Raw genomic sequence first — 72,089 nt, 5'->3', positions numbered from 1 at the left:
GAATTAAAGGATAAGTTGGTGTCTGCCCCAATCTTGAGAGGTCCAAATTGGGCCCTACCTTTCCACATCCACACTGAAGCTTCGAACAAAGCCATAGGGGCAGCCTTAGGACAAGTTGAACAAAAAATTCCATACGCCATATACTTTGTCAGCATAAACTTATCCAAGGTAGAACTGAATTATACCGTAACTGAGAAAGAATTCTTGGTCGTGGTCCATGCACTGAACAAGTTCCAACATTATATCACTGGCTATCAAACATTTGTACATATGGATCATGCTGCAATTAGATATTTAATGAATAAACCAGATGTGAATGCTCGTATTATTAGATGGTTACTTTTGTTGCAGCAGTTTGATTTGACTATCGTTGACAAACCAGGTAAAGAAAATGTTGTTGCTGACTTTTTGTCTAGATTGGATTTACCTGTAGGTGAGGATGGAACAGTGGATGACCAAATGCCAGATGAACATCTGTTTGCTATCTCAGTACTCTCTCCATGGTTTGCTGATATAGCAAACTACCTTTTCTCAGCACAGTTCCCTCCGCACCTATCCTCAAGAGAGAAGAGTAGGATCGTAAGGAAGAGTGCCTCATTCACTTGGATCGGGGGCAACCTGTTCAAGCTTGGCCCCGATCAGATCTTACGGCGTTGTGTAAGGGAGGAGGAAGTCTTTGATATCCACCTAACCTATCATGACGGGCCTTGTGGAGGACATTTTGCAGCCAAAAGGACTGCCTTCAAAATCCTACAGGCAGGCTACTATTGACCCACGCTTCACCAAGATGTCAAAAGGTATATCAGCCAATGTGACCGATGCCAAAGGATGGGGAAACCGACTCCAAGGGACGAAATGCCTCTCCAACCTCAAGTGACTCTTGAGCCATTTGAGAAGTGGGGTATGGATTTTGTGGGTCCAATCAATCCTCCTTCGAGGCAAAGGTCCTACATCATTGTGTGCACAGACTACCTGACAAAGTGGGCAGAAACCAAGGCAATCAAAGCAGCGACAGAAGAAAAGGTGGCCGAGTTCTTAAGAGAAAACATATTCTACAAATTTGGCTACCCAAGAGAGCTAGTCACCGATCAAGGAAGCTAGTTCACCTCCAACTTAATTGAAGACCTACTCGCTCATCACAAAATCAAGCATAGGACTTCCACCCCCTATCATCCTCAAGAAAATGGGCAGGTGGAAGTCACCAATAGAGCATTGGAAGGGATCTTGACTAAGGTGGTGAGCAGCAGTAGAAAAGATTGGGCAGATCGCCTGGTTGAGGCCACGTGGGCTTACAACACCACCTGGAAGACCACAACCGGCTTCACACCTTATGAGCTGGTCTATGGAAAGAGAGCTTTGCTGTCAATTGAGTTCGAATACAATACCTTGAGGATGGCAGCTCAGCTGGACCTGGATCTCAGCCATGCCCAACAAGAAAGGTTATTGCAGCTGAATGGATTGGACGAGCACCGAATGTAGGCCCTTCTCCACTCAGAAGTGGTTCAACTTCAGAGGAAGGTATGGCATGACCAACACCTCAATGACAAGCAATTTCAGCTGGGATATTGGGCGCTGTTGTACGATTCCAGGCATAAGGATTTCAAGGGGAAGCTGAGAACCAGATGGCTGGGACCATATGTAGTGGAAAAATGCAATGACAATGGGTCTGTTCTTATTCGGACCATTGATGAGGAGGCCATCCCCATGCTCGTCAATGGGCATCGACTAAAGATCTACAGAAAACCTCTGTCAAGGCACGAATTCATCAAAACTGTGGAAAAATCAGTGTTGGTCATAGAGAAGGGTTCTGCCTCTGTTTTGGGCATACCCTGAACATCTCAAAAAAAAAAAAAAAAAATGTATATAATAAAGATCCTTGGGTGAAAACCTTTCTGAGGCTCCCAAGGCAGATGGTAGGGGTGAAAACCTCATTGAGGCGTCCTTGCTATCTTTCTGAATATGTTTGAAAAAGACCCTTGGGTGAAAACCTCTCTGAGGCGCTCAAGGAAGATGGTAAGGGTGAAGACCTCACGGAGGCGCCCCTGCTGTCTTTCAAAAAAAAAAAAAAAAGGAAAAAAGAAAAAATGAACAAAGAAACAGGGAAAACAGGTTCAAGATTTGACAATTCATGCAGGTTGCAGGTATTCCATGCAGGAAAAGAGGTCCCTCAACTCAAGGACAAGGGTCCCTACTATGCTACCAGGTGACCTCACCAGCACTCCCTCTAGAAACACTCATCTCTTCCAAGGTCTGGGCATGATTTGATCACAGTTTAGCCTTCTACAGGAAGCTACAGGACTTTCTACAGGAAGTTCTGTATTTCTACAGGAAACTTCCTGTAGAATCTTTGGACGGCCCAGGACCGACTGTGTGGGAAGATCTGAAGCCCGAGGTCCGACACAGAGGCATGCAAGCCAATGTTTTTCTCCATCACCCACTGCTGTTGCCTCCTTCTACCACTCCTGTTGCCATGCAATGGAAATACCTGCACAGTCAAATCAGAACGTTGGATTCTCAGAGGAAGCAATTCTCAAATGAAATAAAGGATGCAGAGGACCCATGCGCCACTTATCAAAGCCATCTGAGGACTCTGCGACCGTGACCGTGATGCCACCGTCTCCACCGTTTCGGCATGCACCCGAGGAGGAGAAACTGCTACAGGATATCCTACAGGAATCCCGTAGCAGTTCATCCAGCTAGAGCGTACACCATGAAGGCACCTGCAACACATAGAGCGGGCACATGCACCATCCGCAGCCAGGTAATAAGTTTCGTAACCAGTAGTAGTCGGCAAGGAGGAACCCCCGTGCCTGTGCATGAAGCAGCAGCAAGCGGATCCATCACCCTCGTCCTGAAGCCTGAAAATAACGTCGCAGCCGCACAGGTAAGTGCCTCACCCTTTTTCGTCAAATTACATGAACAATTCTTTAAAATGTGTGCGAGTGTGAAAATGAATGGGTTGAGCCAGTCGGGTAGCCATTCAACTGGCCACCACGACCAGTCCGATGGTCTCATCAGATTCGAAAAGTGTTGGTCGTGTCAAGCAAGACAAGAAATGGACACGTGGGAAGCGTCCAGTGGGGAAGAAGCGGCGATCTAACAGAAATGGCGGTGGTAGATATGCAGGGAATGATGTGGTGGTCAGGCAGACTTACAGTGGAATGATAATAGGTGACGTCGTCCAACGGTCCGGCAGGGACAGCTCACCCCCACGCCACGAGTTCCGCAGGGATCCAAATCCACCGGCTAAATCGTGTATGGCACTCCACTCATTTATCATCAACCGCTTTGCAGTCGAGTAAGCGTCCGAAATTCCCTGAAGCCTGTTACTCCGAGTCCTAGGCTTGTTCAAACGTCTGGTGGTTTCACAGAAGGCCCATAACCACTGACGCACCCTCCAGAACCTGTGCGCAACTTCTACAGGAAGCTGCGCTACAGGAAGCTCACCGCTACGGATGAAATCAATCTATTCATGTCAAAGGTGGCGAATTGGAAGAGGTAAGCCTGAACCTGGTCCTCCCATGCAATTGGTTTGAAGGGTGGCGAAGTCGACGTCCTAAAAAAGTAGAACTACAGTCTGCGCATAAATTTGCAAGCATCGTCTTCCTTCTGCATGAGAATTTTCGTCGTAGTATATGCGGGGTTTTATACAGGATTTGGTTCGTAATTGAGCCCCTGTCAAGGCTCACCTGTAGATAGCCAAGAATTCACGAACTGTGTGCTTGACAGAGGCGTAATTCTGCACTCTGTCTAAGGAAATCCCAAAGGCTCATCTTTTGATACGGGCCAGCCACCTCCCGCTAACACAGCAAGCTTTCACCATGCCGGGTGGGTTCATTAGGAAAGAACCAACAGACTCAAAGAAGCTACGGGAAAACCCTGAGGTGGTAGACCTGTTTTCTCGTGCACGATGGATGTCGTTCTGTGACAAGCTTCAAGGTTACGATGACGAGGTGGCAGAGGAATTCCTGCGAGCTTTGAAGCCAAAATAAAAAACGCTAGCCGTTGTCAATTTCAGGGGTTTGAATCTCAGACTCACCCCACAGTTCATCAGCAGAGTCACTGATCTCCCAATGGTGGTACCGTGGGATAAGGAGGAGAGAAAACTAGGCCAGAAGGCTAAAAAGGAGTTCTTTCTGCCAGAGGATCATTTCTCAGAGGATAAGAACGGGGTTCGCAGAGCTAGCCTACAACCACTCTGGAGTGAGGTCAGCCTCCAAATTATGAAATATATCACGTGCGAAGGACGATTCAGCATCGTATATGGGTACCATTTCCGGCTGCTCACAGAACTTAGGCACCAAATGGACCTACCTTCAGAAAACAAGCTAAGTATTCCTTACTTCCTCCTGCAGTCCATGACTGAATGTGCCACCAAATTACGAGAGGGAACGCCAGACCAGGTAGCCCATCATGGGCTCATTAACCTCCTCGTGGAGGATGCACTCCACACATACACCATCCCTCTCTCGTGGGGAGCCTTTTGAAATTTGACTAAGGATGGCGACATCAAAATGTTGGCCGAGGAGCTCACCTCCTCCAGCAGCGAGGAGAAGGAACCAATACAAACAGAGAAGAAAGGAAAAGGCCAAGAAACCATGGCCAAAGCACCAAATAAAGAACAAAAGGGGAAAGAGGAGAAACACCAGGTTGCCGAAACAGAGGATGACAAACCCACATTGACACCCAGGGAGAAAAGGTTACAAAGTAGGGTGGAAAGGACTAAACAAGTCCACGTCAGTCAAGGCACCTCGAAGGCAGCCTCAGCAAAGTCAAAAGACAAAGCACCCCCAGCCAAACAGGCTAAAACGGTGCCACCTGTTTCTACAGGAAAATCAAAAACAACTTCTACAGGAAGCCCAAAATCAGCCACTACAGGGCTTTCTACAGGAAGTCCTGAGAAAGGAAAACAGAAGGAGAAGACAGTCGAAATCCTTGTAAGGGAGGTAGCAGCCATGCTGGCCACCCTTAGTACCCCTCCCAAGCCGAAGGAAAAATGAAAGAGGGAGATCCCTCTGTATTTCAAAGCCAGGAGAAGTGTGAGAATCAAAACAGGCAGGCCCCAACCTCCATCCAGCAGCCCAATTACCATAGAAGACACCCCTACCTCGCCAAGGGAGAGGTCCCCCTCAAAAATATCAGTCACTTATGAGCGGGGGAGCCCGAAGACAACTGCTTCGAAAGAGAGAATGGACAGGTTGACTTCAAAAACCCTGCTACAGGATGTTGAGGCCGTTCTACAGGAAACATTGGCCAGGCTCAAGGAGACCGAAAGAATAGAGGGAGAGGCAGCCACATCACCATTGAGGGAAGACGGAGTAGAGCCACCGAGGGAAGAAGAGGTAGAGCATATTCCGGAACCTAGTCCCCAGCCAAACTTGAGCTCGTATTATAACTTTTTGGAGGCTGGAAAAATTATTCCACAGAAATTCACAGTGCTGCTTTTCTTTGCGTTGGAGGAAGAAAGAGTGAGAACCCACACATGGATGAAGATAGCTAAATCAAAAGGAGTGGCAGATATAGACCCCTTGGAGGAACAACTCAAGGAGGCACAAAGAGAATTAGCTATGGCCAAACACGTGGGAAATTGCCAGCGGGTATTCCTACAGGAAGAGAATGAGAAACTCAAACTACAACTACATGAACTGAGGAAAGAAAGGGGCACATCATCAGGGGACACTATAGCAGAACATCAAGGCAAAGAAGGACTGCAAGTTGGTCTTGGGGAGCTAACCTCGCATCTACAGGAAAGGGAACTGCAAGCACAAATCTAGATACAAGCTCTCAACATCAGTTGCAGCAAAAAGAGGCACAACTGGCCTGCATGGCCAGTTGGGCCATGGATGCTCTACAATGTAGACAACCGGCCAAATCTTATGGCCTATGCCTACGGGACCAATGGCTGCAATTCCAAGTTAATGCATTGGCACAGAGGGGTATATCCCAAACCCAAGACCCCCAGCAGTTCACAGAGTTATGCAATAGCAGTTCATCAGAGGACAAGGCCAAACTATCAGAGTTCTATCTCCATAATTTGGCCCTTCCTAATGTGACTTCATGGGATCCCAACACAGTCATAGGAGATATGCAGTTGATGGCATTTGCCTCATGGTTGAACCATGAAGAAAAGAGAGCAGCAGAGGTCAAAGAGGTCATGAACCGAGAGTTACATGAGCCATTGTTGATTAGAGCAGAGCCAGGGGATCCCATTGCATTGATATCGGCCCACCAACACTTAACCACCAACCCTCAATCTTTATTGAAATACATGGATCAATAGGCTCAGGCTATAGCACATTTCGAGGATATGGAGCGACTATTAGGGGACGACTGTGTTCATGCTTGCACCCGCCGATGGAACACATTGTCCCACAGCCTCAAAATCAGGGAATATCACACTCCAACTCGAATGAGGGAAGCTCTAGTACGGGTGTCCCTCTACAAGAAGTCCATACAGAACCTCCAACCCAGTTGGATTGGCCTCAAGCTAAGCCCACCTTTGCTTTTAGGATTGATGGAAGGCAGCACAGAAAAAGAAGAGCATAAGCAGTGGGAAGAGGTGGAAAGGAAGGCTGGGTTCCATGCCAGTGAGGAGGATAATACTTCAGAAGCCTGGGATGTGAGGGTGGCGGTGAAAGCAATGAAGGACGAGGAGCTGGATTAGTTGCTCAGGGATGAGCAATCATTTTAGCTGGGGGGTGATGATGAGCCCCAAATTTGGTAACATTTTGGGCTCATTTGGCCTAACTACCCTTGCTCAATCCTTCATTTTTAATAACTTATGCATCATTTTTTAGTATGTTTATGTCATTTGTATGAATAAGGGCAGTCACTATTCCTAGGTGGCTAACACGTGCTCATTTCATGTTTTTTGACACATGTTGGAGCAAAACCGAGCAGATAAGGGCTAGGAGACAACCAAGATGGGGTTGAGGATTCGTAGGAAGGTTGTCCACGGCATTAAATAGCCTTCCTCGGGATCTTCACCCCCAACTCCGAGCTCCAAAAGCCACCACAACCGGATCTAGAAGGCAGCCAAACAGATTTTGTGGAAGCAGTTGTTCACTCCCAGTTTGGTCAGCCAAGTCCCATAGATTTAGGAGGTCATCTTGGGGCCTTGTGATGTATAAATGATAAGGCTTCAGCCTTCGAAAAGGACTTTTGAAAAACTATTGCACATTCTGCACTATGAGCTGCCAGCTCTGTTTTTGCTCTTTTGTAGCCATCATTGGCAGACCTTTTGACTTACGATTATTATTTTTTAATGAGAAGCAGTCAGATTTGATCTCAGCTCTGAGTTTCTAAAGGAGCCATAGCTCTCGGGGTTGGGCCCAACCTGAGAGCCTAGGGCCTCCTTCTTTTGTATTGATATCTTTCCTTTCAGCAATATGGTTTTCTTTACATGCATTTGAAACACAGTTTGTTGAGTTAGATTTCGTGGTGTGGTTAAGTAGGTCATTGTTAGAAAATAGAATTGATTCAGATGTCTAGAATAGAGTAAAGAGATTAGAATTTATAAGAGTTCCAGGAAAGGGTTGCATGCACTCTCATTTTCACCTCTTTCTAGGGGCTGGAATTGCAGACAGTGCTACCCAACAAAAACACTAGTTTGCGTACTCATGCAATCTTTGGTGCAATATTTTCATTTGTAAAAGTTATCCATGCGCTCAGACCTCTTGGAATGTTTCTTTGCTTCAGTACCATACATGGTTCTCTTTAGAGATAACGTTGTTGTTCATTGGTTTCATTAACAGTTAGGATAGAATAGTAATATTTTGATTATGTGCAGGACGTGGATGATTTGGTTCAGTTTCCACTATGCAGTGCAACTCCATCACACTCTCGTCCATCTAAGCTCCATCCAGGCCAACCGCTCATCTCCAAATTAGACCCCTCGTCTCACAACTACTCTACTGCCCACGTCATCCTACCTTTTTGGCCTTCCATTTCCTCTGCCCTCTTTAAGACAAACTAGCTTTCCACACCCTCTCATCACCTCATCCCTCTGTCACTAAGTCATTACAAACCCCTCTCCTACCTCTCTATCCATCCATGTAGCCTCTTCCACTCATCCATCATCAAAAATCCAATCGCAGAACATCCTGTAGGAATTGCTGAACATCTTGTAGAAATTCTGAAACATCCTGTAGAACCCCTGCAGACTTCCTGTAGAAGCTCACAAACGCAGTTTCTTGGCAGCCAAACTTTGTGAAACTCTCTGGAAGGATGTTAGGGACTCCTTAGACCCTCTCTGAACCTTCCCGACCTCTTCCAAGCATTTCTCCTCCATGATCCGCCTCTGCACAGTAGGAAGCCAGTTAAAAGCACATGCATGATAATTCTAAATAACTTATTCAAAAATACAAAAAGATGTTTTCTTCAGGTAGAAGTAGTCTAGACACATGCATCTTACCTTCATAGAAGTAATGGCATCTCTTCCAGTAGTTTGCATTCCCATCTTTGCATCAGTAGGACTAGCTGGTAGAATTAGGGTTTGCTAGGGTTTGCGTTTCTTGTTGGCTTTTAGTTTCCTTCCACAAGTAGATTAGCTTCCTTTGAGTTAGCTTTCATCCATCAGTTAAAAAGCTTCTTCTAAGAGCTCATAGAAGTTGGCTTAAGCCCCTAGCAGACTTGTGCCAGCTGACTAGGTGACAGTTGCGGCAAGAGCTAGTACTTGTGCATATAGCACCGTCGCTTCCAAGTTTGTTACGAACTACCGGGTTGATAAAATTAAAGAAGGAAGCTCCAGGAGTTGTAGCATTATTGCTACAATACTAGAGCCCACCACTTGCACAACATCAAGGCGCCAAAGGTTGTAAGGTTCTTATATTTCAAAGTTAATACAAACAAGTTTGTTTTTCTCAATAAGCTGTGTTTTATGGTTTATTTTATGGATTCCTTGATCACCATAATGAACATGATTTATTATATTAGCTATGCAGGTGTTATTTGATGTATTCTTGTTTGTGATTGCAGGTTCTCAAAAGGAAACTCTTTCGGACGGTTGAAGGATGGCTGCTACAAACTAGCATTGGACTTAAGGTAGGGTCTAAACACCTCTATAGTTTTTATTAATGAATCACAATATGTTTAGAGAAAGGTATATTTGCTTGTCCTGCTTGTTGCTAGATATCTTTTGATACTAGGGAGATCGGCCTTGTCTGCAAGATCGATTTATCCGGCCAACAAATTGGCAACTCTGCTGGGGAATTGAATTTGGTTTTTGGTTTTCCTTTGCCTTTGACTTGAGAAACTTGTTCTTGTTTCTGGTTTTTGCTTGATGTGTGTGGGATTGGGTAGTTTTTAGAATCTGGATTATTTTTTGTTTTTTTCGAAGTTTTCAGAGGACTGCACTTTCTTTTTACAGAAAGTGCGAGCATCTTTGCACTTTTCCCTTAGTACACAGAGCGATACCACGCCTGTTTCTTTTGGAAGCCTGCGAACCCTATCAAATTTTTGAAAAACTTAAAATGGTTTCTTCCAGTTAAGTTTAGGTTTTATTTTCGGCTTTTAGTGTCTACCTAGATCTGCATGTGTTCTGTCAAAGATCTCTTGTGAGTGAGTTCTGTTATCACTCAGGTTGTTCCCCAAAAGTTGTAAGAAAAGGGAATACGGCCGAGGTAACCATAGACCAATATTTTAGACACAGATTCTAGCCAATCTGCATCCAGAGAGGGCTCTCTCTTTATAATTCACTTTGTTCTTGAAGTATGTTAGGCCAGTTATGAAGTACAAGGGTTTGTTTGATTTTTTGGATGGTAATATTCAATAGAACAGGGGTGTAAGTCTGAGAATTTTAGTCCATTGGGCTAATGGAGTCTATGAGGATAAACTGCTGGATATGGTTTCTTTGACAGAGGGTGGTACTACAGAGCAAGGTAATCAACCATGGAACAAATTGTAAGTTGAAATTAGGTGGTGATGGAGTCTGTGGTGAAGGGCAATTAAGAATCCTTCATCATGTTGACAGAGGGAAAGTGGATGAATATTGCCAAGGAGCAGTTAAGGATTCCTTAGCTATATTCAAGATGTAAGAACCAGGGGAAACAGGAGCAGTTAAGAATTCCTGCTTATGCTAATTCTGAAGAAAATATAAACAATAACACAGATTGAACACAGAGTAGAGTTAAGCAAGTTCTGGGTTATTCTTTTTCTCTGTTATTCAGATCATGAAACATATATGACGTAGTAAAAATAAAAACTGTAAAACATGAGTTAAAAAGACTTATTGATCCATGAAATAATTTGAGAATCTTGTAACATAGTCCTATGCCATCAATTCCACATCCAAAGAGTTCAGCAACAACGCATTCCAACAACTTTTTATTCAGAAGAGTTTTCAGAGTTACAACGCAGTTCCAGAAAATGTATTACCAACCCCTAATATTTCGCTTGGGGAGGTATTTGTACAAAAATGTTTACAAAATATCTCAATGAGATAATATCTAGCAATAACTTCTTCTACCTACTCTACAGGAGAAGTAAATGATCTTGGGAACAGGAAGAAATAAATGCAGAAGTAAATGTTGCTGTGGTGGCTGCTCAGTTGGTGAGATGCGTTGACCGTAAGCTTGGTGAGTCGGTCGGTGGATGTTTCCATTGATATTCCGTGCTACTGGCTCAACTTTCTTAGGAGCATTTAATTTGGATTTGAAAGTACGCAACCCCGCGAGACTCTCACCTATTCCCTTTATCTGCTTTATGATATCTATTGTTTCTGGAAAGAAAAAACAAAAGTTTGAAACCCGCTTACAAGATTTCCAACATGCTTATCCACCACTGCTCTTCTGGCAACTGATGTCTTTGCAGCTTTATCAAAGTCTCATCAGCGTCTGTGTACTTGTAGAAGTTAGGCTGGACTGTAAAAAGATGTTGTACTTCATGCTCAATATAAAACAGATTTTCCAAATTGTTGTAAAGAGTTTGGCCAGATGGAAGGGTCTTCTCTGCTGGAGTACTTGATGATGCATTTAATTGATCAGCAGCATGTTTTTTCAACCTAATCTGGTACTCAGCTTGCTTCAACAAGCGTTGATTGTTTCCCACCAGGCTTGGCAAGCCTCGTTCATGCAAAACTACAAATTTTTCTACAAAGGAATTTACCTCCACTTGCATGTCCTGGCTCTTCCTCTCCAAATTATGCATCAGAGTTCTCATGGTCAGAACTATTTTGATTGTTAGGATGGGGCCTGTCCTATCTCTGATGTCCAATGCTGCAAGTTCTTCTCTGGTTTTAGTGTTCAAAAAGTGGATCAGCCTATTGGCCTGTTCGGGTTTATGTCCCAATAAATTTCTGGCCTTTGAATTTCCACCTGGGCTGCTGCTATCAAGTCCATCTGCTCATATATAACTTGAATAGATTTCCATAGATTACTAATGGATTCACCAATGCTAGCCCACAAAATGCCCTTGATTTCTCCCAGAGGCTTATCTAAAGAAAGGTCCTTTTCCAATGTTTTTACCTTGTTCTCTAAAGCCTTTAACTCACTTGTCTTTTCCGCCACAGTCATTTTAGATTTGTCATAACTTACTTCTAATTTTGCCAACTTCTCTTTGGCTTCTTTTAATTCTGATACTTGGAGTTTTAAATCCTCCATAGTCTTTATTAACTCCTCTGTGGTCAAGGCAGTGCTCCTGCCTGTTGCTGTTGTTGTTGTTGCTGTTGATGCTAGAACAATGGGAGGCACTGTTGTTATTCCTGTGGGAGGAGCAGTTGTGGCTGTTGGAGCTATTTCAGATGGCTGGGAGGTCGACACTCCCTACTTTTCTTGTAATGCTTTCTCCAAACCTGCTCTGTCTCACTTAGTCTTTGATTCATTTTTATCAGCAAATCCATCATGTCTTCTTCTACTTTTTCTTGCACAACCTCTGTGGTTTGTGGATGCATAGTAATTGGAAGCTTCAATTGTTTCCCGAGGGCAACAATGTCCTCTTCCTTCTTCTTAATTAATGCCTTTATTCCCTTAACATCCTTGGGATCATGTCCCAGCTCAATGATAATCTCTTCCAAGGACTTTATCATGTTGTCCTTGGCTAAAGAAGATGCCTTCTCCAAATATAATTGGGTAGATGTGTTGTTCAATGAGTTCTGCAATTTGTGAGCCAACATTGCCTTATTTGCTAATGTAGAGTAGACCATCTCCCCAGTTTGCTTGTGCAACTCAATCTGGTCCATGGGGTGAATGTCTCTGGCAAGGACCTCCAAATTTGTTCTTATGTAGTCAGCTGTTGTATGTTGCACTTTAGGCTTAAAGTGGCTCAAGATCATTTTTCCTTCTTTAATGTCATATGTAGACATTAACCTTTGCTGTTTGGTGGGGGTCATCTTGAGAAACTGATCATAAAGTTGCAATATTATTGGCTCATTCTGGGCCTTGATGTCCGTGAATGTTCTTTTGATATCAGAACCTTGCTTGCTTTGCGGCCTTGTGGAGGAAACTTCCACACTATGCTGTCTTTGCAATTCCTGCCTATGAGAGCTGGTGGATGTTTCTATTAGGCTTTCTATGGTTTCCTCAATAATTTCCTCTTCAGCTAGAGGATCCACTCTCTGCCTTTTTTCCTCTGGTTGCTCTGCTGGTCCACTTACAGGTGTGGTCTCTTCCCTGTCCCTTTTCTTGCCCTTTTCCTCATTTAGAGGAGTTTGCAATACTGGTATCTCTGGTGCTCTGGTCTGGACAGGAGGAATTTACCCTTGGCCCTATTCCTTTGGTGATGCTGGCTGATCTGTCATTATGTGCTGCTCTGTATCTAGTACTTATTTTGCCCTTTGATGTCCCTGCAACTGGTGTGGTGCTTTCTTGGGCAGGTTGCTGTGAAGTCCCAGCGGCAGATGTACCCACTCCGATTTGCTGAGGCAGTTTTAAAGACACCTATCCAAAAGAGTCCAGGTCAAGAGTCTTTTCAAGATTTTTCATTGCTTGTTCCATTTTTTCTTCCTCAGTAAGCTCTTCTATCAATGTGCCCTCTACCCACTCATTTTGATTAGCAAACTGCTCTATTTCAGGGATCCTACAATGATTATAGGCTAATAGCCTATTTTTTACCTTTCTTTCACAGATGAATCCATTTGGGTCATAGGTTACCCACCAAAAACTCCTCTTTAATTTGAGTTGTTCACCCAATATTTCATCAGCATCTTGCCATGCTTCCTTTTTGTTAACAATAAAAGGGCCTAACTGGTTTCTTAATTTCAGGTGAGCTTTTTCTTGGAACCATAAAAATGAGTCAAATCTGAGTTGATAAATTGCCTAAAATATTCAAGAGCAAACAACCTCATAGGCACATATTTTGGCAGTTTATAAGGGCACAACTCACAACCATATATCCTGATCTCAGTGTGATTCTAGTAGAAGTACCAATCACCTATTTTGTAGCCTTTTGAGAGCTATAATTTTTTTTGCATATCACCAGAGAGTCTGGGAGGAGGAGTTCTCATCAGCAGAGAGGAGACTGAATGTATAAATAAATCAATGAATTCACAATAAGTGTAAGGAGAGTGATGGACTACATGGAAGACTGAGGTCCAAAAGGTCATAGACCTCCTTTCTCCTTTAGAGTCCAATTTTCTGATGGGAAACTGAAAACTGTCTGTTTGATAATAGAGAAACAGATGATATATATAGGAAGTATACTTGAAGACTCCTTCTTTGTCTAGACTCATGAATTGCTCATGTATCTTATTGGCTATGAAAGTAGCAATGTCAAATTTGACAACAGGAGTATGTCTTGGAATAAACATGGACAACACAGCTAAGATGGATTCATCAACATATTCACTTGTCTTAAATCCTAGGACATAGGATATCATATCAATAATGTATCTCCCAGTTTCATTGAACCAGACATGGTGAAAAGGAGGTGGCTCTGTGGGCTGGCAATCTGGCCTCATAAACAACTTGGAAATCTGGCCTATTTCTGCAGTGGTTAGTTTAGAGCCTTGCTCTAGCAAATATCCCATGGAAAGAGGAGCCAGAGGCTGAGTAGGTTTGAAGTACAACATCTCATTTATGGACTCAGGAATTATATAAAAAAGGACAGTTCCAGTTCGAGTCATGACTGCTCTCTGAGTAGGTTCATAATTGGCACAACATAGGTGGATAACATCTGGGAATACATTTACTTCGGGGAGGTAGTACCTGGGCAGATTGGATTCCCATATCCCATAGAGATCAGTTTTACTTAGGTGACTATTCCTAATTTCATAGAATGCTTGGAGGTGGTTTTTGTCACTAATTAAGTCTTGTATTTGAAAATCCCTATCAGCCAAGGGCAACCACTCCAAGTCGTTATGAGGAGCATTAAGGGGAGTAATGTTCAGGGCCACTGGAGCTTCCATTGGTTAATTTTCTGTGATTTTTCAACTTGGAATTTGGTTTTTTGCAGCAAAAGTAGGTAAAATGACACTTTCGGGACTTTTCTCCGTGAATTGCAGACCGAAGCCGACTTGTATTTAGCTCGGTGGGTGAATTTTGCAGAGGAAAACGAAGTCTGCGGGGTTTGTTTGGTAAAAAATGGGCAAAAATAGTGATAATGGCGCGCTTATTGAAGGAAGTATGGAAAATTTAACTCAAATTTGAGTGCTTTGGAAAATCTTGCAGAGAAGAGCTAAAAACAGGGGGTTTGGGAACGAAATTTAGGTAAATACATGTTTTTATGAGTGCCCTGTGTGAACTGTAGGTCGTAGGCCGAGCTGGAAGACGAAACTGTGGAATCAATTTAGCTGGGTGGCGGACTGTATGGTCGAAAAACTGATTTGGACGAAAATCGCGTGCACCGGTCTCGTGAAAGCAACCAATAGAAATGAATGAAAATGACACATTCACGGGTTTCTTATGAAAAATTGACTTTGGCGGGCTTTTGATGCTTTTTAGTTGGGTGATGTCAGCATGATGCAAGGTTTTGTCGTGTAGCGGGGTGATGTGGCACTGACGTGGTTGTGCCGTCAGCAGATGACGCAAGGGTGATGTCAGTAGGGAGGCAGCAGGGGCGGTAAGCAGTTTGGCCCCCGCACCGCTTTTGGACAGAGGTGGTATTGGAGGGGGGGCAGCGAGCAGTGCGGGAGGCCGCCACCTGTCCCAAGGTATGGTGGGAAAACCATCGTTCGCTGGGCGCTAACGATCGGATGCAGAGGGGTTGCAATATTGCTGTGGGTCGTTGGATGGCGAGGGCCAGATCCAACGGTTGGCGGCGAATGAAACTGGCGGAGGGCTACGGTACGAGGGACCCACATAATATTCAATGTTTTAAATATATCGGGCGGGTATTTAAACTTTGGTTAATTAACCAGATGTTAATTAACAATTGTTTTTTGAGCACGAGGAGGGTATTTAATACAGTCTGCAATGTTGTTGGTCAGTCAAATAACTTGGGGTTAATTGACTTCAATAGTTTGCACGGGGATGGCTATTATATGGTTTCGGGTGAACCATTAATTCCCAAAACATAATGATATATTGCCATAGTTAGCAGGGGTAGGATATGTAAAATTTTTTGGGGTTTTTCATATATAGACATAGTATAGGAAAGGGAAAGAGCATAGGGATTTACATAATAAAGTTAAAGAGTTAATATGAATATGAGGTAGGAATCAACACTTAGTCTAATGTTTGAGATACTTGGGCTGAGAGGAGAAAAGTATTTTTACACAAGAAATGTGGCTTTGTTATCTTAAGTAAATTTACTTAGTCTTTTCATGAAATGAAGTGAACTAGGAGCATTGAGTATGTAGGAATTTACAGGGTAAGTTCCTCAGAAAGAACACCAAAAGGACACCGCTCACAACCAGATCACAGATCAATACACCAGTATTTTTGACGTGGTTAAAACCCTCAAAGAGGGAAACAGGCCACGGCCTGCGCCAACGTGGCTACTACAGGCAATTTATTAATCAAAGAATGAAAATTTACATAAGCTTCTCTCATGCACGGATTACCCGAACAATGACCCTCCATGCGCTTTAAATAGAACTCATGGACCAATCGGGTGTCAAGCCACGGATCAAGTGTCGGTAATACCGAGGAGAGAGTGAACCGTTGGATCACTACATATCGTGACCGTCGGATTGTAAGTTACAAAATGTACAATGGTAAAGAAACACACTTTACCTAACTCTATACCTAACTCTACACTAGACCAAGTTGAACTTAACTATATCCTATGTTTCGGAATATCCTAACATCCCCCCTTAAGAACAACTTGGGATAGGATTGAAGGATTTACAAATATGACACAATAGGAGAAGGAAGGAGGCACTAGAGCCTATCCCCCCTTAGTGACAACTTCATGAACTCCAAGCATATATCGAAGTTTAGTGAACTTCGCCTCTGTGAGAGCCTTTGTGAAGATGTCTGCAACCTGATCATCTGTTGAACAATATTGCACTTCAAGAACATGGTCATGAATGAGCTTTCTGATGAAGTGCATGTGTAGTTCAATGTGTTTGCTGCGCTGATGCTGGACTGGATCTTTGCATAGCTGAATGGCACTTTGATTATCACACCAAAGTGTGGTTGGATGCTGCTGCTCAAAGCCAAACTCTGATAGGATCTGACGAAGCCACAAGGCTTCCTTACTAGCTTCAACGGCACCACGATACTCTGCTTCTGCTGACGAAAGAGAAATGGCAGCCTGTTTCTTACAATCCCATGTAATAGGTCCTGAACCAAGAGTGAAGACATAACCGGCAGTAGACTTCCGATCATCAGGGTCACCAGCCCAATCAGAATCAGTGAAACCAACTAATAGAGGAGCTGCTTTGGCACTGTAATGAATCCCAAACTGTACTGTACCTCGAACATAACGAAGTATTCTTTTGGCTACTTTCCAATGACTTTCACGGGGGTTTTGCATAAAACGAGCAACAAGGCCAACAACAAAGGAAAGGCCAGGACGAGTATGGGTTAAATACAAGAGTTTTCTTACAAGTTGACGGTATAAGGTAGCATCAACTTCAGGAGAAGTACAAGAGACTGAAAGTTTGACTCCAGACTGAAAGGGAGAAGGGGCTGGCTTACAGTCTTCCATGTGAAAATGATGAAGAATATCACAAGCATACTTGGACTGGGAAAGGGAAATACCCTCCTTGGATTGCAAGACTTGAAGACCGAGAAAATAGTGTAAGTGTCCTAAGTCTGTCATTTCAAATTTCTTTTTAAGGCTGGACTTCACATGGTTTATAAGGTTGGGATCACTACCAGTAAGAATAAGATCATCAACATAAAGAACAAGGATGATAAGAGAGTTGCCCACTTTCTTGGTGTAGACAGTATTGTCAGAATAACACCTAGAAAAGCCAGATTCTAAAAGAAAGCTATCCATTTTGGCATATCAAGCCCGAGGAGCTTGCTTGAGACCATAAAGGGATTTCTTAAGTTGACATACAAGGCTAGAGTTTGTTTGGATGAAGCCAATGGGTTGTTCCATATAGATTTCTTCATGCAAGTCCCCATGCAAGAAGGCAGATTTAACATCCATCTGATGGACTTCCCATTTTAAAGAGGCAGCAAGGGAAAGAACAAGGCGGATAGAGTTCATTTTGGCAACAGGGGAGAAGGTTTCAGTGTAGTCAATGCCTTCAACCTGTGAAAAGCCCTTAGCAACAAGACGAGATTTATGTTTATCTACTTTCCCATCTGGTCCATACTTGGTTCTGTAAACCCATTTACATCTAACAAGTTTGCGTCCCTTTGGTAGAGGAACAAGATCCCATGTATCATTTGCCAAAAATGAATGATATTCTTCATTCATAGCTGCTTCCCAATGTGGATGGCCTGAAGCTTCTGCAAAAGTGTCAGGATCATGATTTACTGGAGCTTGGGCCAGTAAAGAAGAGGCTCTTTCAAACTGAGAACGTGTACGTCGCTAATCTGTAGGATCACCGGCAAGATCACCTGCTGCATCCCGAGTAGCACGGACCCATCTTGGAAGTTGAGGATCCTGAGAAGGTGGGGGAGGATTGTCATCCTCACTTTCATCATCTGAAGAAGAAATGTTTTCAAAAGTAGAAGAGATAGGAAGAGGTGGCACATCGGCCGGACTAGGTTCGCAGGCCGATTTATTTTCATCAAATTTTACATCTCTTCTAATGATAACATTTTTGGACTTAAATGGAATAAGTCTATAACCTTTTACATCTTCAGAATATCCAACAAAAGTACATTTCTCACTCTTAGGTTCTAAAGCTTTATGCTTTTCATCTGGAATATGGGCCCATGCTTCACTTCCAAAAACACGAAAGTGACTTACATCTGGTTTAATGGAACTCCAAGCTTCTTATGGAGTGAGATTCTTTAGAACCTTAGTAGGAGTGCGATTTATTATATAATTTGCACAATTAATTGCTTCGGCCCAAAAACTAAGACTGAGTCCTTTAGATTGCAGCATACAATTAGCCATTTCCTTTAAGGTGCGATTTTTCCTTTCAGCTACACCATTTTGTTGTGGAGTGTATGGAACAGTATGTTGCATTTGAATTCCATTTTCGGTGCAAAAGTTGATGAATGTGTTTTTAACATATTCTCCACCATTATCAGTTCTTAGCTTAAGAATTTGATGTCCAGATTGTTTTTCAACAAAGGCTTTGAAGGCCAAAAATGTGTTAAATACTTCACTCTTGAGTTTTAAGAAGTATACCCAAGTGCGTTTGGAGAAATCATCAATGAAGGTTAAGAAATACTTGCAGCCAGAGAATGAAGCAACAGGAAGTGGACCACATAAATCACTGTGCACAAGCTGTAAAGGGGCTGAGGCGTGCCAAGAGGCATGTTTTTCAAAACTGTCCCGATGATGTTTTCCGAGTACACATCCGGAACAAACACCATCTCTGCAAGATACCATAGGAAGACCTGTCACCATATTTTCTTTACATAGATGCTGAAGGGAGCGATAGTTTAAGTGACCAAATCGCTCATGCCAAAGTTTGCTCACTTCATCATTATGAGCAACAAATACTGAGGGAAGATTTGATGACCTAAAGTTGTGAAACTTATACAACCTTGTGGAATCATCAACAATACCAGTAGCTAGAATCTGTTTAGGATCTCTTAGATCCTTGATTACAACATCATGAGGTGAAAATTCAACAATTTTACCTTCACCTGAATGAGTTATCTGATATACAAATAGAAGGTTGCAGGATAAGGTTGGAACACATAATACATCATTAAACTGACCATTGTCTAGATGAACAGTTCCAGTCCCTACAACATTAAGAGATCTATCATCACCAACATATATATTTTTGGTGTTACAATCATTTAAAGAAGAAAACATGGCTTGGTTTTTGGCCATGTGATAAGAGGCTCCAGAATCAATGAGCCACTCATGAGAATGAGAAGAAGAAGATACATTTAATGCATAACCAGACTGAGATGATTGACAGCGACATGCAGAAAGTGCCATTCCTGAAGATGAAGTTGAAGTTGAAGTTGAAGAATGCTCCACATGGATGTTATGTTTCTTCATTGCGGCTTCCAAGGCTTCCATCTTCTTAAAGCATTTAGATTCTAAGTGGCCATCTCGATTACAAAAGTTACAATGTCTATCAGTCTTCTTCCATTTGTTTTTATTGGTCTTATCATTTTGCTGAAATGATCTTTCATTTTGAGGGTGAGTTTGCTTAGGACCCTTGTTTGGTTTAGGACCATTCTTTTTAGGATATGACTTCTTAGGATTCTTTGAATTTGGTTGCTGCTGGGCGGCTAACGCTTTCTTGGAAGAGTTTCCAAGATTAAGAAGACCAAGGTGTAAGAGTTTTTCTTGTTCTCTTATTAAAGAATCACAAAAAGAGTCAAAGGAAGGGGCCTTGTAGTCTTTTCCTTGACAAATGAAAGCTTCCCTTGTAGAATGGAAGGTGGAAACAAATACAGAGTAGGCTGGTCCCAACTTAGTAAGGATGGAATAAATAAGGTTACTATCTTCTTTCTTAACCTTAACACCTTCCAAGAGATATCTAAGGGTCTTGAATTTGGACAAGAAATCTTCAATGCAAGAAAAATTATTAGGATCCTATGTAAGCAACTCATTTTCAAGTTGATGGGCTCTAATTTCATTTTTAATCCCAAAAACTTTAGTGATTTGTTCCAATGCTTCATCAGGAGTTTCAAGTTCTGCAATATGGAATCTAAGATCAGGAGAAATAGACATCCCTATCAAACCACGTGCTTGATCTTGTCTATTTTCCCATTTTGCAGCCTTGTCTTCATCTTTTGGTTTCTTCTCTTGGCCTGTGGCTATTCTGTAGAGACCTTTACTTCTAAGTAAATCTTCCATGTAGGCTATCCATTGGAAGTAGTTAGTGCTGTCAAGAATGACTTGGCATGGACTTTCCATTTTAAAAAAAAAAAACTGAAGCTGAAGATGCTGAAAGTAAGTGTTCCAATGGATAGATCTCGAAAAATTAGGCGGTTTTAAAAAAAACGGCTCTGAAAAAGGCTTCCGGATGAAGAAGTTATGGCTTTTTGAAAAACAATTGTTGAAGTTGCCGGCAAAGTGCGCGAATGTATGGAAATGAAAAAATCCGGCCCCACAAAATGGAGACTTGAACCCAAGACCTCTACTCTCTTAAAATAGCTTTGAACCAATTGATCTATACAACAAATTTGAGAGAGAGAGAGAGAGAGAGAGGGAGAGAGAGAGGGGGGGGGGGCCTTGGTTTGCGTGCTTGCCTTGAGAAAGCTCTTTTTCCCTACAAAACACAAAACACAAAACCCAACACGGACATGCAAAGAAAACGAACCTTATGGCTCGAAGTTAGCTTTAGCAAAAAAACTAGATATTTTAAAAAAATGAACCTTGCGGCTCAAAGTTAGCTTTAGCCGAAAAACTAAATATTTTTCTCAATGTTTCTGATTTTCCGAGATCACACTAAGGTGCAGGGAAAAGAGCATACGCATGAGAAAAATCCTTCCTTTCTGTCTCTAATTTGCCCAGATCGCACAGAGTCGCAGGGCAAAGAGCATACGTAGAAATGAAAGGTATAGATCCGGTTAAAAAAAAGCTAAATAAACCGAAACCGGAATAAGCAGAGAGAAAATAACAGTAAACTGCAAATAAAGACTGTATACCTCCAGATCTTAAAAATGACGCAGATAGGGCTACCGGAAACCTTTTCGCATGAAACGAAAGGGGTTCCTCACTGGAACAGATGCTCCGAACACAACAGAGCAGTGCTCTCGGCCCGAAAGCAGTCAGAAATAGTAGATCTAGGAAACGACAGCCGCATGCAGTTCTACCGGCTTCAGATTTGGATCACCAATTGACGCGGCCCTCAAATAGCTCTGATACCATGTAGGAATTTACAGGGTAAGTTCCTCAGAAAGAACACCAAAAGGACACCGCTCACAACCAGATCACAGATCAATACACCAGTATTTTTGACGTGGTTAAAACCCTCAAAGAGGGAAACAGTCCACGGCCTGCGCCAACGTGGCTACTACAGGCAATTTATTAATCAAAGAATGAAAATTTACATAAGCTTCTCTCATGCACGGATTACCCGAACAATGACCCTCCATGCGCTTTAAATAGAACTCATGGACCAATCGGGTGTCAAGCCACAGATCAAGTGTCGGTAATACCGAGGAGAGAGTGAACCGTCGGATCACTACATATCGTGACCGTCGGATTGTAAGTTACAAAATGTACAACGGTAAAGAAACACACTTTACCTAACTCTATACCTAACTCTACACTAGACCAAGTTGAACTTAACTATATCCTATGTGTCGGAATATCCTAACAGAGTAGATCTCAATTTTCTTGTGGGGGGGTTAGTAAATGTTTCTTGGAGAAATATGGAGGGAAATTAGTCATGCTTCATTTGACTTTGTAGCCACACCTTGCCATGGCACTTATGATATCCATGAGATGGATCACCTTTAAAAGAGACAATTGCTTATAAACCTGCTTTTGCAACATCAAGACTGCCTACCCAGCCTATTACACCTAACATTTTTTCTTCCTTTTTCCTTGGGTGCATTTAAACTAGCAAACCCTCACTCTTTTCTTTTCTTTTAACTGCCATCCTATCTAAGTATGCCCTTATTTCTTCCAGGGGCTCAGATTTAACTGTTGAGCACCATTGCTTCTCTATCTAACTACTTATCTGCCAAGCTTGAACTGTTTGGACAGATTTTATTCTCTACTTCTAAAACAAGAAATTTAAACATGGACTGGCCAAGATTAAGCTGTTTGGCCATCCATTAACTGTGACAGAAGTCACCTAAGTGCACATGATAAATTTTTTTGCACAAACAGAATAGTAGTGGCATTTTGGGCTAGCACACTTTCCTGGTCTTTTCTTTGGCGTTCATTTTCTTTCTTTTTTACCAATTCATTCTTTTTTCCCTTTGATCTTTCTTTTAGGGCATACCCTCTTTTCATTTTTTAATTTTTTGGTTTTTTCTTTTCAAAATATGGAACCTTTGCAGCATGGAAAGGATGAACATATTTGGCATTTTACCAGTGAATCATGAAATATGACACCTATTGGTATAGGAGCATAACAAGTTCCATTGGAATTTTTTTTTAGATGATTTTCTAGAAGTTTTGCATGCCTGGATTGGTTTTCACTTGGTCTCTATAGTGACTCAAAGATTAGAAGCCTAAGAAACGGTAGATTACCCTGGTGTATTTTTGTCTTCTTGATGAGTCTGACTGGTTTGTGAAGTCTATCCTTTATGAGAAATAGACTTATTTTTCTCTTTGCAAATCTTTGAACGAACTTGGTTATAAGTTTTGAATTTCATTTTTATAAAAGAAAACATATTTGGATGTTTTTTTATTGATTTGTTATTCTGAATGAATTAATCCTTAGTTTACTCAATAACTAAGTAAAACGTCCTCAAAAAGAATTGAAGCTTTTAAACAATTAGGCTTTATAAGTTTTTAGATCTCAAGATTAGTTTTTGTAGTTTTGAGTGTTTTCTAGAACTTGTTTCATCTCTTTTGAAAGAAATTGTTTCTTGTAGTTTTGAGTTTTGAAAAATAAAAAGGGATTTATTGTGAGAATAATTAGTAGTCTCGTTTTGAGTTCTTATTGAAAAAGATCAAAATATTTCTTTTCATTTACATGTTTAAAGAAAGATTTGTTTCTTAAAAGAATTGCATTTTCAAACTCTTTCTTTTAGCTAGAAATTCATTGGAAGAAAATGAATTGTTTATCATTTTAGGTGCATTTTTTAGTATTTTTGGAGTCGAGTCTTCACACCATCAAAGTTTCATTTCCATACCTATTGACTTAAGAAACAACCCATAAAAGTAATGCTTAATTAAAATTGATCTAGCAATCTTTTTATTTCTAGGGCTCTTATCACCAATATAGCTTAGGCTAGTATCTTGGAGTAGGGAGTAATTAACTCTCCAAGATAGTTAAAACAAACAAGTAGCTATATCTTGTGGTAGGAAATAAATCCAATTGTAATTGATATAATCTGGGAAGCTTCTCTTAAATGAGTTAATCATGAGATCATGTGTGAACCTTTGAGACAATAGTGTCTGTTTCATTGGGAAAGATAGAAGATTTGCGCGTATTATAAACAGTAAACCTCGGATTAACCATTGTCGAGGAGCCTGGGGTCACTTGTTGGTAAACCTTGGATTGATCATTTCAAGGAGCCTTCAAGGGGATTGAGCTTTGTTACTCTGCCCTTGCGCGTAGATCAGATCGTAGACTGTTCCCCCAGTTGTATTTGTTGCTGTTGGTAACCTTAGTGTCCATATACTTAAGATTATTTCCTAAGGTGATGGTGAAGGACGGGTCTCACTGTACCTAGAGCAGATGTCGACTAGACTCACTTGGACTCTCTAGGGGGTTCTCTTCACTCGAGATAGTTTTGTGAAGAAACTTGTGCCAGTCTGTTTCATTAAGCAGGTTGTCAGGGTAATTGTTCCAACCGCCCTTTCTGTATTAAATTCTACGACGTTGGATTTCATCACCAAATAGTGTTTTAGTACAGGAAGTTACTGTTTGTGTGTGGTTTGAACTCTTAGATTTTTTAGGCGTGTGATTCAGTTGTTTGTTTCTTTAGAGACTTTAGGTGCTTTTATTGAAATTTTCTTTGTTTGCGTGTGATTATTTTCATCATACACCTAGAGATTATTATCCTTGATCAATCATGTCAAGATAGTCATCCATGTTTTCCCAATCACCGGAAACATTTTTATATGGCGATCCTATTATTCCTTTGGGGTACCAGTCACTTTCTGGTATTTTCTTAGGAGCAACTCCTCAAACGACTGAATATCAGTTATCACCTGATAATAATGGACCTAAAACGTTGAACGTAGAAAAGATCTTTATGATGTCTGGTAATATTCCAAATCCTCAACCTCAAGGTAGTCAGTTACCGCCTAGGGGGCAAGGTAGTTAGTTACCACCTAGGGGGCAACCTCAAGGTAGTTAGTTATCGCCTGGGGGGCAACCCCAAGGTAATTAGTTTCTGCTTGGAGGACTACCTCAAGGTTTTCAACCTTCAGGACAGTACATACCCCAAGGTCAACCCCATATTCCTCAGGATGCTTATAAACAGCTTCAACAACCCCAAATTCAGTACGTGCCTCGGGGTTATCAACCTCAAGATCAGTACCCAACTCAAGGTTTCCAACCGCCTTCTGGTCAATCATTTTTACAAGGAACTGGAAATGTACCTCCTAATTATCAACCTTATGTTCAACCAGGTTATGGTCCTCCTTATTTACAACCTTTTATGGGTCCCGGAATGAATATGGTGTGGGATCCATCTCAAACTCAACAGACTTTGCAACCTAATGTGCAGTTATCTAATCAAACTTGACAACCTTTGGTTTCTGGTCCAACCCAGCAACCTATCCAACCTATGGTTCAAACCTCTGCAACTAGTTTAGTTCAGCAGCCTGGGCCTAGCTCAACTCAGACTCCACCTCGAACTGTTGTTGCAATTGCTACATTTTCTGTTCAACCTACTACACCTGTTTCTGGAGTATCTGTAGCTCCGGTTTCTACTAACCCTGCATCAGTGTCAACTCCTCAAGTCTCTATGCCCCAGTCAGGACCTACAGTTCAGACTTCGGTCCAGATGCCTGTAGGACAAGTTGGTCCAAGTACAATTACCACGAGTCAACCGTACCAGGGACAATATCAATCTGGTCCTACTGTATAAAATCCAGTTTATCATTATCAACTGTACCCTGGCTATACTTATCAACAGCCTCAATGACACTAGTTTGGTCCAGTTAATCCTGGTTTCCTGGGAGGTTATAACATTCCTAATGCAAATCTGATTCCAAGTTATCCTGGATATCCTCCTCCTGGAGCTCGTCTTATTACACAAGGTTTTCGTGAACCTAACCGTCAGTTACCATTTATTGCAACTTTGGATTTACCTGATTTGTCGCACCTTACGAACGATTCAATTTATTATCTTCCGTATTGGCTACCAATGCCTAATAAGTTGCCCAGTGATATCCCGAAGTTTGAGGGTAAGTCAGGAGAAGAATCGTCAAATCATGTGATGACTTATCACCTCTGGTGTGCATCTAATTCTATTATTGATGATTCAATTTGCTTACGTCTTTTTCAACGAACTCTAATTGGTCTTGCTGCCAAATGGTACATTGAGTTACCACGAGGCTCTTTTTATAATTTTAGTCAGTTAGCCACTTCTTTGCTAACTCATTTTCAGTTGCCTGTTAGATACGACAATGGCATGGAATTATTAACTTCATTAAAACAATCAACGTCCACATATATTTCTGATCATATTCATGAATGGCGACGTAGAAGGCGTTTAGTGAAAGTTTCTATTCCGGATCAAATTTTAGCAGAATGGTTCATTAAATCATTGTTACCTAAAATCACTGAAGATGTAGCTAAAGCAGGAGTTGTCACTAAAGAGAAAGTCATTGCTCAGGATCAGTACCTTGACCTCATCTATACGCAGTCAGGTACTTTACAGGAAAAAATCCTTGATCTTCCGAAAACTACAACTCCTTCAAGGTCTCATGCCGCTGATGGTATGATTGGTTCAGTTAGTACTAAGAGTAAGAAGAAATCTTCAAAGAATTCTTCTCCTACAATAACTTTACCTGATTCCCCGAAAGAAGATTCTTCCGCTAAAGTTTCTACCGACGTCCATGTCATAGATTCATCTATGGACAAATCCGGTAGTAAAGAGAAGGGGAAGAACAAAAACAATCAAAATTCAAAAGATAAAATAAATAAAAATGAATCTATTGACAAAAAACGAAAACCTCGCTATCCTTGTTTCATCTGCGATGAGGATCATTTTACTAAAGAATGCCCATATCGAGCAGAGTTTTCAAAATTTGTTAAAGGTTCTCAAATGCATACTGTCTTGAAGGATCCTTCTCCTACTCAAGATAGTAAGGTGATTGCTTCTTCCTCGAATACCTTGGAAGAACCCATTATGATGATGTCTTATGTCAGGATTGCGACGCGATCGCAAGATTATGGTAGTAAAAATCCTGTTGGTGGTAAAGAAGCAAAATCTTCTAATTCAAAAACCATCAACTTCAACTCCTCCTGTTTCTAATCCACTACTGATCGAGAAACCCAACCCAAACTTAGTAACCAAACCGCCTACTAAAGGTATATTTTGGAAATAAGCTTTCAATCCACATGCGAGAGCTGCTCAAAATTATAACATTGTTGAAGACCTAGCCATTGCCCCTTCAGCAATGTCGGCTTTGGAAGTGTTGTAATCATACCCAGCACAACGTAAATTACTATTGTCTGCTACAGGAGCTGTCGATATTCAGGATTTGAACATAATAATTTTCGTTTTAGAGAATAGTACACCCTGCCTTCCTCATGAAATGGCTTTCCAGATTCCAGTGTTAGTAAAAAACAGACCTTGCTTTTGGACTGTGATTGATGAGGGAGCTTCTACGTGTATTATGTCGATCCAGTGTTGGAGATCACTTGGTTCTCCTACAGTCAATTAGTCTCCGACAATTCTAAAGGCTTTTGATGGCCGAGGGTTCCATCATTTTGGTATTTTGGAAGATTTACCTATAGGGGTAGAAGGAAAAATTGTAAATCTAGATGTGGAAGTGGTTGATGCCCCTCTAGATTACAACCTTCTCTTGGGTCGCAGTTGGTCTTATGCTATGACTGCTATTGTTTCATCGGTCTTTCGGCTTGTTAAGTTTGCTCATAATGGAAAGATCGTTACGATAGACCAGCTGAATTATTTCTCATCCGACCCAACCTCTACTGATAGTGTTCAACACGTCGGTAAAATGACTATCCCTTACCAAGATGTTGGAGTAGGTTTTATTAAAGAATCTGGTTTACTGGGAACTTTTTCCTTCCCTCCTCCTAACGTATCGCCTTCTATTGCAAATATTCATATGATTTCATTGAACACTATTGCTTTTGATGATCCTTGGATTGTACCTTCCGATTCTGAGGTGGATTCATCTGATGGTGCAATGCCCATGAGTCCCTTTGAAATTTCATATCAGGTTGTATAGCCGTTTTCTGATTCCTGACCCATTGTGAGGATAGTTTGTTCCTGTCTCAACCTCGTTAAAAATGAAATTGGATGTTGCGAGGATAATTTTTTCTTGTCTCAACCTCGTTAAAAAATGAAACTGGATGTTGCGAGGATAGTTTCTTCCTGTATCAACCTCGTTAAAAAATGAAACTGGATGTTGTGAGGATAGTTTCTTCCTGTCTCAACCTCGTTAAAAAAAGAAATCGGATGTTGCAAGGATAGTTTTTTCCCATCTCAACCTCGTTAAAAAATGAATCACAGATTTTTTAACATAGTTACTGGTCTTGTGTCAAGCTCGTTAAAAAATGAATCAAGGATTTTAGAGCATAGTTCCTTGTCTTGTGTCAAGCTTGTTTAAAAAATGAGACAAGGGTTTTGTGGATAGTTCTTTTCCTGTGTCAACCTCATTAAAAAATGAAACAACTCCCTTTCCGAGTCGAGTCTTTTCAAGATCTCGAAAGTGAACATTGATTGCATCCACCTCATTGAATGCAATGAAGCTTGGGGGCATGTTCCTCGATTTGAGTCATTATGCTGGGGGCATGCGAACTTATAACAAGCATAGTTTTTCGTTTCAAGCTTGTGTAAACATGAAACCGAATCCAAGCAAAGTTCTCTATGCTTCAAGCTTGTGTAAAAATGAACCATACCCAATTTACATCTCGTGATTGCCTTTTTATTAGCTAAATTCTACTAGATGAGCCTTGGTTGTTTTCATTCCATCGCCACCATCTCTTTGGCTGATCATACGCTTCCACTTGATTGTTTACCCTTCCTGAGGAACCGTAGCAATGAGTGTTCTTATTAGCCAGCCTCTTAACCATTACATGTTTTGAGTAGTTCCACCATTGCCAGAACTAGTTGCTACCCTTTATACCACTCGTTACTCTAGGATGAGTCTTCTTTAAGCTCTTTTCTTACTCATAAAATATGAAAAGATTGCCGAGTTTTTCCCTTTTAAACTCGTTAAACGGAATTAAAAAGACGGTCCACTTACAACTTTTTTCTGACCGTATAAACATGAAAAGGTCACCAGACTTTTTTTCGTTTCAAGTTCGATACTTGTTATAAAACAACATGTCTTCAATCACTTTTTTACTTTTTCAGATTAGGGGCACTAATTATGAAAAGTACTCCTTGATCGGAATGGTCAAGCGGTTCTCTCAAGTATTATTTTATACTTTTTTGGGCTTGGGGGACACAAATTTACGAAAAAGGACACCCATGGAGTTTCCTTAAGTTTTTCTTCTGACTCCCTAAAATTGAAAAACACCGAGTTTTTCCTATACTGGACTCATTAAAATTTAACAGAAAGGCGCTGTTCAATTTTAAACAAAAACGAACCACTCCTTCTTAGGGTTCAAATTTTAAACTAAGTTGGACTCATGCGAAGGATGAGCTTATAACCAAGTAAATCTTATCCTCCTCAAGCTTGTCAAAAATAAAGTGGTACTTTCCAGAAATGGTGGGGGAAAGGAGAGAAAAATGAACCTGTTTGTTACACTTTGTGTTTTAGAAAGGCAGTTAACCACTCTTGAACACGACACTTTTTTTTCACCTGGGTTGGGAAATCCTTTTCCTAACAGTTAATCAAACCATATTGAAAGTATTCAGCCAGGATCTGGGTATTAGCTTTGGGTCAATTGTCACCAAACCATCTGCAGTGTCGTTATGTGTTCAAGAGGTCAGTTCAAATAAACCATTCATTTGCAAAATATCTGTCATCCATTTTGACCATCCCTGAGTTAGTCCTTGCCAAATATATTTCTTCAAAACTTGATCTATGATTTCGTGTTGTGGGCTTGCCTACGACAGATCACTTTTTATCGACTTCAGCTCATTATCTAGAAATCGTCAGTACCTTGGAATCTGCATGCCCTAATGGCAAGTTTCTCGCCTTCGACAATAGGTTGCATCATTGACCTTCGATTAAAGTATTCTATGACATGTTCGACATCAGCTCATCTATTCACATTTCATGGATTGTACTGAGTAATTTGAGAGCCATTGACATTATTGGTGGTTTCTCTCACACTTGTTAACAGTTTGCATCATTGACTGGTAATCAAGTGGTTTCTACCACGTTTGACTTCGACACATTTATTCACATGGATAGAATCGTACTAGCTCGGGAAGCAGAAATCAAGAACTTGGATCTAGTTTCCACCCTCCAGGCTGCGAGGAATTTTGTTATTCATTATACATTGGACTATTCATAAACAGATGGCTGCATCCATACTGTGTCTACATATGTCTATACTTCTGATGTATTACAAAATCATTCCTATATCAGAGCAGTTTAGTTAGTTTCTAGTCAGTTTTGATCTGAGTATGGGAATGCCTACCTCAACGATGATATGTTATCATATATATATTTTGCATTGAATGTGTTTACAGGTTCTGACCGGTGTGTCCATAGGATGATCCTTGAAATGATAAAGTACTTCACTCTTCTTAGATGAAAAATTCTATATTCATCTATTATAGACTTCGCACTTTAGGCGGCAATCTGTTGCACAAAAATTGTCACCTTGACATTCTGCAATCTCTGTGAGTCCATTATCACTCATACTTTCCTCCTTTGCAAGTCTTAAGCCTCAGTTCTTCATATCAAGCCTTGAAAATAAGAGAAAGCCCTCAAAAGTCTATAAAACTCTGGTTCCGCACTTTCTCTTAGCATTACCTGCGGTCCCGCACCTAAAGGTCATGTCCCCTGTGCACCTGACTACTCTATCTCTATGTTATGGGTGTGAACCCCCGTAAAAGTAAAAAATGCAAAAGTATATTCTTAAAAACTCACTTTGAGTCATTTCTAGAAGCTTCTAGAAGGAATCTTGAGGTGGAAAGTTCGCTCCTTTAAGGTTCATGCATCCCATACCTTAAGGAGCTAACCCCTTGATGTGATGAGCTTATCCCTTTGAAGGAGGACTCTATCCCTTCATAGGTGGACCTATAACCTCCTTCCTTTGCACTATAAAATGAAGCATTGGGCTGTTTACTGGGGAGGTTGAAAGCTGAATACTTTTGAGGTGAAATGCTATTGGAACTTAGTCTTCCTAATTGAGCTTTTGTGAGGAGAGATTACATACCTCTTTGATCTCATTTGGAAGAGTGTGAGGCTTGTCAAAGTAAAGGAGATTCCTGTTTCGGACCTGGGAAGAGCTTGTACAACATCAAGGCACCAAAGGTTGTAAGGTTCTTCTATTTCAAAGTTAATACAAACAAGATTTTTTTTCTCAATAAGCAGTGTTTTATGGTTTATTTTATGGATTCCTTAATCACCATAATGAACATGATTTATTATATTAGCTATGCAGGTGTTATTTGATGTATGCTTGTTTGTGATTGTAGGTTCTCAAAAGGAAACTCTTTCGGACGGTTGAAGGATGGCTGCTACAAACTAACGTTGGAATTAAGGTAGGGTCTAAACACCTCTATAGTTTTTATTAATGAATCACAATATGTTTAGAGAAAGGTAGATTTGCTTGTCCTGCTTGTTGCTAGATATCTTTTGATACTAGGGAGATCGGCCTTGTCCGCAAGATCGATTTATCTGGCCAACAATCTCCCCTGACAATGAAAACAACGAATGATCGTTGGCAAATGCGTGGTAATGCCTGACTGGCTACTGCTGCAGCAATAAACGATGCCACATTTTATTACTGGACTCATTACCTCAACTCTTCCATTGCGTTGTTTTCCCACATTCAAACTGTTTTAGAGAACACACACAACCATAGCCACTCTCAACTCTGAATAAATATGGGAGGCTCAAGAGTTTACAGAGAAGGTAGCGAAGAATGGCTAGACAAATTTCCACGCGTTAAACCATTTTTTGAACAGGCCAGCTGGATAGAGCATATTCACAAGTTTCAGCGGTATGATGACAACACAGCTCTAGAATTTTCCATGCATTACAGGGAGGGTAAATATGAGGTAACAGGGACATTGGTGCATACAAAAAAAAGAATCAATTGCGGAAGTGACATGGTTACCCTAGACAGGAGAACAATGGTTTGCACCCCGAAAACCCCAACCTGATGCTCTGTGGAAATTCCTTGAGGTAGGTGAAGAGATGCATAAGATAAGCACATGATTTGATAGGAGAGCATTACCACAACCCTAGAAAGATGTTGAATTCCTGTTCTAGAGATTTTTCACGTGCGAAGGAAGGTATGTCATTATTTATGTGACCAACACATCCGGTTGTTAGACCACTTGCGTCATGGCAGGTTGGTTAACATGCCTTTATTTCTTGCAAAAACAATAGAAAATATGGCCCGATATGTGCAGAAATCAAAGCAGCCATTCAAAATCCTATCCCACCATTGCCTCATTAAACTTTTGGTGGATGTTGCGTTGCAAAGGGAAGGGAAAATTTGGGATGAACTAATTGGAAGGCCATTACATGTTGAAGCTACTACCCCGCCAACAAATGCCCTAGCAACTACAACTCTGCCCCATGACCTCCCAGATGCAACTCTACTCCATGACCCCCCAGCTACGATTCCGCCCCATGATCGCCCAGCTGCAAAAATTCCCATAGAACCTTTCCATATGGAAACTGAGCCGCCTAGTGTTCAAATTAGGGTTTCTAAGGGTTCTGCTGTTAAATCTCCACAGAAAGGAGACAAATAAGATGATGATGAAGAATTAGAAATATTGGGGAGTAAACCTGCCACCAAAATATTGAGAGGATATAGGAAATGCTCGACAATAATGCCAAAACCCAAGAAGAACAAGAGAAAGTGAGTTCATCTTGCTCCAGTTCCTGAAACCCTACCCGTTGTTACAAAAGAAACAACATAAGAGCAAGAGTAGGATGTATTGATGGAAGAAGGAGTCATGGGGCAAGGATGCATGCAATAAGGATTCATGGAACAAGGATTACGCCACCTTGTTGACAAAAAAGAACAAGTTGATAAGGTTCCCTCTCCCGATTCTAACTATGAGTACATACGAGGAGTAGTCGAATGGTACGAAACATAGGGAATTGCCTCAATTTAAATTTTGTATGGGGATGATGTGGAGGATTAACCAACTGCACCACCAGAATTGTATGGGGAAAATGAGGAGGACCAACCAACTGCACCACAAGAATTGTATGGGGATCATGAGGAGGAACAACCATCTACACCACAAGTATTTTATTGGGATGATGAGGAGGACCAACCAACTGCACTACTAGAATTGATAAAGAAGCACGTTGGAACAGTAAATACCCCTAAAAATCTTCCTCTGTATATTTCATTGTTAAGGAAGAATAGGATTCTCTTGATGAAAACCAAAAAACTACAGATCAAAGTTAAAACCCTAACAGATGAGCTGAGAAAAAAATAAACTTTTGATAGATTAAATTGCTTGGCCCAAGTTGCGAGTCTCTACCCATTGGTGCCATAAATATAGCTTCTCTAGGGGTCCAAGAAAATATACCCCTTGGAAAAAAACAGACTGATGACATTGTTGTGCAAACAGAGGACCAAAATCCAGAGATGAAATTGACCAAAAGCACAATTGTGCAAACAGAGGAACATGAATCACCGATGAAACTAACAAAATAAATGAGTATACAAACAGAGGAACAAGAACCAGAGATGAAACTAACATAGGATTAGGAACCAGAGATCAAACTTACCAAATACACTGCTGTGCAAATAGAGGATGAGGAAACAAAGGATAAATTAGTCCTGTGTATACCCTATTATAAGGGAAACTAATACATTTCCATTTGCACAAAAACTTAATTCGTGAACTTTGAAAGACATGTGAAGAATATATAAACAAAGTTGAAGGATAACATAAAAACATAGTGGTTGAGCTAAAAAGAAAGGTGAACAAGATGGAGAATGATAAGAAACAACTTAGACAGATAATGGATGGTGTGCTTAGTTGTAGGGATCCTTCAACCAATTACAACATGTACTTGATAGAAAGATTGTTGATGTTTAAAGATACTGCTATCACCAATAATAAGCCTTTCTAGGTTGAATACAAACATGGTTTCATAGAAGCATATAGGGCCTACACGAACATAGAAAAAGACTTGCTCTGTGAACTGTACTAACATAATTTTCTGGTATCTCTTAACAAAAATGGAATTCCAACCCTGATGTAGGGGATGTCCAATTGAGAGTCTTTGCATCATATTTGAGAAATCAGACCAGTTGGGTGGAAGCTCTTAAAACTTTTAAACGTAATTCCAAGAGCATTATGTGGGTTAGAGGAGAATATGAAATACCTGTAGAGGTGATAAAAGAACAACAATAGTTGGCTAGCTCGTCAGAGGTAGTAGAGTATATCGCCAAGAATAGGCAACAGACCATTGCATATTACGTAGCCTATATTCAAACATTGGAGACTGTCGTACAAGAAGGATGTAAAGCAAGGTGGGATGCCTCGGGAAAACAAACCTGAAATAAAGATCCATTTATCCACCTAAGCTTAAAGATGAACTTAACAAGGGTTTCTTAGTATGTTATTTCCATGGAACAATGTGGGAGTAATAGGACCAGCCTTAGATTTCGTTATCCAATGATTTGGCTACCAATAAGGATATATAAAAAGTACTATACCCTGAAAAAAAAGAGTTTGAATGCTGGAATGAAATTATGGAAACACGAGGGTATCTTCGTCTTGGTGAAGCAGGACACAATGATTATTGTATCAACAATATTCATGAAAATCGCCCTTCATTCTTATATTTAGATTGACCCCTGTGTTCTTGATGATATTCACTCCTTCACTGTTGCTGATGTTGTAATATTGTAATATATATATATAATCTTTGATGTTGTAATATATATTATTCTCCAATAATATATCACCATTAGCATTGAACAATTATAAAAAAACTGGTAAAATTGTGTTTTACATGTTTAGTTACAATTTTTTTGCATTTCCTCTACAAATTTTGTTACATTTCCATTGTTTTTATTCCAATTTATATAGCAGATTCGTGTTTAGACACGAATGTATGCAAGCATAATGCAAGTATGTAAAACCCTGCGAAAGCTATCTTCCATAACATACGAAATAATCGATGTATTGAAAGACTGAATGTAAATGCATGGAGTTATTTACTGACCTTAAATGACAATTCAGATAAATTAGACAAATCAGAAAACATAGCCTCACCACCTATCAAACATACATGAACATATTCAACAAAACAATAATACATCAAATACATGTAATACACTAATAAATATTAAAATCAAATTGAAGACAAATGCATCACAAATAACCTGGAAAGGCATGCATTGTTGGAGTGAGGGCGACCTCGCTTGTTGAGTTGTTCAAACTCAAATGATTCATATTCATCTACAACGATATTCAAGTCAATTTCCAATCTCTCATTTTTTTTCTTGTTTTTCTTCCTTTTTTGGGGCTCAGGAAAATATTCTTCCTATTCAAAGATGACTCAAAAACACCCAACCCACACGTGAATTCATAATTCATAATATGAAGAATGTTGGCATCATCCAACATTTTTTTAACCAAAGCAAATCAACTGTTCAATCTTGGTCAAAGTAGCAGGAGGACTTTTTTGAACCAGGTCTATGTAGCCAAATAATCTTCTTTGGCCAACTCAAGTTCTTCAACCTTTACATCAACATTGTGACTATCCATAGAAAATGTGTTTCCATCTTCACCTAGTTCCGATATTGCCTCTATATTTATCTCAGAAGGGTCATTGTAGGAATCAGTTGTGCTTTGATGATTTAGTAATTGGTCTAAATCCATTGAACAAGAAGACAACCAACCCACCTTTATGACATGCTTGCAAATGTTGCCACGAATAAACCATGGGCAATCACAAGATAAGAAATTTGTGTGATGACAAGCGACAAGATATTTCTTATTAGGTTTAGATGGACTCCTCACCTAAAAAGCATGTTACAAAACATTTTGTCATTGTCCCTGTACTCCCCGTCCACGATCCTGGAGGACCTCTACAGTGAACCCTACAAGCTTCTCGATCATGAAGAAACTCCTAGTATGTCACTCTTCATGAGCATAATAATTCCCTTTTGCATCATTTCCCAAGAATATGCCTTTTACCCAAGTTTACAAGACCGGTGCTACTGACCAGTATCCTCCTCGCGTCGATTTGTAGACATTAAAACTAGCACTAGCACCATATGGAGCAACTGAGCCCTTTTTTAGTCGCGCCGATCCTCTTTTGGCAAGTTTTTTAAATATGGAGTCAAAGTTTCCAGGTCTAGAAGCTTCATAACATAAGTCTGTTATATGGTTGGGCTGGATGGAGCTGAGGAAGTTAGTTTGGGCTCCTTTCCCCTATTAGGATGGAAAAAACCCAAGAGATAAGGCCTTCTCTCATGATGAGAGGAACCATCTCCCCTCCATCCAAGCTATATAAACCTCTCTTTTCCTAAGCTAAACTAGTTTTGGAGTGAGTTTGAATGATCAACAAGACATCTATAGCTTGTAGCTTTCTAGTGTATGTTTGAGGGAGAATAGTGTGTTTTGTTTTGGTTTGAGACTAAAGGGAGAGGCCTTAAAAATTCCATTGTTGGGGCTATCCATGAGATGCTAGCAGAAGTGTGGGAGCCTGGATACAACGGAGGAGACCAGCAACATCAAGGCATTGGTTGTAATCTCTTTCTGAATTTATATACAACTATTGATTGATTTCCTACATGAAGTGTTATCTTACATCTTTATGGCTTAATGTTCCTTGACCTGTTAAGTAGACTGAATACAATATTGTATGCTATCACGTTTGTTATTGTTGTTTGCTTGCTTTTTTTAGGTATTTGAAGGAAGGAAACGAAAATAAATATAGTTGGAGTAAGGAAGCAGGATCATCACCAAGCGGAATAGCGTTCTAAGAGGTAGGTCCTCTTATTTGATTCTATCTTAAGGAGATTTTCCATAGATTGTTTGTTTGTGGCTAGAACCGCTCTCTCGAGCTAGAGGAATTTTTTGTGTCTGCGCTAAGAATTTATGTGCACCACAAATTGGCGACTCTGCTGGGGAACCAATCCTTCTATTTGATTGATTGTCATTTTATGGTTTTGTGTGAAATTTTCTAGTATCACTGTTTCCCTTTAGTGTTCTCTACTTTGCCTGGTTTACTGCTCTGAGCCTGAAATTTATAGTGGCAAGTCTAGTTTTAGCCTTTGATTTTTTTTTTCCTTGAATCCTCGGTCAACACATTTATTTTTTTGACAGTTGCTTTGATCAGCGCAGTTTTCTCAAAAACAGTCGCGCCGACCCTCTTCTGGTGCTTGTTGTTAGTTAGGTAGTCACGTCGATTTCTGTAGGTGAAGATCAAGGTTTCCCCTAGATCATAACCAATGTGTCTTGCCCTTCTGATTTCTGTCTCTTGGCTTGTTTTGAATGTGTTCTCCCTGGATGGAAAGCTCTTTTCGCTTGGTTTATATGCTTTTTTGGTTTACATTTTCTTCACTTGGTTTCTTTAGTTCTTGGATGGTTTGTAACCCTAGGGCATCTAGGTCGTCACCCATTCATCTTTTTGTGTGATCAACAAGTTAAGTTGATAGTCAAGTTGCTCCTTGCATTTCGTTTGTTAGTCCTTTTTTTTCTTTGATTTCCATTTAACAAGTTTAAAAAGTTTCGTTTGTTGTTTGAACGTCTCTTTTTGGGCATAGATCACATTTCTCATGTTGTTTTTGGTTGAGTCTTTGCATCAATAGTTTGAAAAGAATTCTCTTTTGTGCTTTGCATTTTCTTGAGGTTGATTGTATTGGAAATGTTTCATTGAAGTGTTTGTGAAGCATTTGTTTTCTCATTTCTTTGAAAAATACATAATTCTAGTTTGCTGAATCAATATGTTACATTAGTTAGCATCATTGAAGACAAGAGTTGCATCGTCATTTGCATTCGAAAAGAAATGAATTCTCTTTACTAGTGAAATGACTACTTGAAGTGTGTTTGATAGGAAAGATAGGAATTGGAAAGAGTTTTTCATCATTTTGTTTTCAAAAAGCGAAATCGTGAAAGGATCATTTTGCTTTCAATTGCTTGTTTGTTTCATTGAGTGTATTTTCTACTATCAGTAGTGTAAACAATTCATCGAATTGAAAGGGTCTTGTCTCATTTAGCTACATATAGGAGTTTTTCGAGTCGCATTGATAAGGCCTAAAAACTGAGACATAATTTCAAGATAAACTATAAAATGTATTCAATTAACCTAAGGAGCATTTGAAACCTAATGATCACATTTAGAAGGTCTAGGATAGAGACGTGTTATGATGTCTTTAAACCTAGCAGCTGTCGTTCGCTTTGGCACTAGACAACGCTAGTACATATTTGTGCTCCCTGTACAGTGGTGTATATAAAGGGAGACCCCACTAGGTTGCAATCCTTTATCCATAGGAAGCCGAGTCTGTTGCCTTGTAAATGTGATACACCGAACACAGTGTTTGGGGATATTTCCTACCTATACTTTTCCATTCTCTGAGAGGTATTCTGTAGTTCACGGTTACCTAACAATCCTTTTTGCCTAGATCATCCTGAGTAGTCATTTTGATATTTTTGACTCCCTAAATATAAAATATCATCTGAGCGCTTTTCCTTTCGAGCTCATTTCAAATCGAAAGTGATAGAGTCACCTTTGCTTCTTTCTCGACTCTTAAAACATGAAAGAGCACCAGTTTTTTTTTGCGTCTTAATTTTTTTTTGCCCACGATCATATAACATCCCTGTTAGTCTTTTTCTAGACCACATCATGAGTATACCTCTAAATACATTTTAAAGCCTTGGAATCAATCTCTCTCTTCTGGTTATCTGAGACAAAATCATCATGGCTGAACCATTAGGTTTTCCTAGTTCCTCTTCCTCTCCTCTTTCTGAAAGGTCATCTGAGGAGCCTTTTCCTAAATTGCCACAGTCACTTGAGGACCAAGGTGTTGAAATTGGAATTTTTTTGAGCATTCAACCTTTGTCATCTCGTCCTCCCCCTCCTTCAGATACTAGGTCACTTTCTGACATTGGCCTAGAATATCCAGATAATCCTATCCAGACTCCCGAGAGTCCATTGACTTCTGAAGGTCAGCTTGGACTGGTTGTTTATCCTCTGAATCCTTTGCTCGATCCTGTTGTGATATCACTGCAATGCCCGTACAGTCCGTATGATCAGCGAGGTATTCCTTTGGAATTATCCCCTAGAACATCTTCAGTAGTCCTTCGTCACCTGTTTTCACCCATGGAATAATAGGGTGAAATACCAGTCTGCTCTCTGGGTCACTTGAAGGTTTCCACTCCACGCACAGTCGAGGAGCAGGAATATCATTTCCCTCCTAAAGGTTTCCCTTACATGGGAAGCATTCTTACCAGTTTTCATCTTGAGTTACAGCGTAATTACGTGACTTTAGCTCAGTTGGTTTCAGGCACGCCTATTGCCTCATTGCTATATCACATCCCTATCTCGACATTTGGCGCTATGCCTACCTTAGGTCCATTCATTCAGAACCTGACCTCCCAACCGATGGTGCATTCTGCAGTTACTTCAGTTCCGGTACAACCCACCATTCCAAATCCTCTTGTTTCATCGGTCCAGGTAACCCGTTTGGTTCAACTGACGGTCTCAAGTCATGTCTCTGTCAGTTCTTCGATCCCTTCAGTAAATGGATAGGTTGCGCCACCACCTGGGGGGCAAAGTCTGAATGTTTCTATGATGTCTGGTACAACCAATGTGAGTGGCCCACAAGCTAACATGGTCGGAATGAACCAGCCCTCTTCGGGTGCCATTTTAAACCCTGTTGGTCCTACTGGATCGTGTAATGTCCAGTACCAACAGCCAAACCCTGTTGGTCCATATGGGTCAAGTAACATCTAGTACCAGCAGCCTAATATGGCTTAGGTTCAGCACCAACCTCCTTATGTTCCATAAGGTTCACAAGGGATGGTTAATCCACCTTACATCCCTCAGCCTGGACCTTATGTCTAGCTTGGTCTGTCCATCGCGCCTGGTGGATATGGCCAGATGCAGTTCAGGAACTTTCAAGGGGTCATTCTGGGACCTTCTCAAGTACCCTTGCGGCAACAAGGACAACTTCTGTAGTAGCAAGGGAAACCTTCGTTGCAGTAAGGGCCATCCATGTCGTAATAAGGCCAAATAATGTCGCAGCAAGGACAGTTGCAACAACCGTAGGGGAAACCCTCGCAACTGTTGCAACAAACCATGCAGCCACAATCCTCCCAACCTATGCCTTCGTAAGGTCAACCTATGTAGCCGCAGGGACAGCCTTTACATCCGCAAGGTCAGCCCTTGCAACAACAAGGTCAACCCGGGCAACAACAACCTTTATACTCATATCAACAAGGTCAACCTTTGCAAGGGCAAGGTCAGGGTCAAGTCCTGCAGTAGCAGGCACAAAATCCTTATGTCCAAGGGTAACAGGTGCAAACTCCTTTTATCCAAGGACAACAGGTTCAAAATCCCTATGTCCAAGGGCAGCAAGTGCAAAATCCTTACTTCCAAGGGAAGTAGGTCCAAAACCCTTTTGTCCAAGGGAAACAGGTTCAAAACCCTTATGCTCAGGGACATTAGGTGAAAAATCCATATGTCCAAGGCCAACAGGCTCAACATCCTTTTAACCTGTATGTTGCTTATCAACAGCCTATCGCTGGAAAACTTTGAGGCTTTCAAGGTCAGAATCCTCCCTACAGGAAAGGTAACCTACAGTGGGGGAAAAATCAAATGCCATATGGACAAAATCCTCCACTATGGGGACAAAATCATTACCAACAGGGATGGGCCCCCTTATTGACCTCAAATTCCTTTCAATACCCAATTTCCATTCTTGGCTACAGTGGAATTTCTAGATGTGTCTAGACTCACGAATGACCCGATTCTTCATTCACCATACTGGCCTCTAGTTCCATCGAAGATCCTGAGCGATTGTCTGAAGTTTGAAGGAAAAGCGAAAGAGGATCCACAAGCCCACGTGATGACATATCACCTCTGGTGCTCCTCGAATTCCTACGTTGATGATTCCATTTGCCCTCAGATTTTCCAACGAAATATTACAGGTGCTGCAGCCAAATGGTATATCGAGTTACCTCGAAATACCTATCATGACTTTAACACTCTCACCATGGCCTTTCTCACACATTTCCAGTTGCCGATTCGCTATGAAACTGGCACCCATCTGCTAACGTTGCTAAAGCAAGACATTTCGACCCACATCTTCGATCACATCCATGAATGGAGATGTAGGTGCCACCTGATTAAGTTTGATATTGCTGATCAGTTGTTAATTGAGTGGTTCACCAAATCATTCGTCAACAAAATTGTTGAGGACATTGCTATGGGTGGATGTGTCACTTAGGAATAATCCATCACGTGTGCCCAATATCTAGACCTTGTCTATTCACAATCCAACACGTTATATGATGTGTTACCCGATGCACCCAGACCATCATCTGATCTGACGTCATCTAAGTCTCTGGATACACCTTCGGTTGATGGAGTAATTGGTTCAGTGACTCAAACCCCTTTAAAATATTCTTCCAAAAAGAAGTCAGTCTCCAACACTGCTTCCAATGATTCCTCTCGCAATTCACCTGGCTCTAGTAAAACCTCAGAGGTTCACGCTGTCCAGTCTACCTTAGCGGACAAATCCTCTAAAGGTAAGAAGAAAGGCAAAGGCAAGGGTAACGCTGATGCCCCGAAACAGGGTCCTCCTAAGTCATCTGCTGGTGATTCTTCCCGACGGAAACCCAAATATCTATGCCTCATCTGTGAGGAGGATCACTATTAAGGATTTTGCTAGACGATCCGAAGTTAGTCGTTTGCTCAAAGGGACCCCAACTGTATTGAAAGAGCCCTTTTCGTCCCAGCAGACCCAAATGGTAGACCAACCTCAGTCATCCGCTTCCACAGGTTCACAAGTGTTCATGATGAATACACCAATTAACGTGGCTACCGGGTAAAATTTTTATCAAACTCCTACCCCAACAGTAGGGAAAGAGAAAGAAGGTACCCCTTCTTTTTCTGCCCCGTCTAGTTTTGGTCCTCTCCATGTAGAGTGACCTAATCCTGATTTCGCGATTCGATCACCTTCTTGAGTTGTGCTACGAAAGTCCTCATACAATCCAAACGCTCGAGCCACTCAACATTATAACATTGTTGAAGATTTGGCTCAAGCACCATCAGTTATGTCTGCTCTTGAGGTCCTTCAAAGCTGTCCTTCTTAGCGGAAATCATTACTATCGGCTATTGGGGGTATTGATCCAAATGACTCTAATATCATTTGTTTTGACCTGGAAAACCACATTCTGCATTTACCTCATCAGATTTCCTTTCTCATTCAGGTGATCATAAATGAGAAAACCATTCATAGGACTGTCATCAATGAAGGTGCTTCCACCTACATCATGTTTGTCGCTTGTTGGAAGGAGATTAGTTCTCCTACTCTGAACTAGTCCCCTAACACTTTGGAAGCTTTTGATGGACGCGATTCACAACCATTCGATACCCTTCCCAACCTTGCCATCACTTTGGAGGGCAAGACAGTACATGTTCAAGTAGATATCGTTGATGCTAATCTTAACTGCAATCTTCTACTTGGCCAAAGCTGGAACTATGCCATGCATGCTGTAGCCTCCTCCCTTTTCTATGTGATTCATTTTCCCCATCAAGGGAAGATAGTTATAGTTGACCAACTGTCCTTCTTTGCCTCTTCCTCCTGTTAGACTCCGTCTTGTCAGCCCGCTGCAGTCAAATTCACCAAGCTGATGCGACTAGAGAGAATAGATGGTTGGAAACATTAATGGCAGAGTTTGGAAATGATAGAAGGACGTGTTTCTTGACCTTGAAATGATACATCGAGAGATTCTATGGCAAGTTGCACTTATTGAGGATTCAAAGGCAGTGATAAAGAAAGAAGATGGCAATGTTTCCACTTCCAGCAGTGTCACAATTGATTTGGATGAACATGCAAGTAACATTGAATTAATGATATGTTAGGCATTATGTGGATCTTATTTTGAATCAATATAGGTAGTCATCTGTTTGGAATGTTGAGCCTCAAATTTTTGATCTGAACTTTGATGGACCACCTCCTTTCACTGCGTTCTTCTTCTCGTTCTCTGCATTCCACCTTCTCCTTGCATTTATTTTCGAAACCCTCTCCGAAGAATTATGAATCCAAATTTCTCGGCGCCATTCCTCCCCCTAATTTCTCTGTGTTTTTAATTTCTTTGCGTTGCCCTGCGTCGGTCCCCCCTCCTTTACATTCAGGACTGTGATTTCGTTTTTATATAGTCTCTAAAAATTCTCAATGATTTCTGCCTCTCCAACATCATTCCAAAATCAAAAGTTCTTCTCCTTCAAATTCTCTGTCCCTAGAGCGAGCAGATTCAAACTCTAGTGTGACTTCACTGCCGAGATTCTCATGGTTCTTACCAAATGAAAATGTAGCAGAATGTATCTGGTGTGGATTGCATTGAAATGGAGGGTGTGCCATGAAATTGGGAATGTCCTCCATCATTATCATACAAGATTTTTTTTGTTATGCAATAACTCCTGAAATATTAAACAACCGACGCAAAGAAATGAGCATAACGACCATGGAATGCTCCACGAAGAGTTGAAGGCAACCAGGAAGACGTTAAATTCCATTTCAATGATATATATAAGTTAATTTATGTACTGGTTATATGTGCAATGAACGAATGCAAAAGTCACATGGAAGGAATGGCAGTGATTAGAGAGTTTGACAAGTGTTGAATGTGTTGGAGAAGCCGACAGTGTGTTGACAGTGCGCGCGACGCACTGAGCTAACATTGCTAGTGGAAATATACAAGCGCGCGGCGCACTGGGAGTGCGCGCGGCGCACAGATCCCCAAGGCTGAAATTTATCATCAATGCATAAAAAATTCAAATTGCTGCGGCTCAATTCTTCTCCAAGAGCCAGCGCACGAAGGATACCTGAATATTGGGCGTATGATTCATAAAGGAAGGCGGGTTTTGTTGTGATGAAGAAACAAGGGGCGACACGCTATATGAATTCGTGTTTCAGATATCATTTCATATTCCTTAGAAATGCTGCTTATGATGGGTCCTTCAGGGAGTGGAAAAACTACGCTTATTAATCTGTTAGCTGGAAGAATCCAACAGAATGTCTCCGGTAGCATCACCTACAATGACAGGCCTTACTCAAAGGCCTTGAAATGCAGGATTGGATTTGTCACGCAGGACGATGTTTTGTTCCCCCATCTCACAGCTTGGGAGACTTTGACATACACTGCACTTTTGAGACTTCCCAGGACATTATCAAAGCATCAAGGCTCACCCATAGATTTCCGTCTGTAATATCGCATTAGTTCGTTTGAATTACCATTTTTCTTCTGGAAATTTGCTGAGCAGGGCCTTTAGATCTCGAGAATTGGCTCGACTTTGTTCCCTTCTTTTCGTCTGTTGGCTTTAAATTCTTGAAAATTGGCCTCTGTCAGGGTGGTTGGTGTTTATTTTAAGGTCTAAGTGTAGTGTGAAGATCAGAAGTGTTTTTCTGCTCGCGTCAAACAGTGGACGTGACTAGGAATTTGGCAAAGGGTAGGTGCTTTGACATGGAGGAGACTATTTTTACTCCTTGTTTGGAGGCCATACCACATGTGAAGTCTGCCGATGGTGATATACAGACGAAGCCATTCTTGGATGCCTGCAAGCTTGTGTTGCCAGTCATTGACAAGTTTGGTGCTACTATGGCACTTGTGAAGGCTGATGTTGGTGGCAACATTTCTAGATTGGATACTAAATATGAACAAGATCCTTCCGTGAACCGTTTGATATATGAGATTGTGCGTAAGGAGATTGGAGAAAAAACAGCTAAGGATTCTTCTAGTTGCACAAATGCTCTGCTGTGGTTGACAAATTGGCGCATTAACGACATGGTGGAAACAACCTTGCCTGTACGCGATGTTTTTAACTCAGGTCATTTTAAACTCTAAGGATTTATAATAAGGGGAGTTGCAGTTAATGTTCTGTTTCTTCCAACAAATAAATCGAAATGAAAATGGCATTTCCTAGGTGGCAGTCATTGCACTATTTGGGCATTCAATTAATCTAAAGAACATATGTGGCAGCATGGAAACGTGCTCTCAGCAAAGACACCTGTAGTGACATTTTGGGAGGGTGGTATAATGGTAATAGAAGTGAATAAATAGTTAAACCCAAATTAAACGCAGAATACCAACCATAAGTAGAGATATAGGAACGAATTCACCTATTTTGATCCTCAGTCCTGATTCTATGGGATCTGCGCTCCAGTTTTGCCTCTTAATTGGCCAGTCATCAGAAGATTTAGAGGGACACTGTTCTATTTTTAGAATAGATGAAACGCTCTTTTCTAATTTTTTTTAATTTCAGTTGAAACAACACCTTTGTTGTTGGGTCGATTTGTTTTCCCACAGAGGCTCTTATTTATTGTATTGCAAATTATTTGAAAAGGGTTAGAGAATTCTGAGAGGTGCGCGGAGAGGAACATAATTTCATTGTACAATGTTTGACAGAGATTAATTGAAGAGTACAGATCTGATTTGTATGATCCTTGTGGTGTGAAAGTTTAGCAAATGTATCTTTCTTTCTGTTTCAATGTCTTTTGTAATGTTTCATAGTTCATTCATAATCGTTTCTAAATGAATACTTTTAAGTGAGAAAGGCAGAATTCAATTTATTTGCTCTGTCTTGAGGAAGTGTTCATATTTAATGTTTTCTTCTGTTTGATAAGGATCCATCACACATTCCCTTGTCGACTTCTCAGCAGTCTTGCCATTCCGTTTAATCTCAATTTTATTGTTAAACTTCACTGCTACCTCACCTTATAGATTAACATGTGTCTTTGATTAAACCTCTGCTCTTGCTGTCTTTGCCCATGCATCCCAGAAAACCCAAACATTTATTTAAAACCTCATTTCATATCTCTTTACTAGCCTAAAATCAGTATTCCTTATTGGTCATCTCAATCCCTTTTGCAAACCTTTTACCGAGATAAACCCGGAGAGAGCCCTCTCTTGTCCTCGTAGGGCTAGCTACGAGGCTGAGCGTGGTATGATGTTGCCTCGAGTTTTGCCTTCCTCAGCCTGAGACAGATTCGAACGCTAACATAGTGGAAACCATACTGGGGAAGATGGTTTGCTATTGGTGTGACATTTGACTTGTAGATTGTATTGCTCCAGTACATGAATCAAGTTGCAGATCTGATGCTGATGGTGGACAGCAGTCAGACACATATGAAGGCTGAGACATTCGCCTGGCGACTCCAACTTGATCCAGACAGTCCAGTGCTCGCTGATCCATTTATGCAATGGTAGGGTATGTGGCAAACCCTGGACTTTGTGAAGCAGTAAAAGAAGTAAGAAATCAGTTAGCAGATTTTGAAATTAATGAAGATTTTTTCAGTGCCTTACTTCAATGTTTGAAATCTCCAAAGTTCCCTCTTGAAGCTAAAACTGGTGTCTGTGAGTTAGTGGTTGAAAGAGTTGAGAAGGAGATTCAGTGTTTAGATGAGCAGATCCAGTCATATGATTTCCGAGATCCTAAAAAGTTCTTGGAAACTCTTCCTCCTTCGAAACAAGAAATAATAGAATTGCCTACAGATGTTTGCATTGAGAGTGTGCAGCTGGAGGTATGTATTGCAGAGTTGGGGCAGCAAACAGAGTCTGGCTTTTGTGATCCAATGGCAACATACATGGAAATGTTTTTCAGTTTGATTGATTGATCAGGCTGTTTTCTACGTTGTTAGCACTTGAAATTTCACCTCAGGCTGAGAAAGGCAAACTCCAAGGCAACATCAAACCACTTAGCCTCGTAGCTAGCCCTATGGGGCAGGAGAGGGCTCTCTCCGGTCTATCTCGGCAAAAATCTTCAAAGGGCAGAGATAACCAATAAAGAACACTGATTTTAGGCTAGTAACCTGAGAAAAGGTTTGATTTGGGATTTTTAGGGTTTTGGTGGAAAGTTGGGGAAAGGCAATTTTGGGTGCGGGGATTGGACATAGTTTTTGCAGGGGGTTCTTTGGGGCAAGGTAGGAGATTGTACTGATGCCTTTGAAATTAAGTGAATGGATAGGAATGACTGGTGAGGAGCTAAAGAGAGCAAGAAACCTTCAAGGGTTCTCTTTAGACAGATGAAAACATAAATATTAAGCAAACTTAAAAGCAGAGCATGGCAATCATGAATTCTACTTTAACACTTCATTTGCCTAATTTCAGAAGAAAAAGAAAGAGGATGATTTCATGTAACACACTTACAAGTACAAAGAGAAGCACACCATCAATACATGTAACCACAGGAATCCCAAAAAGGACTGCAAAACCTTGGTCTTTCTTCCTTTGCCAAAATTGCAGAGATACAATGAATAATACAATAGAGCTTTCTCCCTCAAGAGTCCAACCTCTCCAACCTCTGAAAATGACTAAGAAAATACATAATATAGGCAAGCTAACACCTTTCCTTGCCTCTAGGGGTCGAGCTCATCCTTCTAGGAGCTGTTTCAACCAATTCTAAACTGAGCACTAAAATCTAGGCAGTCAAAACGACTTGCCTCTATAAGCTAGGAAACCAATTCATTCATTAAATGTTTGCTATTTCATGAATGAATCTTCTAGAATAGGTAAATAAGTGTCATATCAACATGAAAATACATTAATTACATCAAATAGGGTGAAAAATCCCATCCCAAGTCAAAACTGGCCAAAGCTGGGCGAATTCCTGAGCTGTAGGTGAAAAATTGTGAAAATTGCCCAACAGGTCGCGCCCTAATCCTGATAGGTTGCGCTTCTTTGGAGCTGCTTTTGAGGCACTTCCAGGTGTCCAAATGAGGAAAAAGTGGGTTTGTTGGAAAGGTCTGGATGTCTACTTTCCAACCCAAGTGGAATTTCTGAATTTGGTGGCCATTTGCCCCTCTAAAATTGCAATCTTCCAAGCCTGCTTCCTGTGTGTCAAAAAGATGGCAGAAAGTCAATTTTTGCATGTTTTTTGACCTTCTGGAGGCTCAAAACTTGATGAAATCTCTTGGTAATTGCTGAGCAGGTGTATCTTTGCATGAAAAATCCAGAAATGCTGAGTTTTCCTAAAATGGAGTTGCCCAACGAATAGGTCGCGCGCGGCGCGCGACCTGTTGGGGAGGAAAACTTGTTTTTTGCCCAAAAATTCATAAGTGACCAAAAATGCTCAAATTTTTTTGAAATTTGTGCTGAGGTTAAGTCATTTAGTATCATGCTCCTTCAAGAAAGCCTCAGGCAATATGTGGAGGGGATCGGGCCTTTTCCTTCGTTTTAGTGCTTTGGTCAACCGCCCTTGGATCACCTTCATTTTCGCCTTGCATACATGCATTCGGGCCCAATAGTGGTTTTTCATGTTCCGGAGCAGGTCCTTATCTTTGTTGGCCTTGGTAGCAAGCAATAAACCTTGATGATTAGAGGCCTACTTGCAACCTTGAAGAGATTTGGGGTCAATTTGCAGTTTATAAGCAATTTTTTGTGGGTGAATTCCCAACAGGTCGCGCGCGCCCAACAGGTCGCGCCAGTCTATTTTCTCATCTGGTAAGACCCCCCTGACAGGTCGCGCGCACCCAACAGGTTGCGCACTTTTACAGGAGGCTTTTGGAGGCCTTCCCAGTGTCAGAATCAGGTGCAGGATAGCTCGTTGGAAAGGTCTTTGAGTCTACTTATCATTTTACTCATCAAGAAAATCATTTGGCCAACCAAGTTAGGAGAAAACTTGATTTTTCCAAGGTCACTTCAGAGGTGTCTTTGATTCTCCTGAGGCAACGGTATTCTTGACATTTATCTCAAACCATGACACCTATGCAAAACGTGAAGGAGGTTTTTCTTATTTGGAATGTTGTGGACAAACACCTCTCTCAGTTTCCCAAAATTCATCTTTGATTTCTCTAAAACATCTTTTGAGTAAAACTTATCCCGATATGTGAAACAAGGAATTTTGTTGAAATGAAGCGAAATGAAGGGGATAAGGGGCTTGTAAATTCTTGAGGAAATTTTTGGGAGTAGGGAGGGATGTTAGGAAGCAGGGGAAAGTGGAATCGTAGAGATCGAGTGAGGGGAAGGGGTCCAAAAGGGCAAAACACAGGCCCAACCTAGAAAATTGCCAGGTTGTAGCTAGAAACTAGGGTTTGTGCAAAAATGAGGAATTTGGGGGACCTCAGTGATGGGAAACATTTGATAAGGTATATGAAGGATAGGGTAAGGTTTATGAACATCTGGATAGAAGTTTTGCCAATGATTTGACCGTCCAAGAGAAATTAGCTTTCAAAACCCTAGGAGAGGGAAATGACCCTGCCTAGGCGCAACTGAAGCATGAACAAGGTGTAAAATGACTCATTAGACATTGAAATGATAATGAAAACCCTATGAATGATGATACACTCAGCTGAAAAGTGACATAGATTGGCATTTGGGCAACTTTGAAAAGAGTGAGAGCAAACCCTAGACCTAATGCCTAGTGACCAAATTTTGCTTGAAAACTCTTTGAAATGACAAAATTTGACCTTGACACTTCAAAATCACTTTGTAAGAGCACGTTTGATCACTGGAGGAAGGCTGGAAAGACTGACACTAACATACGTGACCAGGCTCATTACGTGCATGAAGGGCTGCCAACAATTACATCTGTGTCCTGGTGGAAGCATTCTCAAGCGGCATCATTCTCAGGTTTACTTGAATGGTTAATCTGGCATTTCAGTATTACCTGATCCATTATTTTTACAGCCAAGTAGGGTATATTTTGTAAATAAATAAGCAGCCAAAAGGCAGCATTTCGTTCTGAGTTTCATTACAGTTTAGTTTGAAGTTTGCTGAGCAAGTTTTACAATCATTTCAGTCAAGTTTCAGTCCATAAATATGTCAAAGTCTATGTTGGTTGTCGAAATGATGACTCCATTGCCCAATGGATGGAGGCACTATCTGCTCTCCCAAAGTTTTGCGGTTCTTGGCACCTCCAAAAAGTGGGAGCTGCCATCCCCATTGGAGCCAATGTTAGACTCCATCTTGTCAGCCCGCTGCAGTCAAATTCACCAAGCTGATGCCACTAGAGAGAATAGATGGTTGGCAACATTAATGGCAGAGTTTGGAAATGATAGCAAGGACGTGTTTCTTGACCATGAAATGATACATCGAGAGATTCTATGGCAAGTTGCACTTATTGAGGATTCAAAGGCAGTGATAAAGAAAGAAGATGGCAATGTTTCCACTTCCAGTAGTGTCACAATTGATTTGGATGAACATGCAAGTAACATTGAATTAATGATATGTTAGGCATTATGTGGATCTTATTTTGAATCAATATAGGTAGTCATCTGTTTGGAATGCTGAGCCTCAAATTTTTGATCTGAACTTTGATGGACCACCTCCTTTCACTGCGTTCTTCTTCTCGTTCTCTGCATTCCACCTTCTCCTTGCATTATTTTCGAAACCTTGTCCGAAGAATTCCGAATCCAAATTTCTCGGCGCCATTCCTCCCCCTAATTTCTCTGCATTTTTAATTTCTTTGTGTTGCCCTGCATCGGTCCCCCCTCCTTTACATTCAGGACCGCGATTTCGTTTTTATATAGTCTCTGAAGATTCTCAATGATTTCTGCCTCTCCAACATCATTCCAAAATCAAAAGTTCTTCCCCTTCAATACACATGGATTTCTTTGTCCCTAGAGCGAGCAGATTCAAATTCTAGTGTGAGTTCACTGCCGAGATTCTCATGGTTCTTCCCAAATGAAAATGTATCTGGTGTGGATTGCATTAAAATGGAGGGTGTGCCATGAAATTGGGAATGTCCTCCATCATTATCATACAAGATTTTTTTTGTTATGCAATAACTCCTGAAATCTTAAACAACCGACGCAAAGAAATGAGCATAACGACCATGGAATTCTCCACGAAGAGTTGAAGGCAACCAGGAAGACGTTAAATTCCATTTCAATGATATATATAAGTTAATTTATGTACTGGTTATATGTGCAATGAACGAATGCCAAAGTCACATGGAAGGAATGGCAGTGATTGGAGAGTTTGACAAGTGTTGAATGTGTTGGAGAAGCCGACAGTGTGTTGACAGTGCGCGCGGTGCATTGAGTTAACATTGCTAGTGGAAATCTACAAGCGCGCGACGCACTGGGAGTGCGCGTGGCGCACAGAGCCCCAAGGCCGAAATTTATCATCAATGCATAAAAAATTCAATTTGCTGCGGCTCAATTCTTCTCCAAGAGCCAGCGCACGAAGGATACCTGAATATTGGGCGTATGATTCATAAAGGAAGGCGGGTTTTGTTGTGCTGAAGAAACAAGGGGCGACACGCTATATGAATTCGTGTTTCAGATATCGTTTCATATTCCTTAGAAATGCTGGTTATGATGGGTCCTTCAGGGAGTGGAAAAACTACGCTTATTAATCTGTTAGCTGGAAGAATCCAACAGAATGTCTCCAGTAGCATCACCTACAATGACCGGCCTTACTCAAAGGCCTTGAAATGCAGGATTGGATTTGTCACGCAGGACGATGTTTTGTTCCCCCATCTCACAGCTCGGGAGACTTTTACATACACTACTCTTTTGAGACTTCCCAGGACATTATCAAAGCATCAAGGCTCGCCCATAGATTTCCGTCTGTAATATCGCATTAGTTCGTTTGAATTACCATTTTTCTTCTGGCAATTTGCTGAGCTGGGCTTTTAGATCTCGAGAATTGGCTCGACTTTGTTCCCTTATTTTCGTCTGTTGGCTTTAAATTCTTGAAAATTGGCCTCAGTCAGGGTGGTTTGTGTTTATGTTAAGGTCTAAGTGCAGTGTGAAGATCAGAAGTGTTTTTCTTCCCGCGTCAAACAATGGACGTGACTAGGAATTTGGCAAAGGGTAGGTGCTTTGACATGGGGGAGACTATTTTTACTCCTTGTTTGGAGGCCATACCTCATGTGAAGTCTGCCGATGGTGATATACAGACGAAGCCATTCTTGGATGCCTGCAAGGTTGTGTTGCCAGTCATTGACAAGTTTGGCGTTGTTATGGCACTTGTGAAGGCTGATGTTGGTGGCAACATTTCGAGATTGGATACTAAATATGAACATGATCCTTCCGTGAACCATTTGATATATGAGATTGTGCGTAAGGAGATTGGAGAAAAAACAGCTAAGGAATCTTCTAGTTGCACAAATGCTCTGTTGTGGTTGACAAATTGGCACATTAGCAACATGGTGGCAATAGCCTTCCCTGTACGCGATGTTTTTAACTCAGGTCATTTTAAACTCTGAGGATTGATAATAAGGGGAGTCACAGTTAATGTTCTGTTTCTTCCAACAAATAAATCGAAATGAAAATGGCATTTCCTAGGTGGCAGTCATTGCACTATTTGGGCATTCGATTAATCTAAAGAACATATGTGGCAGCATGGAAATGTGCTCTCAACAAAGACACCTGTAGTGACATTTTGGGAGGGTGGTATAATGGTAATAGAAGTGAATAAATAGTTAAACCCAAATTAAACGTAGAATACCAACCATAAGCATAGATATAGGAACGAATTCGCCTATTTTGATCATCAGTCCTGATTCTATGGGATCTGCGCTCTAGTTTTGCCTCTTAATTAGCTAGTCATCAGAAGATTTAGAGGGACGTTGTTCTATTTTTAGAATAGATGAAACACTCTTTTCTAATTTTTTTTAATTTCAGTTGAAACAGCACCTTTGTTGTTGGGTCGATTTGTTTTCCCACAGAGGCTCTTATTTATTGTATTGCAAATTATTTGAAAAGGGTTAGAGAATTCTGAGAGGTGCGTGGAGAGGAACAGAATTTCATTATACAATGTTTGACAGAGATGAATTGAAGAGTATAGCTTCGATTTGTAAGATCCTTGTGGTGTGAAAGTTTAGCAAATGTATCTTTCTTTCTGTTTCAATGTCTTTTGTAATGTTTCATAGTTCATTCATAATCGTTTCTAAATGAATACTTTTAAGTGAGAAATGCAGAATTCAATTTATTTGCTCTGTCTTGAGGAAGTGTTCATATTTAATGTTTTCTTCTGTTTGATAAGGATCCATCCCACATGCCCTTGTCGACTTCTCAGCAGTCTTGCCATTCCGTTTAATCTCAATTTTATTGTTAAACTTCACTCCTACCTCGCCTTATAGATTAACATGTGCCTTTGATTAAACCTCTGCTCTTGCTGTCTTTGCCCATGCAGCCCAGAAAACCAAAACATTTATTTAAAACCTCATTTCATATCTCTTTACTAGCCTAAAATCAGTATTCCTTATTGGTCATCTCAATCCCTTTTGCAAACCTTTTACCGAGATAAACCCGGAGAGAGCCCTCTCTTGTCCTCGTAGGGCTAGCTACGAGGCTGAGTGTGGTATGATGTTGCCTCGAGTTTTGCCTTCCTCAGCCTGAGGCAGATTCGAACGCTAACACCTCCTCAGATGGCAATGTTCCATATTTAAAGCACACCAGTGCTCCTTATGAGAGTGTGGGGGTAGGAATCTTTAAATATCCTTCCTTGATGGGAATTTTCCACTCCCACCTCCTCATATTGCCTCTGTCAACATAATTTCGGTCAAGTTTGATCCTTGGGTCATTCCCTCACTAGATCTTGTTGATACATGGGGCGAGGTTATGTCGTTAAGTCCTGCCGAAATTAATTATGTGGAAATTGTTTTGGCTTCGCCTTCGGTATCCTCTGATCATCCTATTTCAAGAACATCTCTCGATGCATATTCTCAATCCCCGTGGCTTGGTTCTTCGGAATTTCCCGATCCCTTAGACGAGACTTAATTTCTAATGAGAGTATCATGGAAGTAATATCTCTGGAGAAAGTACCTTGGAACGAGACTCATCATCGTTCCTTGTTCTTGCCTGGTCCGATGGTCATGTCTACTTGCCTTGAGAAGTTTTCTTCTCCATTGCCTATTGACATGTCAGTTTCTCCTCACATTGTCAAGATCTTTTAATTGGGGGCATTTTTATCTCTTCATAGATTCAGGTTTTTTCTCCCTCCTCAAGTTTTTACCGATTGCCCATTATTGCAATGGGATTCTCATCTTATGACTCGTAACCCTCCCTCGCCCAAGGGCCATGGGGGCATAACCTTATATGAGTTCTACTCTATTATTTGGTTGAGTCAATGCTTACTCGCCATGTCAATGGTAAAAATTTGATTTTCATTTGTGTTGATTGATTACCCGAGTCTGAGCATGGAATCTCTCAAAAATTACTATGCCTAGGTCATCTTGCATGGCTACTTTTGTACAATAGTGTGTTATTCATTTTTGTACAGTGTGGTTTGGTGTGTTGTTTTGCAAGCAACTTTCCTTCTTATTATGTTTCTACCTGCTTTGCAGATGTCGGTGTCTCCTCACATCGGTTTCGCTGATGGTGCTTGCTGTAGTACCCATAATATATCATCCGCAGCATGGGCCATTTATGAACCCATGGTGAGTTTATTGATCTTCAAGGTGTTTGTCTAGGTTGAACAACTAATAACATCGCTGAGTATAACATAGTTATCGAATTGTTGTCAGAAGCTATCACTCTTAACATTCGGGAATCGGTTGTCAACATTTATTCACAACTTCAACTCAATGGGCAATATTCTGTCACAAACCCTCAAATATTGAGAATGTACCTACGTATTCATCTGTTGGAGAGAAATTTTGATTACATTACATATCATCATATTCCTAGGCACATGAATACATTGACAAATGCATTAGCTAATTATGTGTTGGATAGACATTTGCGAAACATGTGAAAATCACAAAAACAAAACATTTGTACCATAGTAAGCAAGGAAATATAGCATATATATATGTCAATAATGTTTGTCATACATAAAAACCCCAAAAATAATATGTGTGTTCAAATACATCTGTGGCTCGCAGGCCTTAATACATCCATGGCTCGTAGGCCTCCAAAATGTGGAGTGCCAGACCTATGAACTAATCAGCATGATGCTCATGGTAGCATGTAACTGATCATACTACACGAGTCAGTGGTCGGCGGATCCGGTCTGATACCCCCACTATATGCCTTTGATACTAGCATGGGATGTCACCCACCGAGGCATACTCTGGGATACCATGGGTCAATCCCTCAAGGTTCCACTCGATCTCCTCCTCATTAATGCTTCCTTCCTGATAAGGAGTGATGTCGAAGTGATGAGCAACATGCCTAGAAATTGGGGACATCTCGACAGGACACTCTGGTCTAACATATACATTTATAAAGTCAAAATGTCATGAATGCATATATTGCAAAAACAATAAAAAATCGGAAATTAAAATTGTTTTGTTTTTACCTCCATTGTCATAATCCTCTCCCTCTGGGAGTGGCATATCCAGATCACTGCGGAAGTCAGTACCACTAGAGGGCCAATGCTCGACTACGATCAACTATCGCCGTAACCACGAGAAGACAATGGGCTTATAGGACATCTATTGGCCCCTGGTAATCCTAGGAATCAATGCACTCCAACAGACCATCTGTGGGTCTTGTGGCAATGGCAGTTCTACCTCAGCAAGCTGGTAGTGAAATAGTGGGACCCGCTCCAGAAAGAAGGTCACTAGAATGGAACCATAGCAGAAATTCTTTAGGTTTCCCGCCTTGGCTTTTGATTGCTAAGGCTTCATGTTTACCTTCATGGTTTCCGCCTAGTTGAAGATAGTCGACTCTATACAATCGATAGCATAATGAAACTTCAACTTGTTAGTTTCATGTTATTCTTGAGCCCCAACTACTCCGTTTATGGTCAACAACAACACTCTCAACACAAGATCCCGAACAATCATGATCTCTATCTTACCTCTCTTTGATTTTAGTGCTTCTGGGCAGCGTTCTACAAGTAACATGGTCACACTTGCCCCAATAGGCCTTGAACCATACAGATTTACTGGCTCCCCTCTTCGTGACAGTCCTATGATGAAATAAATGTTGGAAGTTTCCAACTCCATGTCTTGGTCCCGGATCATAAAAACTTCTAGATTGACATCCTAGAGACTGATCAGATACCATAGCAATTCGAGTTGAGCCTACAGACTTGGTGTGAGGAATAATTTGAGGAGCCCATAGTTCCTCAGAGCATTCAAACAATTTGGGTCTGCCATTTCTTGTGTGTCAATGTCCTCATGCTCATGTTCCTTCCAATCCACCATTTTTCGCGATTTTTTCCCTACAAAAACCACACAATTAAGTCAATAAACATCCTTGGCTAGAAAAATTTGTATCCAATAAGAGAAATTAGGCAAAAACTTGGAAATTTTACGCTCGTGGCGCCAACACAACTGTTTTAAAAATAGTAGCGCCGACAGTGCACTTGACAATGTTAATAAACCCCGATCGAAGCGATTCCGTTCCTAAAAATCGCGCCGACCGAGTGCGAAATCTTTTGCTAAAATCTTCTCAAAAAATCCAAAAACGGTTAAAAACAGGCAAAACAAGCATGAAAATGGAGTTAAAGGTCTTGGCTCTTACCTGCAACTGACGGATCATTGAATGACCTCCCTAATCTCCCACAATATTCTCCTGAAAATCTAGGGAAAAAATGAGTGAAAAATGCTCCACACAAGGTAAAATGATAAAATGGTAAAAAATAATTACTTTTTCCTCCTTTTATTCATTTTTCATGAAATATTAGGGTTTTAAAAGTATTTTTGACCTATTTTTGCATCAGAAACTGGATAATTCATTTACCTTTTGTGTAGCGACGTGTGATGGATTACTAATGATGGTACTGGAGTCACTTTTAAGCTCTTTTCTCGACTCGTAAAACTCAAATGCAAAGATCGCCGATTATTTTTACCTTTTAGACTCGTAAAAGAGAATAAATATGGGGGGTCTGCTTTCAAGCTCATTTTCAACTCTTTAAACATGAAAAGATTGCCGAGCTCTTATCATTTTGAACTCGTTAAAGGTTGTGAATGTCGTTTACCTAGTATACGTTTACCCCTTTAGGGTTGGGATAAACTATTTACGAAAAAGGTACTCCTTGACTGAAATGGTCAAGCGATTCTCTCAAGTATTGTTTCCTACCTTTTCAGACTCAAGAGACAGAAATGTTCGAAAAGGGACCACGTGGAGTTTTCTTTTCTGTGTCTTTTTCAAGCTCTCTAAACATGAAAAAGATACCGAGTTACACCTTTGTCGGACTTGTTAAGATATTAAACGACATTAGATTCATCGCCATGATGGACATGAGATTCTCCTTCCTAGGGCTCATTAAAATTACTAGGTCGGATTCGTCTGAAGGATGAACTTATAATGAAAGCGCATGCTATCCCCTTGAAGCTTGCAATAAAAAATAATTAGGGTACCTGCTAGAAATGGTGGGGAAAATTGGAAATTCTATCAGTTGTGTCGACAAGTCACTCTTGAACATGACACTTTTTGCTTTGTGTCAGGTTGGTATATCCTCCTTTTCAACATTGACCTTCCTGGGTTGGGTTGTTCATTTTTTCCTTCCATTTGATCTCTGCCACATCATCATGACCACAGATCCTATGGATCCAAAAGTTGCAAAACTCTCGAGTTGTGTCGCCGATATGTTCAAGAGTTAGTCCTTCTGCAGTTACACTTACTCGTGATTCTCTGTATTGTTTGAAATCATTTGCATCCCTTTGTCTTGTGTCGATGATGTGGGATACATCATGGCCCTCCTTCGACATGGTTGCTTCTTGTTGACTTCAGCTCATTATCCAGGAAGCTGGACAAGAGACTCCCTTCCACTACCTTAGATCTTGCATGCCCTAATGGATAGTTCTCCACACTCACAGATAAGTTCAAATCATTGGCTTTCGATCGGGTGATTTCACCGGTGTTCGACTTCAGCTCCTTTATTCACATTCCGTGAACAGTGATGCTAGTACCTTGAGAGCCATTGTCATTACTAGTGGTTTCTCTCGTGCTTGTTAACAACTCACATCATTGATCGGTAATCAAGCGACTTTCTAGCATGTTCGACTTCAACACATTCATTCACATGTTAGGATTTGTACTTTGATCAGGCCGTTTGGAGTGCAAGACCCTGGGCTCAAATTACACTAGTCTAGGTTGCAAGGTGATATGACATGATCATGTTAATATACATGTCTCTTTCAGATGGATGGTTGTGACCATACCATGAGTTGTTATATGTGATCCTCCTCATTATTGGATGGTTGTGACCATACCTTTGTTTCGTTATGATCCTTTTTATTGGATGGCTATGCCCATGCCTTGGATCCATTTACACGATCATTCTTTGGATGGTTGCATCCATACCACGATTCATGTATCATTTGTCAGAGTTTTCAATAATGTATATGTATCTATGCTTGCTTGTAGGTTTTCCAATGATGGACTCCAGTTCCCAGCATCCACTTGTAAAGAATTTCACCCCTCACTTTAGTTCGTCCTTCATGCTTTAAGGGGCAGTTATTACAGAGCATTTTGTCACTATCCTTGTACTCCCCGTCCACGATCCTGGAGGACCTCTACAATGAACCCTACATGCTTCCCCATAATGAAGAAACTCCCAGTATGTCCCTCTTCATGAGCAAAATAATTCCCTTTTGCATCATTTCCCAAGAATCTTCCTATTACCCTAGTTTACAAGACCGATGCTACTGACCAGTTTCCTCCTTACGCCAATTTGCAGAGATTAAAACTAGCACTAGTGCTGTACAGAGCGACTGAGCCCTTTTTCAGTCACACCGATCCTCTTTTGGCAAGTTTTTAAATATGGAGTTGAAGCTTCCAGGGCTAGAAGCTTCGTAACGAATTTCTGGTAGATGGTTGGGCTGGATGGAGCCGAGGAAGTCAGTTTGGGCTCCTTTCCCATATTAGGATGGAAAAAACCCAAGAGATAAGACCTTCTCCCATGATGAGAGGAACCATCTCCCCTCCATCCAAGCTATATAAACCTCTCTTTTCCTAAGATAAACAAGTTTTGGAGTGAGTTTGAATGATCAACAAGACATTTATAGCTTGTAGCTTTCTAGTGTATGTTTGAGGGAGATAGTGTATTTTGGTTTGGTTTGAGACTAAAGGGAAGAGGCCTTAAAACTTCCATTGTTGAGGCTATTTATGAGATGCTAGCAAAAGTGTGCGAACCCAGATATGTCGGAGGAGACCAACAATGCCAAGACATTGGTTGTAATCTCTTTCTGAATTTATATACAACTATTGATTGATTTCCTACATGAAGTGTTATCTTACATCTTTATGGCTTAATGTTCCTAGAACTGTTAAGTAGGTTGAATACAATATTGTATGCTATCATGTTTGTTGTTGTTGTTTGTTTGCTTTTTTCAGGTATTCGAAGGAAGGAAATGAAATGAAAGATAGTTGGAGTAAGGAAGTAGGATCATCACCAAGCAGAACAACATTCTAAGAGGTAGGCCCTCTTATTTGATTCTAGCTTAAGGTTCCATAGATTGTTTGTTTGTGGCTAGACCCGCTCTCTTGGGCTAGAGGAACTTTTTTTGTCTGCACTGAGAATTTACCTGCACCACAAAGCATGAGACATTTGCTTATATGGACTGCAATCACTGTCTAGAATTATTTTTGCTTTTTCCATTGATGATTCAAACTATTTCTCTTTCCTATAATTATTAAAAAATACTTCCTTTTTTAGAATTTCCTTAAACTCATAATAGGGTTCAACAATTGTTAGAAGAACATATATCAACCAATCCATCCTATGAGAACATTTCTTTCTTCTATCAAATATAAAATTTGTCTTTATAATAATGATATGTCCTCAACTGTTGGTTCCTTTTGGTTGAGGTCTCTTTTAGCAGGGAGTTGTATAGGGGCATTATTAACCTTTGCTTTTTTAGGCTACTTGGCATCTTTCTGCTTGTTGGGTTCAGGGACATCTATCGTTCTACTTCTCAACTTATATTGCTTGTGAACCTCATAGACAACTGCATCATATCCTTCTCTAAAGTCAAATGATTCCCCTGATTTGGTTTCAACTTGATTAAAGGTGTGAGCCTCTTGATCATCCTGGGTCACAAAGATTTGTTGTTCACTGTTTAGACCCATTAAATTAATTTGAGTGTCCTCTATTGGCTCACTAGAGGTTGAATCTTCAGCATAGTTTTCCTGGAATGAAGGTCTAATGTTTTGGTCAGGACCAACCTTTCCGGCATTGGGATTCTGATTTTTTCGGAAGTTTGGGTTTCTTCCGGTGTTACTTGGTTGACCCTCCCAAGAGGATTTCCTTTAAATTGTTTCTACCCTATACCAAAGTCTGTCCATTACTTTAATGATTGCATCTAGTTTTTTCTCAAATGCCGAAGGTTCTTCTTTGATGGGTATCCTCCTTTCAGCCTTAGCTCGAGCTCGTTTAGAAATCAAGTTGGCCTCAACACTAACAGCTATGCTATGCATTTCTTCTAAGCTTCTAGGAGCTCTTTCTCTAAGCTGATAAGCCATGTCAGAATCAAATCCGTCAGGGAATTTGATCAAGGCCAAGTCTGTTGGAGGTCTAAGATTCTAAGGAATAGCATTGTACACATTATTAAATCTGGCACAGTAATCTTGAACAGTTTCTTGTGGGCCCCTTTTCAAGTTTTCATATTTTGATAGAATGTGTAAAGGGTCTTTCTTCTTCTCCCATCTGTTCAAAACATTTTGATAAAGGGCTTCTGGATCAGCAATAGTGTTTGCAGGTAGTGCCCTAAACCAGGTCCTTACATCACCAGTTAAGCTTTGAACAAAGACTTTCATTCTCACATCATCAGCATCAATCTCATAGTTCTAAAAATAATCTATCATTTTCTTGGTATGTTGTTGAGCTGTATAAGTGCCAGTACCATCAAAATAAGTTATTTTTCTTTGATAATCTTGAGGCAGAGCCCCTGGATTTGCAGGTAACTGTAGGGGAGCATATCGGTTTGCCATATTTACATAGATAAATGGGACAATAGGAAGAAATGTGACAACTGGAAGAACAGGGACAACAGTGGAAATATGTGCAGTGGATGGGGGAGTGGAAAAGATGTTTTGAAGTGCAGATGGTGAATTTGGAGAAGCAGCAATAATGGCAGAAAGGACTGATGATTTTGTAGGAGTAAGCTCAGTTTGGATAGAGTTCTACTCAGGTGTGTCAAGGTTTAAAGCAACAGAATTTTCTTGATTATCCCCGCCTCTAAGGTTCTTAGGGATCAAATTAGGATTTTCAAAGATAAGTGGAGGATTTGGATCCGGATTTGATCTGGTATAATAGATCTTCTTCCTTGGAGCCAGCTTCGGAATGTTATTTTTGGTTTTTCTTGAAATATTTTGAAGGATAGAACTTTTGACGGTATTTTGAAGAAAGCTAATGAAATATAGGAGCTTTGAATTTTCCTTCGGATATGTTGAAACAAGGAAACTGATCAAGAGCTTTGAGACAGCTGTTCAAAGCCTAAAACTAGGCTGGATATAGATTGAAGTAGCTTTTATTTAATCCTATGATTGCATAGCAAAAACAGTTTCAAAGGCTATCTAGCTAACTTCAGGTTCCATTTGTAGCTTTAGAAAATAGACAACAGTAACAAACAATCATTCAGGTCCCCAGTGGAGTCGCCAATGATGTTATCACTCAGGTTGTTCCCCAAAAGTTGTAAGAAAAGGGAATACGGCCAAGGTAACCACAGAACAATCTTTTAGACACATATTCTAGCCAATCTGCATCCATAGAGGGCTCTCTCTTTATAATTTAACTTGGTTCTTGAAGTATGTTAGGTTAGTTATGAAGTACAAGGGTTTGTTTGATTTTTTGGATGGTAATATTCAATAGAACAGGGGTGTAAGTTTGAGAAGTTTAGTCCATTGGGTTAATGGAGTCTATGAGGATAAACTTCTGGATACGGTTTCTTTGACAGAGGGTGGTACTACAGAGCAAGGTAATCAACCATGGAAAAAATTGTAAGCTGAAATCAGGTGGTGATGGAGTCTGTGGTGAAGGGCAATTAAGAATCCTTCATCATGTTGATAGAGGGAAAGTGGATGAATATTGCCAAGGAGCAGTTGAGGATTCCTTAGCTATATTCAAGATGTAAGAACCAGGGGAAACAAGAGCAGTTAAGAATTCTTGCTTATGCTAATTCTGAAGAAAACATAATCAATAACAGAGATTGAACACAAAGTACAGTTAAGCAAGTTCTGGGTTATTATTTTTCTCTGTTATTCAGATCATGAAACATATATGACGTAGTAAACATAAAAACTGTAAAACATGAGTTAAAAAGACTTATTGATCCATGAAATAATTTGAGAATCCTGTAACATAGTCCTCTGCCATCAATTCCACATCCAAAGAGTTCAGCAACAACGCATTCCAACAACCTTTTATTTAGAAGAGTTTTCAGAGTTACAACGCAGTTCCAGAAAATGTATTACCAACCCCTAATATTTCGCTTGGGGAGGTATTTGTACAAAAATGTTTACAAAATATCTCAATGAGATAATATCTAGCAATAAATTCTTCTACCTACTCTACAGGAGAAGTAAATGATCTTGGGAACAGGAAGAAATAAATGCAGAAGTAAATGCTGCTGTGCTGGCTGCTCAGTTGGTGAGATGTGTTGACCGTAAGCTTGGTGAGTCGGCTGGTGGATGTTTCCATTGATATTCCGTGCTACTAGCTCAGCTTTCTCGGGAGCATTTAATTTGGATTTGATAGTATGCAGCTCTGCGAGACTCTCACCCGTTCCCTTTATCTGCTTGATGATATCTGTTGTTTCTAGAGAAAAAAACAAAAGTTTGAAACCCGCTTACAAGATTTCCAACATGCTTAGCCACCACTGCTCTTCTGGAAACCGATGCCTTTGCAGCTTTATCAAAGTCTCATCAACGTCGATGTACCTGTAGAAGTTAGGCTGGACTGTAAAAAGATGTTGTACTTCATGCTCAATATAAAATAGATTTTCCAAATTGTTGTAAAGAGTTTGGGCAGATGGAAGGGTCTTCTCTGCTGGAGTAATTGGTGATGAATTTAGTTTATCAGCAGCATGTTTTTTCAACCTAATCTGGTACTCAGCTTGCTTCAACAGGCGTTGATTGTTTCCCACCAGGCTTGGCAAGCCTCGTTCATGCAAAACTGCAAATTTTTCTACAAAGGAATTTACCTCCACTTGCATGTCTTGGCTCTTCCTCTCCAAATTATGCATCAGAGTTCTCATGGTTAGAACTCTTTTGATTGTTAGGATGGTGCATGTCCTGTCTCTGATGTCCAATGCTGCCAGTTCTTCTCTAGTTTTAGTGTTCAAAAAGTGGATCATCCTGTTGGCATGTTCGGGCTTATGTCCCAATAAATTTCTGGCCTTTTGAATTTCCACCTGGGCTGCTGCTATCAAGTCCATCTGCTCATATATAACTTGAATAGATTTCCATAGATTACTAATGGATTCACCGATGTTAGCCCACAAAATGCCCTTGATTTCTTCCAGAGGCTTATATAAAGAAAGTTCATTTTCCAATGTTTTTACCTTGTTCTCTAAAGCCTTTACCTCTCTTGTCTTTTCTGCCACAGTCACTTTAGATTTGTCATAACTTACTTCTAATTTTGCAAACTTCTCTTTGGATTCTTTTAGTTCTGATACTTGGAGTTTTAAATCCTCCATAGCCTTTATTAACTCCTCTGTGGTCAAGACAGTGCTGCTGCCTGCTGCTGTTGTTGTTGTTGCTGTTGAAGTACCTGCTGTTGTTGTTGTTGCTATTGATGTTGGAACAATGGGAGGCGCTGTTGTTATTCCTGTGGGAGGAGCAATTGTGACTGTTGGAGCTATTTCAGATGGCTGGGAGGTCGACACTCCCTGCTTTTCCTGTAATGCTTTCTCCAAAGCCTGCTCTGTCTCACTTAGTCTTTGATTCATTTTTATCAGCAAATCCATCATGTCTTCTTCTGCTTTTTCTTGCACAACCTCTGTGGTTTGTGGATGCATAGTAATTGGTAGCTTCAATTGTTTCCTAAGGGCAACAATGTCCTCTTCCTTCTTCTTAATTAAATGCCTTTATTCCTTTAGCATCCTTGGGATCATGTCCCAACTCAATGATAATCTCTTCCAAGGACTTTATCCTGTTGTCCTTGGCTAAAGAAGATGCCTTCTCCAAATCTAATTGGGTAGATCTGTTGTTTAATGAGTTCTACAATTTGTGAGCCAACATTGCCTTATTTGCTAATGTAGAGTAGACCATCTCCCTAGTTTGCTTGTGCAACTCAATCTGGTCCATGGGGTGAATGTCTTTGGCAAGGATCTCCAGATTTGTTCTTATGTAGTCATCTATTGTCTGTGGTTGTTGCACTTTAGGCTTAAAGTGGCTCAAGATCATTTTTCCTTCTTTAATGTCATATGCAGACATTAACCTTTGCTGTTTGGTGGGGTCATCTTGAGAAACTGATCATAAAGTTGCAGTCTTATTGGCTCATTCTAGGCCTTGATGTCGTGAATGTTTTTTGATATCAGAACCTTGCTTGCTTTGCGGCCTTGTGGAGGAAACTTCTACACTATGATGTCTCTGCAATTCCTGCCTATGAGAGCTGGTGGATGTTTCTATTAGGCTTTCTATGGTTTCCTCAATAATTTCCTCTTCAGCTAGAGGATCCACTCTCTACCATTTTGCCTCTGGTTGCTCTGCTGGTCCACTTACAGGTGTGGTCTCTTCCCTGTCCCTTTTCTTGCCCTTTTCCTCATTTAGAGGAGTCTGTAATACTCGTATCTCTAGTGCTCTGGTCTGGACAGGAGGAATTTTCCCTTGGCCCTGTTCCTTTGGTGATGCTTGCTGATCTGTCATTATGTGATGCTATGTATCTAGCACTTCTTTGCCCTTTGATGTCCCTGCAACTGGTGTGGTGCTTTCTTGGGCAGGTTGTTTTGAAGTCACAACAGCAGATGTACCCACTCCTGTTTGCTAAGGCAGTTTGAAAGACACGTGTCCAAAAGAGTCCAGGTCAAGAGTCCTTTCAAGATTTTTCATTGCTTGTTCCATTTTTTCTTCCTCAGTAAGCTCTTCTATCAATGTGCCCTCTACCCACTCATTTTGATTAGCAAAATGCTCTATTTTAGGGATCCTACAATGATTATAGGCTGATAGACTATTTTTTACCTTTCTTTCACAGATGAATCCATTTGGGTCATAGGGTACCCACCAAAGACTCCTCTTTAATTTTAGTTGTTCACCCAATATTTCATCAGCATCTTGCCATGCTTCCTTTTTGTTAACAATAAAAGGGCCTAACAGGTTTCTTAATTTCAGCTGAGCTTTTTTCTTGGCACCATAAAAATGAGTCAAATCTGAGTTGATAAATTGCCTAAAATATTCAAGAGAAAACAGCCTCATAGGCACATATTTTAGCAGTTTATAAGGGCACAACTCATAGCCATATATCCTGATCTCAGTGTGATTCTGGTAGAAGTACCAGTCACCTATTTTGTAGCTTTTTGAGAGCTGTAATTTTTTTTGCATATCACCAGAGAGTCTGGGAGGAGGAGTTCTCATTAGCAGAGAGGAGACTGGATGTATAAATAAATCAATGAATTCACAATAAGTGTAAGGAGAGTGATGGACTACATGGAAGACTGAGGTCCAAAAGATCACAGACCTCCTTTCTCCTTTAGAGTCCAATTTTCTGATGGGAAATTGAAAACTGTCTGTTTGATAATAGAGAAACAGATGATATATATAGGAGGTATACTTGAAGACTCCTTCTCTTTCTAGACTCATGAATTTCTCATGTATCTTATTGGATATGAAAGTAGCAATGTCAAATTTGACAGCGGGAGGAGGTCCTAGAATAAACATGGACAACACAACTAAGATGGCTTCATCAACATATTCACTTGTCTTAAATCCCAGGACGTAGGATATCATATCAATAATGTATCTCCTAGTTTCATTGAGCCAGACATGGTGAAAAGGAGGTGGCTCTGTGGGCTGAAATCTGGCCTCATAAACAACTTGGCAATCTGGCCTATTTCTGCAGTGGTTAGTTTAGAGCCTTGCTCCAGCAAATATCCCATGGAAAGAGTAGCCAGAGGCTAAGTAGGTTTGAAGTGCAACATCTCATTTATGGACTCAGGCGTTATATAAAAAAGGACAGTTCCAGTTGGAGTCATCAATGCTCTCTGAGTAGGTTCATAATTGGCACAACATAGGTGGATACCATCTGGGAATACATTTACTTCAGGGAGGTAGTACCTGGGCTGATTGGATTCCCATATCCCATAGAGATTAGTTTTATTTAGGTGACTGTTCCTAATTTCACAGAATGCTTGGAGGTGGTTTTTGTCACCAATTAATTCTTGTATTTGAAAATCCCTATCAGCCAAGGGCAACCACTCCAAGTCCTTATGAGGAGCATTAAGGGGAGTAATGTTCAGGGCCACTAGAGCTTCCATTGGTTAATTTTCTGTGATTTTTCAACTTGGAATTTGGTTTTTTGCAGCAAAAGTAGGTAAAATGACACTTTCAGGACTTTTCTCCATGAATTGCAGACCGAAGCCGACTTGTATTTAGCTCGGTGGGTGAATTTTGCAGAGGAAAACGAAGTCTGCGGGGTTTGTTTGGTAAAAAATGGGCAAAAACAGTGATAATGGCGCACTTATTTAAGGCAGTATGGCGAATTTAACTCAAATTTGAGTGCTTTGGAAAATCTTGTAGAGAAGAGCTAAAAACAGGGGGTTTGGGAACGAAATTTAGGTAAATACCTGTTTTAATGAGTGCCCTGTGCGAATTGCAGGTAGCAGGCCGAGCTGGAAGACAGAACTGTGGACTCAATTTAGCTGGGTAGCAGACTGTGTGGTCGAACAGCTGATGTGGATGAAAATCACGTGCACCGGTCTCGTGAAAGCAACCAATAGAAATGAACGAAAATGACACATTCACGGGGTTTTTACGAAAAATTGACTTTGGTGGGATTTTGGCGCTTTTTAGTTGGGTGACATCAGCATGATGCGAGGTTTTGTCGTGTAGCGGGGTGACGTGGCGCTGACGTAGTGTTGAGGTGGCTGTGACGTCAGCAGATGACGCAAGGGTGATGTCAGCAGGGAGGCAGCAGGGGCGGTAAGCGGTTTGGCCCCCGCACCGCTTTTGGACAGAGGTGGTATTGGGGGGGGGGGGCAGCGAGCAGTGCGGGAGGCCGCCACCTGTCCCAAGGTATGGCTTGAAAACCACCGTTCCCTGGGCGCTAATGATCGGACGCGGAGGGGTTGTGATATTGCTATGGGCCGTTGGATGGCAAGGGCCAGATCCAATGGTTGGCAGTGAAAGAAACTAGCGGACGGCTACGGCGCGGGGGACCCACATAATATTCAATGTTTTAAATATATCAGGCGAGTATTTAAACTTTCGTTAATTAACCGGATGTTAATTAACAGTTGTTTTTTGAGCTCGGGGAGGGTATTTTATACAGTCTGCAATGTTGTTGGTCAGTCAAATAACTTGGGGTAAATTGACTTCAATAGTTTGCACGGGGATGGCTATTATATGGTTCCAGGTGAACCATTAATTCCCAAAACATAATGATATATTGCCATAGTTAGCAGGGGTAGAATATGTAAATTATTTTGGGGTTTTTCATATATAAACATAGTACAGGAAAGGGAAAGAGCATAGGGATTTACATAATAAAGTTAAAGAGTTAATATGAATATGAGGTAGGAATCAGCACTTAGTCTAACGTTTGAGATACTTAGGCTGAGAGGAGAAAAGTATTTTTACACAAGAAATGCGGTTTCGTTATCTTAAGTAAAAACAGAGTTTTACTTAGTCTTTTCATGAAATGAAGTGAACTAGGAGCACTGAGCATATCTCAATGTCCTTGTGGGGGGGTTAGTAAATGTTTCTTGGAGAAATATGGAGGGAAATTAGTCATGCTTCATTTGACTTTGTAGCCACCCCTTGCCATGACACTTATGATATCCATGAGATGGATTACCTTTAAAAGAGACAATTGCTCATAAACCTGCTTCCGCAACATCAAGACTGCCTACCCAGCCTATTACACCTAACATTTTTTCTTCCTTTTTCCTTGGGTGCATTTAAACTAGCAAACCCTCACTCTTTTCTTTTCTTTTAATTGCCATCTTATTTAAGTCTGCCCTTATTTCTTCTAGGGGCTCAGATTTAACTGTTGAGCACCATTGCTTCTCTATCTAACTACTTATCTGCCAAGCTTGAACTGTTTGGACAGATTTTATTATCTACTTATAAAATAGTAAATTTAAACATGGACTGGCCAAGATTAAGCTGTTTGGCCATCCATTAACTGTGACAGAAGTCACCTAAGTGCACATGATGAAATTTTTTGTATAAACATAATAGTAGTGGCATTTTGGGCTAGCACACTTTCTTGGTCTTTTCTTTGGGGTTCATTTTCTTTCTTTTTGACCAATTCATTCTTTTTTTCCCTTTGATCTTTCTTTTAGGGCATACCCTCTTTTCATTTTTTAATTTTTTGGTTTTTTCTTGTCAAAATATGGAACCTTTGCAACATGGAAAGGATGAACATATTTGGCATTTTACCAGTCAATCATGAAATATGACACCTATTGGTATAAGAGCATAACAAGTTCCATTGGCATTTTTGTTTCAGATGATTTTCTAGAAGTTTTGCATGCCTGAATTAGTTTTCACTTGGTCTCTGTAGTGACTCAAAGATTAGAAGCCTAAGAAACTGTAGATTACCCTGGTGTCTTTTTGTCTTCTTGATGAGTCTCACTGGTTTGTGAAATCTGTCCTTTATGAGAAATAGACTTATTTTTCTCTTTGCAAATCTTTGAACGAACTTGGTTATAAGTTTTGAATTTCATTTTTATAAAAGAAAACATATTTGGATGTTTTTTGATTGATTTGTTATTTTGAATGAATTAATCCTTAGTTTACTGAACAACTAAGTAAAACGTCCTCAAAAAGAATTTAAGCTTTTAAACAATTAGGTTTTATAAGTTTTTAGATCTCAAGATTAGTTTTTGTAGTTTTGAGTGTTTTCTAGAACTTGTTTGATCTCTTTTGAAAGAAATTGTTTCTTGTAGTTTCGAGTTTTGAAAAAGAAAAAGGGACTTATTGTGAGCATAATTAGTAGTCTCGTTTTGAGTTCTTATTGAAAAAGACCAAAAGATTTTCTTTTCATTTACATGTTGAAAGAAAGATTTGTTTCTTAAAAGAATTGCATTTTCGAACTCTTTCTTTTAGCTAGAAATTCATTGAAAGAAAACGAATTGTTTATCATTTTAGGTGCATTTTTTAGTATTTTTGGAGTCGAGTCTTCACACCATCAAAGTTTCATTTCCATACCTATTGACTTAAGAAACAACCCATAAAAGTAACGCTTAATTAAAATTGATCTAGCAATCTTTTTATTTCTAGGGCTATTATCGCCAATATAGCTTAGGCTAGTATCTTGGAGTAGGGAGTAATTAACTCTCCAAGATAGTTAAAACAAACAAGTAGCTATATCTTGTTGTAGGACATAAATCCAATTGTAATTGATATAATTTGGGAAGCTTCTCTTAAAGGAGTCAATCACGAGATCATGTTCGAACCTTTGAGACAATCAAGTTTGTTTCATTGGGAAAGATAGAAGATTTGCGCGTATTATAAACAGTAAACCTCGGATTAACCATTGTCGAGGAGCCTGGGGTCACTTGTTGGTAAACCTCAGATTGATCATGTCAAGGAGCCTTCAAGGGGATTGAGCTTTGTTACTCTGCCCTTGCGTGTAGATCGGATCGTAGAGTGTTCCCTCAGTTGTATTTGTTGTTGTTGGTAACCTTAGTGTCCATATACTTAAGATTATTTCCTAAGGTGACGGTGAAGGACAGGTCTCACTGTACCTAGAGTAGACGTCGACTAGACTCACTTGGAATCTTTGGGGGGTTCTCTTCACTCGAGACAGTTTTTTGAAGAAACTTGTGCCACTCTGTTTCATTAAGCAGGTTGTCGGGGTAACTGTTCCAACCGCCCTTTCTGTATTAAATTCTATGACGTTGGATTTCATCACCAACTAGTGTTTTATTACAGGAAGTTACTGTTTTTGTGTGGTTTGAACTGTTAGATTTTTTAGGCGTGTGATTCAGTTGTTTGTTTCTTTAGAGACTTTAGGTGCTTTTATTGAAATTTTCTTTGTTTGCGTGTGATTATTTTCATCCTACACCTAAAGATTATTATCCTTAATCAATCATGTCAAGACAGTCATCCATGTTTTCCCAATCACCGGAAACATTTTTATATGGCAGTCCTACTATTCCTTTGGGGTACCAATCACTTTCTGGTATTTTCTTAGGAGCAACTCCTCGAACGACTGAAAATCAATTATCACCTGGTAATAATGGAACTAAAACATTGAACGTAGAACAGATATTTATGATGTCTGGTAGTATTCCAAATCCTCAACCTCAAGGTAGTCAGTTACCGCCTGGGGGGCAAGGTATTCATTTACTGCCTGGGGGGCAAGGTAGTTAGTTACCACCTAGGGGGGCAACCTCAAGGTAGTCAGTTATCACTTGGGGGGCAACCCCAAGGTAGTCAGTTTCTGCTTAGAGGACTACCTCAAGGTTTTCAACCTTCAGGACAGTACATACCCCAAGGTCAACCCCATATTCCTTAGGATGCTTATCAACAGCCTCAACAACCCCAGATTCAGTACGTGCCTCAGGGTTATCAACCTCAAGGTCGGTACCCAACTCAAGGTTTCCAACTACCTTCTGGTCAATTATTTTTACAAGGAACTGGAAATGTACCTCCTAATTATCAACCTTACGCTCAACCAGGTTAATGGTCCTCCTTATGTACAACCTTTTATGGGTCCCGGAATGAATATGGTGTGGGATCCATCTCAAAATCAACAGCCTTTGCAACCTAATGTGCAGTTATCTAATCAAATTGGACAACCTTTGGTTTCTAGTCCAACCCAGAAACCTGTCCAACCTATGGTTCAAACCTCTGCACCTGGTTTAGTTCAGCAGCCTGGGCCTAACTCACCTTAGACTATGCCTCGAACTGCTACTGTAATTGCTGCATTTTCTATTCAACCTACCACACCTGTTTCTAGAGTATCTGTAGCTTCAGTTTCTACTATCCCTGCATCAGTGTCAACTCCTCAAGTCTCTGTGCCCCAGTTAGGACCTATGGTTCAGACTTCAGTCCAGATGCTTGTAGGACAAGCTGGTCCAAGTACAATTGCCATGAGTCAACCGTACTAAGGACAGTATCAATCTGGTCATACTGTACAAAATCCAGTTTATCAGTATCAACCATACCCTGGATATACTTATCAACAGCCTCAACGACCCTAGTTTTGTCCAGTTAATCCTGGTTTCCTGGGAGGTTATAACATTCCTAATGCAAATCCGATTCCAGGTTATCTTGGATATCCTCCTCCTCGAGCTGGTCTCATTACACAAGGTTTTCGTGAACCTAACCATCAGTTACCATTTATTGCAACTTTGGATTTACTTGATTTGTCGTGCCTTACGAACGATTTGATTTATTATCTTCTGTATTGGTCGCCAATGCCTAATAAGTTTCCCAGTGATATCCCGAAGTTTGAGGGTAAGTCAAGAGAAGACTCGTCAAATCATGTGATGACTTATCACCTCTGGTGTGCATCTAATTCTATTATTGATGATTCAATTCACTTACGTCTTTTTCAACGAACTCTAATTGGTCTTGCTGCCAAATGGTACATTGAGTTACCACGAGATAATTTCAGTCAGTTAGCCAATTCTTTCCTAAATCATTTTTAGTTGCCTGTTAGATACGACAATGGCACAAAATTATTAACTTCATTAAAACAATCAATATCCACATATATTTCTAATCATATTCATGAATGGCGACGTAGAAGGCGTTTAGTGAAAGTTTTTATTCCTGATCAAATTTTAGTAGAATGGTTCATTAAATCATTGTTACCTAAAATCACTGAATATGTAGCTAAGGCAGGAGTTTTCATTGAAGAGCAAGTCATTGCTCAGGCTTAGTACCTTGACCTCATCTATACGTAGTCAGGTACTTTACACGAAAAAATCCCTGGTCTTCCGAAAACTACAACTCCTTTAGGGTCTCATGTCGCTGATGGTATGATTGGTTCAGTTAGTACTAAGAGCAAGAAGAAAGCTTCAAAGAATTATTCTCCTACAATAACTTTACCCGATTCCTCGAAAGGAGATTCTTCCGCTAAAGTTTCTACCGACGTCCATGTCATAGATTCATCTATGGCCAAATCCGGTAGTAAAGAGAAGGGGAAGAACAAAAACAATCAAAATTCAAAAGATAAAATAAATAAAAATGAATCTATTGACGAAAAACGAAAACCTCGCTATCCTTGTTTCATCTGCGACGAGGATCATTTTACTAAAGAATGCCCATATCGAGCAGAGTTTTCAAAATTCGTTAAAGGTTCTCAAATGCCTACTGTCTTGAAGGATCCTTCTCCTACTCAAGATAGTAAGGTGATTACTTCTTCCTCAAATACCTTGGAATAACCCATTATGATGATGTCTCATGTCAGGATTGCGATGCGATCGCAAGATTATGGTAGTAAAAATCCTGTTGGTGGTAAAGAAGCAGAATTTTCTAATTCAAACCCATCAACTTCAACTCCTCCTGTTTCTAATCCACTACAGATCGAGAAACCCAACCC

The 72,089-nt window shown here is 40.5% G+C and overlaps 2 pseudogenes; both read left to right on the top strand.

Annotated features, from left to right (window-relative positions):
• Positions 1–44,057: 44,057 nt before the first annotated feature.
• Positions 44,058–44,438, top strand: LOC149205133 (glycolipid transfer protein 1 pseudogene; annotated as a pseudogene).
• Positions 44,439–51,321: 6,883 nt separating this feature from the next.
• LOC149205132 (glycolipid transfer protein 1 pseudogene) lies at positions 51,322–51,744 on the top strand (annotated as a pseudogene).
• The last annotated feature ends 20,345 nt before the right edge of the window (positions 51,745–72,089 follow it).

Source organism: Pinus tabuliformis, chromosome 1_2, assembly GCF_031772625.1.
Source record: "Pinus tabuliformis cultivar Carrire ecotype Pingquan chromosome 1_2, CPIR1, whole genome shotgun sequence".
Classification (NCBI taxonomy): domain Eukaryota; kingdom Viridiplantae; phylum Streptophyta; class Pinopsida; order Pinales; family Pinaceae; genus Pinus; species Pinus tabuliformis.
This window is presented reverse-complemented; position numbering and strand designations above follow the sequence as displayed.